This window comes from Felis catus, chromosome E2 (assembly GCF_018350175.1).
Source record: "Felis catus isolate Fca126 chromosome E2, F.catus_Fca126_mat1.0, whole genome shotgun sequence".
Classification (NCBI taxonomy): Eukaryota; Metazoa; Chordata; class Mammalia; order Carnivora; family Felidae; genus Felis; species Felis catus.
The window spans coordinates 6316855-6388943 of NC_058382.1; the positions used below are offsets into that span (position 1 = coordinate 6316855).

The following is a 72089-nucleotide window of genomic DNA, read 5'->3' on the forward strand; positions in this document are numbered from 1 at the left end:
CTGCATAGGTGACTCTGTCAGAAAAAGGCATTCTCTGGTTTTAAACCTGGTCCAGTGCCAAAGCACACAGGAAGGAGAATTCCTGAGATATTGGATGAGCTAGTAAAGAGAGATGGGAGTTCTACATCCTACCTGATGGCTTCAAATGCAATGTAGTAAAATCCTCTCTGGCAGAGTTTGGTGGTATTTAATGTAATAATAAAAACTGAGTTTTAAGGTGCTTAAGGATGTAGTTGTGAAACCAATCTGCCATTCTGGCCTACTTTACAGGAATCACAGACCAAAATTTCAGGATTACCAGAGGTGCATCTATAATACCTCCATGCTTGGAATAAAGAGTACGATGAATTTGTAGGAATTATCTGATCCCACACAGAAGGTGTATCCAAATGGTAATGACTTGAATGGAAAGATTATCTCTAACTCTGGAGACAATTAATGGAGACCATAATGGGTCTCTTGAAAACTCTGCAGTCTATTGATTATGGTGAAGCTATGTTCCCTCTTAAATTTAGGGGAGGAACATTAAAGGAAAGGTTCACATAATAACTATGTGTTTCACGTAGCAACTGCCTGGCTCCTACCATCTTGTTACAAAGGTACCATGCTAATGTGGGATTCTGATAGGGAGTATATGGGAAGTCTCTGTACCTTCCGCTCAATTTTGCTGTGAGGCTAAAACTGATGTAAAAAATGAAGTCTGTTAAAGTATTTATATTCTCATTATAATCCAAAAATCTACTATATCAATTTATAAAATACACAAGATTTCATGCTTTACGCCTGCCATCTTGTACATGTATCGTTTATGAATATGGCATCGGTGCAAATAATTTTAGTTAACTCTGACATTAATAGTAGATATGGGATCTAAAAATAATAATTCAGTTTCTGGCCTACAGTATTTTGTCATATATGGGTGTTTTATGTCCCCAAATGTAAGGAATGCTGTTGATGATTCCACAATTTCTGTGATAGGTGCCATTATACTTGTGTTCTTGATATAAAAGCAAATGAGCCTTTTCGTTGCCATTCTATTATCAGGCCGGTCTTGCATCCATCATACATAACTTGTCACGGAGCAGGTTCCTGTAGTATTCTGTTGCCAGCAATGCGTCTACATTTCCTAAGCTTTCTAAAGCTTTATTCATAATTGATACTGGCCTATAGAGCTTTACAAATAAATGGAAACTTGTTATATCTGACACTGACAATGCAAACATCTAAAGTCAGCTGACAAGGTATAAAATGAAAACTAATAGAAAGTTGGATGATTTGATGAACTAGCTTTTAGTAGAGTGGTAGTTTAATGCCCTGTATTTGTTACCAGCCATTAAATTACATACAGAATGGATACTGGACTTGAAAATTCCCTGAGCAGACAAAACCATTGAAGCCACATAAGAAAAACTAAAATCTAGCTTATTTCATGAACATAAGCAAAATATAGGTTATTTCTTGTGAATGCCTCTGATAATCATAAAAATTTATCTTCCTAAAAATGGCATAAGACAATCACCTTTAACCAACCCCTTGTCATCTGGAAACCCCCATTGTAATAACCAACCACAGTAATCCCTTTACAAGCCATCCTGTAACATTACGCCCCTGGCCTTCTTATCAGTTTTAATTTTGAAAACTCCCTGTTCATGAACATTTCTCACATGCACAATAAACTCTTACTATGTGTTGATTTGGGTGTTTTAATTCTATTTCTGGATTTTTGACACAGCCCACCCATTTCAAGTCCCCACTCTGCCCTAAGGAGCAAATTTTGACAAATGCTTAACCTTTCTGTGTGTATGTTCTCTTCATCTGCTAATTACAGCCACGGCAGTGCCAGCCCCACAGATTTGTGAAGCATGAAGGCTTCACTCACATGAGTGCCTTCACAGGACTGATTTTACATTATGAGGGCTCTTTAAAAGTTATATGTTCAACCTCTGGAAAACTCTTAGTAAAAGAAAAACATTAAGCCAACATTTCTTAGAACTAATGGTAAGAGGAGAATATTGGATTGCAATTGACGTGATACATCTAACCTGTTCTCATTCAGGGTCCTTTAGCTTAGAAGACAAATTCAATCACTGGGAACTGACAAGATAGCTGCCAGGGATTCGGCAGTGGGAATGATATCATCATAGACCACAGCTGGAATCCTGGGCAATTTCTCTCTTCTTCACCATCATATCATCCTTTACTTTGCAAGTCAAGGTCCATAGATTTGATACTTAAGCACCTCATTATAGCCAACTCATTGGGCATTCTGCCTAAAGGAGTCCCCACACAATGACACCTTTTGGGTTGAGACATTTCCTCAATGATTTTGGATGCAAACATTTTTTGTATGTCCAGGGAGTGGGCACGGCATGTCTACAGGTAACACCTGCCTCTTGAGTGTCTTCCAGGCCATTATGATCAGTCTCAGGAACTCCAGGTGGACAATAAAGTGAAAGCTCCCAAGTACATAAGCACCTCCATATTCCTGTGCTGAAACCTACACATGCTGGTAAACACAATTTTTATGTATATCACCAGTAAACAGAGCAACAAAAACAAAAAACAAATGATTTTGGATACTGTTCTTGGACAGTACCAGAGACTTACTGGATGCAGCGTCATCATTCCGTGATGTGTTATGTTTGGAGCCCATGATCTGGGCCATGATGGTTTTCATTCTGCACAGACACAAGCAGTGGGTCATCACATTAATAGGACCAATGTTTCCTCCAGATCATCCCAAGTCCAGAGCTACCAAAACCATCCTTCTCCTGGTGTGCACCTGTGTCTACTGTAACATCCTTTCCTCCACCTTTCAAGCCATTTTGTCTCTTTTTGATTAACACCAACTGGATGCTCTGGAGTACCACTTCAGTCATTACTGTTTCCCAACCATCAGCCCTTCTGCTCATGAGTCAAGACCCCAGTTTATCCATGTTCTGCTTTGCCTAAATAATATGAAATCCCTCATCTAGGAGGAACATGTAAACTAGGTGTTTTCGCACAATGTTCAGTCATTTACTCACTCCTCCCCCTTGGGATTGTACGAAACAGTGACATTATAAGAGTGTTGGTAAACACACACACATGTACACATATTTGTATATTATAAATGTATGCTGTGTTTGCACGTGCATACCAATCTGATTATGATTACCCATCAGGCAACAGTATTGGAAAATTGCATATAACAATGTAAAACTGAGAATTTAAAATACTGATCTTCATCTTGCCCTTCTAGTTGATTATCCTGTCAAAATACATGGAATGTATTTTTCATTTATCTACTTTAGTTCTTATGTCCTAGCTATGTCTCTTGATAAACATATCCAAATGAAGTCAAATAATATTTGACTTTAACAGGATTAATTAGTCTCTTTCTTGAGAAGCGAGTGTGTGCATGTTCACATGTGCATGCAAGCAGAGGAGGAGCAGAGGGAGGAGGGAGAGTGAATCCCAAGAGGTTCCAGGCCCAGCAGAGCCCAACATGGGGTTCGATCTCACAAATATGAGATCATGACCTGAGCTGAAATCAGGAGTCAGACGCTTTAAGTGACTAAGCCACCCAGGCACCCCAATTGTCTTTCAAGTTTAATAATGGGCAAATTTGGAAAGCATTTGCCAAGTTATTATGTATGCTTCATGATACCTGTTCTATTTTCTTATTCTTCCAATGTTGACTTCTTCTGTGTTTATTTTAATAATTCTACATTTTACTCCTTTTTATCGGTGCTATAAACTTAACATCTCATAGATTCCAACCCAGAATTGACTTGTAAAAACTATTCTGCAAAGTACTTGTAAAAACTAATCATTGTGTAAAGTTATTTAATATAGTTAATACAGATGACAATATAGGGTCATTGCATATTAACCTAATTTACCTTCTTACAACTAATTTGTTTAGTTGCCGATATGTATTATAAAAATATTTATGCACAGCTCATAAGTGCACTAAAATACCAAACTGAACACACCTGTGTATAGATCCTAGATTAAAACAATTTCACCTCTTTGCAATTCGTATGAATGGAATCCTACAGCAGGAACTCTTTTGTATTTGGCTTTTAAAATTCCACATGTTTGTCAGGACACCTGGGTGGCTTAGTCAGTTGAGTGTCTGACTTCGGCTCAGGTCGTGATCTCGTGGTTTGTGAGTTCGAGCCCCGCATTGGGCTCTGTGCTGACAGTTCAGAGCCTGGAGCCTGCTTCGGATTCTGTGTCTCCTCTCTCTGCCCATGCCCCCCTTGTGCTCTGTCTCCCAAATATAAATAAAAGTAAAAAAAAAATTTTTTTAAATACAATTCCACGTTTGTTAATTTATCTGTATTTTCTCATGCTGTTGGTGTTAGAATTCCCTTGTCTGAATATCAATCAGTCAAGTTAACCCTTCTGTCCATGCACACAAAAGTGGGTTTCAGTTTGAGGCTATCATGAATAGCACTGGCATGTAAACGCTACAATGTGGTTTGGTGATACATGTATGCATTTCTGTTGGGTACATATGTGATAGAAGAACTTTTGGGCCACAGGTCTGTACCTACTCAGCTTTTGGAGATAACTGCCAATTTTCCCAAAACGTTTGTGTGAATTTCATACCCACCAACAGTGTACAACATGCCTAGTTTATACACGTCTTTATTCATGCTTAGTATTTTCTGTCATTTTCACTTTAGTCTTGTGGTTGGTGTGTGATATTAAACCAGGTAGTGACTTTATATGCAGTTCCTTTATTACTTAGGAAGTTGGTCGTGTTTTTCATTGCTGTTGTTGTTTATTAGATATTGGGTACTTTTTTCTTGAAGTGTCTGCTTTTATTTTGTTCATTTTTTCCTGTTTTATTTTCTATCATTTTTTTACTGAATTTTATAAAGTTCTTTACGTATACTGGATGGAAATCCTTTCTTGGCTCTATCTCTAATCTTAGTGTCTTTTGATGAGTAGCAGCTCTCAATTTGTCCTCCTTTATAGTTAATGTCGTTAAGAAGTCCTTTTATAAAATCTCATAGGTGTTGTTTCAATTTCAAAAAACCATTTATACCTTTAAAATTTCCATTAGCATCCATTTGGAAACTATTTGCTTTATGTATAGGTAGTGACTTAAGTCTTCCCCCCCCCCCCCCTTCAAGATAAAATGTGATATTTGGCTTTCCTTTTTGGTTACTGATCATTGCCTCACCTGGTTTAACATCAGCTTGCCTTGGCAGCTTTCTGTCCAGCCTCCTGGCAATTCTCTCTCTGGGTCTCTTTCAATACTTACGACCCCAGTGTACCACACTATCAAGGTTAGTCTTGGTGTCAGAAATCTTCAGTGGAACTTTCTGTTCAGAGGATTATTTCCCCTGCTTTACAGGGAAAGCTGCACCATGATGAGAGACAGTTCTCCATTGGTTTAAGTGTTTTCACTGCTTGTATCAGCTTCTGAATTATCATTTCAAGGATTTTTGTTGGCCTCAGGCAATGCCTACAATATCCCTCTTCAGGGAAAAGGGCAAATTACTTGACCACCATAAAAATAATCCTTCCCCCTGAGGCAAAAATTTGGGCAGTTTTGCTTGTAACAACTTTAAAAGGTTGAGATTCTTAAGTCCTAAGCACTGACATTACTCAGTGGTAATGCAAACCTACTAAGTGCACAGCGTCCACCTGGGTCTCTTTGCATCACCACCATAGGACTTGAGGAGTACCAGGGGAACAAATGCAAACATGAAGCTCTTGCTGTTTACTGTGTCATTATAAATAAATAATAAATAAACAAAATAAATGATACAATCTTATCTTAGACCCAGGAGTCTCATGCCTTCCATCAGCATTCATGAAATAGACAGGATTTATCTTGCACATGGGGTAAAATCTAAGACAATTCTTCACATTTCTTGACAGTCTTAGTGAGGATGAGATACTGAGAGAGATGAACCTTTGTTCTCAAAGAGACAATTACAAAGACCTTTCAGAATCCTCAGAATCCTCTTCAACTTCCTAAGTAATAAAGGAACTGCAAATAAAGTCACTACCTGGTTTAACATCACACACCAACCACAAGACTAAAGTGAAAATGACAGAAAATACTAAATGACAGGGGATATGAAAAGGCTTCCTGGGACAAATTTACCCAAGAGCTGGGCCAGGTGGCATCAGGGGCCTGTACTGTCCTACCTGTTGGAGGCTGATGGGTAAGAGGCAGGCCCAAAACAAGACACTTGACTGTAGTTTATTATTTATTTTTGAGGAGTTAATCAAGACTGACACAGAAATGGATGAATAAAAAGCATTATACTTTCATATCACTGACCTGTAAACAGCCAAAGACTACTGAAAACAAAAAGGAAATGTGCCTATGAGGGTCATGTCAGCAGAATGGCAGAACAGGATGCCCAGAAAGCTCCTTTCCCCAATAGACTCAGTGATTCAACAACCATAAACAGATGAATTCCTTTTGTAAGAAATCCATAAGCTAGTTGAGAGGTTCCTGCATCCTGCGTGAATGTCAAACCAGTCAGACTGAGACCAGTAGGAAAATTTGAGTCTCCTTGCCATAATACCTACCCCTGGCATAGCTCTTAGCTTTCCCGTTAGGGAAGAAAGAGCTGGATCAAACATCAAAAGTTCCAGCTTTTCCAAAGGCTGCCCAAGGGACTGGTTTGTTTTGTGTCTCAGACAGCTGATGGGACCTGGCATATTCTAGATGCCTGGAGACCAGTGAGAATAAACACAGGTTTAAACCAACATACAAGCAGGTGCCATAACCCCTCTTTCAGCTCAACACAGTACGGGCAGAAGAAAAATTTCAGATACCATATTCTCCCTGGGCAGAGAAAGAATGGACCACATGTCCAAAGTCCCAACTTCTCTGTGGGATGCCTGATGGACTGGCTTCTGTCTCACCTGTCTCAGACTGACAGGACCCAGCATATTTTAGATGGCTGGGGGCACTACAACAAAGATGGTATTTCGGACTAGTGTGAAGATTTGAGAGACTCCCAGAATCTACAAGACCAGTCCATGGAGACTGGTAGAGGTGGCTGGGTTTTTCTTAATGCATAGATACCAACACAGAGTCAAGGAAAATGATGAAACAGGGAAATATATCTCAAACAAAGGAATGAGATAAATCTCAAGAAACCAACTCTAATGAAATGGAAATAATATGATTTACCTGACAAAGAATTCAAAATAACCATCATAAGGTTACTGAATGAGGTCAGGAGAACGATGCATGAACAAAGTGAGAATTTCAACAAAGACAGAAGAAATATTAAAAAAAAGAGAAAAAGGTATCCGGGGCACCTGGTAGCTCAGTCAGTTAAGTGTCCGACTTCGGCTCAGGTCATGATTTCACGGTTCATGGGTTCAAGCCCAGCATCGGGCTCTGTGCTGACAGCTCAGAGTCTGGAATCTGCTTCAGATTCTGTGTCTCCCTCTCTCTCTACCCCTCCCCCTCCCCTGCTCATGCTCTGTCTCTATGTCTCACTCAAAAATAAACATTTAAAAAATAAAAAAATTAAAAAAAAAGAAAGAAAAAAGTATCAAACAGAAATCCTGGAGCCAAAGGATAAAACAACTGAACTGAAAGATTTACTTCAGGGTTGAACAACAGTCTAGAGCAGAAGAAAGGATAAACATAGGCTGAAAGTGAAGGGTTGGAAAAAGATATTCCATGCAAATAGAAACCAAAGAGAGCAAGAGTGGCTACACTTCTATCGGATAAGATAGACTTTCAGGCAGTATCAGTCACAAGAGACAGACAAGGTCACTATATAGTGATAAAGGGGTCAATCCATCAGGAGGATGCAACAAATGTAAATATATATAAGCCAGTCCTCGAGTACCTAAATATTTAAAGCAAATGTTGACAGAGATGAAGGGGAAAATACAATAATACAATAATGTAAAAGGACTTCAATACCCCACTTTCGACATTGATGGATCATCCACACAGAAAATCAGCAAGGAAATAGCAGACTTAAAGAACACTATAGCCCAATGGACCTAACAGACATACATGGAACATTCTATCCAACAGCACCAGAAAACAATCTTTTCGAGTGTACCTGGAGCATTTTATAAGGCAGATCATACGTTGGGCTACAAAGCAAGTCTTAACAAATTTAAGAAGACTAAAATCCTATCAAATATTTTTTCCAACACATAATGGCATGAAACTAGAAATCAATAAAAAGAAGAAAACTGGAAAATTCACAAAAATGTGAAAACTAACACTCCTGAACCAACAAATAAAAAAAATCAAAAGGGAAATCAGAAAGTATACTGAGACAAATGAAAATGGAAACACAACATACCGAAAGTTATAAGATGCAGCAAAACACTTTTAAGGCGGAAGTTTATGTAATGCACAGACACCAACATTAAGAAAATGCCTACATTAAGAAAAAAAAGATCTCATATAAGCAATGTAACATCGTATCTCAAGAAACTAAAAGAAACCTAGCAGAAGGGAGAAAATAATAAAGATCAGAGCAGAAAAAAGTGTAATAGAGACAAGATGGACAAAATAAAATCAGTGAAACTAAGGATTGGTTCCTTTAAAAAAGAAAATTGACAAATTGTTAACTAGACAAATCAAGAAAGAGACTCAGAAAAATTGTAAATGAAAGAGGAAACATTATAACTGATTCCACATAAATACAAAGGATCGTAAGAAACTACTATGCAAAATAATATGCTAAAAAACTGGATAATCTAGAAGACAGATAAATTCCTAGATACATACAACCTACCATTCCTGGATACTGAAGAAACAGAAATCTGAACAGACCAATAATAAGGAGACTGAATAAGGAATCAAAAACCCAACAAAGAAAAGCTCAGGTCCAGTTCATTTCACAGGTCAATTCTACCAAACATTTAAAGAAGAATTAACAACAGTCCCTCTAAAACTCTTCCAAAAAGTTGAAGAGGAGGGAATACTCCTAAACTCATTTTACAAGGTCTGCAAGACCCTGATACCAAAGTCAGAGAAGGACACTACAAGGAAACAAAACTACAGGTCAATATACCTGATGAATATTGATGCAAAAATCCTTAACAACCAAATAGCAAACCAATTTCAATAGCATATTAAAAGTTCCATACATCACAATCAAATAAGATTTATCCTTGGGATGTAAGGATGGTCCAACATATGCAAATCAATAAATGTGACAGACCACATTAATAGAATGAAGAATAAAAATTACAGAATCATCTCAATAGTTGCAGAAAGCACCTAAAACTCAGTATCTTTTCATAATGAAAACTCTCAACAAATTGAGTATAGAAGGAATGTACCTCAACAAAATAAAGGTCATATATAATATGCCCACAACCATATATACTTCTTCATATATAATATGCCCACAACTGTAAAACTCATACTTAAGAGTTACAGCCGAAGCTTTTCCTGAGATTAACAATGGTGCCCACTCTCACCACTTCTATTCAATATATAATGATAAATATAGTAACCAGAATAAATCTGCAAGAAAAAAAAAAGGCATCCAAATTGGAAAGGACAAAGTGAAATTATCTGTTTGCAGATGATATGATCTTCTATGTAGAAAAGCCTAAAAATTCCAGAATAAAAGTGTTAGAATAAATGAATTCAGCAAAGTAGCAAAATAAAAGGTCAACAGAAAAATCAGTTGCATTTCTATATACTAGCAATGAACAATCTGAAAAGATTACAAAAACAATTTCATTTATAAGAGCATAAAAAAATAAAATAAGGAATTAACCTTATTTAATTAAGGTGAAAGATTTCTACAATGAAAACTACTAAAGATTTCTGAAAGAAATTAAAGACTTAAATAAATGGAAATGTATTCCCTGTTCATGGAATGGAAGACTTACTATTGTAAAATGTCACATGACCCAAAGCCATCTACAGATTCAATGCAATCCCTATCAAAACCTCAATGATGTTTTTTGCAGAAAAAGAAAAACCCATCCCAAACTTCATATGGAATCTCAAGGGCCCCTAAAAACCAAAACAAAGAACAAAGCTAGGACTCACTTTCCTGATTTGAAAACAAGGCTACTGTAATCAAAATATCATGGTACTGGCATTTATGGTCAAATGATTTTTGAGTGCCAAGACCATTCAACAAATGGTACTAGGAAAACTGAATACCCACAGGCCAAAAAAAAAAAAAAAAAAAAAAAAAGTTGGATCCCTACTTAACGCCATATACAAAAATTAACTCAACATGAAACAAAGACCTAAATGTAAGAGCTAAAACTGTAAAACTCTTAGGAGAGAACATAGGTCAAAATCTTCATGACATTAGATTTGGCAATGATTTCTTAGAAATGACACCAAAGGTACAAGTAAAACAATCCTACAATATTCAGCCTCTTATGTCTGGCTGCTTTCACCTGACATGTTTCCAAAATTCACCCATGTTGTAGCATGTATCAATACTTCATTCATTCTATGGCTGACTCATATCCATTATATGGACACACTACATCCGTCCATTCATCAGTTGATGGACATTTGGGTGATTTCCACATTCGGGCTATTGTCAAGAATGTTGTTACCAATAATTGCGTATAAGTTCTTGTAAGGACGTACGTTTTCAATTCTCTTGGGTATATACCTAGGAGTGGAATGAGTGGGCAAAATGGTAACTCTGTGGGACCAACACATTGTTTTCCAAAGTGACTGTACCATTTACATTCCCATCAGCAGTATATGAGGGGTCCAGTATCTCATCCTTACCAACATTTACCTGCCAATGTACAGATATACAAATTATTCTTGTGTATCTATCTTGCATACTGCAATCTTGCTGAACTTGTTTATTAGACTCTTTTTTTTTTAGTGGATTTCTTAGGATTTCCTATACAAGGTCGTATCATCTGCAAATACAGTTCTACTTCTTCTTTTCCAATCTGCATGCCTTTTCATTTTTCTTGCCTAATTACCCTGAGCTGTTATCACAAGGTTGAAAAGAAGTGGCAAGACTGGATATTTTTATCTTGTTCATGATCTTATGGGGTAAGCATCCAGTCTTTCACCATTACATTAGTTGCAGGTTTTTGTAGATACCTTTTATCAGGTTAAGGAAGTTCCCTTCTATTTCATTTGTTGAGTGTTTTTATTATGACAGCATGTTGGATTTTGCCAAATGTTTTTTCAGCATCGATGATCACATGGTTTTTATCTTTTATTGATTTTTCTGATGTTAAATTAACATTGCATGACTGGGATAAATTTCATTTGATCATGGTGCCTAATTCTGTGTACTGATGGATTTGGGTTGCTAGTATTTAGTAGAGGTTTTTCGTATCTATGTTTATGAAGGATATTGGTCTGTAGTTTTCTTCTGGTGTTGTTGTCTGGTTTTAGTATCAAGGTAACGTTGGCTTCAAAATGAGTTGGGAAGTACTCTTACTTTTGTGAAGAGTTTGTGAAAAATTGGTATTAATGCTTTAAATGTTTTGGTAGAATTTACTCAAGCCATCTGGGCCTGGACTTTTGTGGATACTCTTGATTACCCATCAAATGCATTCCATATATTCCTGATATAGAGATTTCTGCTGTGATGTATATTCCACGTAAGAGGAATAAAAGCTCTAAAGTTAGGCTTTGTTTAGTAGTTCAGGAGAGATCAGGTTTTGCCCCCAATAACTCATTAAAAAGCTTACCATGGATTTCTAGATTTTGCATTATGGTTAAGAGACCAGGACCCTATTTCCTATAGTGCCAGCCACGCTCTGCTTCTTCTCGCCTAGCTTATAGGGCCAGCTTTCCTCCTTGGTTAGGACCTAAAAGGATCTTGGGCTACTAGAAGAAATCAAGGCACTTTTTCTTCTGGGAGAGATTTGTGGAGTTCTGATCTGGTATGTCCATAAGAGCCCACATCAGACACCCAAAACACTCTGGGTCTGTTTCGTCGTCATCTGAAAAACACAGCTGCACAGAGAAGGACTAAAGGGAGTGGTTGGAGCAGGGATTTCCTTAGACAGGAGGGCCGATGACAAGGCACATGCTGAGGCTTTAAATTTTGATTAGATCTGAGAACAGGATGGGGACAGGGCCTTCCTTCCAGCTTCATCTTGTGTAACTTCCCTGTGCGTTTGAAAAGCAGAAGTGGCCTCAAGTCTACCTCCTCAATCTGCTCTCCTCAGCCACAGCCCCCGCTGAGGCCCTGCCCTTGCCCCCTAGGACCATCATCCCAGCCTCCTCTCTGGCCCCCTGGCCTCATTTGACCCCAGAAGGATCTCCCCTAAATCTTGCTGGATCTTGTCCCTCAGGGTCACAATCAATCCCTTCACTGTATTTGAGGGCTCTTCAAAATCTGCCCCCACATACTTCTCCCCAGTGCCACTCCCCACTTGTTTTCCCACTCTCCACACTCAATTACTTCTGTTTCCTGAGGAGTGAGGACGGAAAGCTTTCCAGGTAGAGGTTCGTGTTACGCGCAAAGGGTTGGCGATGTTGAAGCGCGTGTAGCTTTGCAGGAACCGAGACGGTTTCTCAGAGAAGAGCAGGTGGTCTCAGAAGGCTTGAACCCTGGTTGCCAAGATGACTGCGTCCTTCCCTTTACTCCCAGATCCAAGTGTTACCCAGTCTCAATCTGTCCCCTTGAGAAGCTTCGCTTCCCTTTTTACCCACAACCTCCCCAACTGCACAGTACCTGCTCCAGCTCAAAACTCCTCTCTTGCTTAGACCATATCCTCCAGGTCCTCCCACCCCCTTTAATTCCGAGGCTGTCACTCCTTTACCAAAATCCCTGTGGCTGCTTTCAGCTTCCAGGATAAAGTATACATCTTCGGCTTTCTCCAAATGCTCTATACTCTCTGCCATCAGCCTCACCTTATGCTGTTGATGCCTCCACCCGCCTCTAACAGAGCTAAGATGGAACTCGAAGTTTCTCTCTGGACCATGTGTCGGAGACTATTACTGGCAGCCCCCCAGTGAACCATACCCTCCAGGTTTTCACATCTTGCGAGGTCCCTCCCCACACAGACTCTGAGCTTCACCATGTGACTTGTTTTGGTTTGTGATGCGAGCAGAGGTTTGAAAGCGAGTAAACTGGGACTCGTTCTCTTGGAAGCTGCTTTGGAACCATAAGCCATCAGATAAAGAGGTCCAGCCACCCTGGAGAGGTCACGGTGCTGTAACAGGTCTCGGATGAGGTGGTACTCCCAGACACCGGAGTGACAAACTCATCCTGAACATTCCAACTCCAGCAGATACCATATGGAGGAAGCTTCCAACTGACCTGAGCCCAGACTGCAGAATGATGAGGAATACATTTTCATTGTTTTCAATCACCAAGTTTTGCAGGTGTGTTGTTACACAGTAAAATACAGATGAAACACCACGCAGCATCCATCTGAATGTTCTTTCAACAATTAGTGGTAGACTGCCTACTGAACTTGAACGTTCATCATGCTGAAAGTGATCACACTGCCCCACCCCCAACTTCATCAATTCTTCACTCAGTCAGTCCTTCAAATATTTATACCCCAGGAAAGGTACATCTGTGTTGGGTGCAGGGTGGGGCTTGAATGTAAGCCACAGACCCTTCCCTTATGAAACCAACGTAAGTCAAAAACGGGAGGAACGGTTTCCTTCACCCTCATCCCCCAGGGCGCAGTCGGGCCTAACAGTAGGGACTCAGTAACACGAGGGCTGAGCTGGTGAAATCACTTTGCCACCCAGTGCCAATTTCCCGTCCACCTGGCTGAGCAAAATTTCACTCAGTATCGCGTCCTCTGTGAAACCTTACACGTACCACCATCCACTAAGTCTCCTGTTCCTCTCTCCGGGGCTCTTTGGCCCCTGCATCAGTTAGAATTTGGTGACCTGCAAGTGATGAAACCCCAAATGAACAGTGAGTCAAACAGTTTAACTCCCCCAAGTAACCCACACTGGTGTGGGCTGTCACAGCATCAGGGACCCAGGCTCCTCTTATCTTGTTCTGCTACCTTGCTGGGCTTACTGGCCCGAGATGGCTGCTCCCACTCCAGTCATCTGATCTATAGTCTAAAATGCAGGAAGGATGAAACGCAGTGGGTGCATAGCTCCTCCTGGGGAACACTTCCTAGAAGCTGCACACACCGCTTCTGTTCACATGTTATTGGGCAGAATTTAGTCACAATGCCACTTCGAATGTCAAGAGACCTGGAAAACGCCTTGAATCCAGGCAGACGTGCCCAGCTACAAAGCAGAGTGTCTCTATTAGTGAAGAAATGGGAAGAACTGGTATTGAGGGACAACGGACTCCATCCTGCCGGTACCCTTCCCACTCATTCCCTGTGACGGCCCTGGGGCTTCCTCAGCAGCAGGGCCTGACCCACAGGGGGCTCTCCAGCAAGGCATAGCTTCTCACGTGCTACGCGCGGTTACCCACTTGACATATATGAACTTATTTAGTCCTCACACTGCAATCTCGACTCTACCGTTTTCCCCATTTTACAAAGTACAAAACTGAGCTTGGGGAAACTGGGTAACCTACTCAATCAAGGTCACACAGCCATTTCTAAAAGAACTGGGATCTGGACCCAGGCAGTCTGGCTCCAAGGCACCTGCTACGAACCACCACATACTCGGCTGAGATCTGTGAGTCTAAGCTGCAGCCAGGCCTCTGCTGGCCACAGACACCTCATGGACCCTCTCTACCCTGCAGGCCAGCTACACTCCCGGTGGTTCCCCAGAGAAATCCCAAGCCCAATAATTAGGTCTTCCCCAAAGAGAGTGGGAGAAAGCATGGCCTTGGTGTGGCACCCCTCCTCCATGCTAGTGACTAAAACCAGAGGACCAGCTATTTCTAGACCTTTATTTCTCTGTGAAAAGGGAAAAAAGGAACAAAATAAAAACGGCACAGTCGACACACAAAAAAACCACTGAGGGGGGTGGGGAGAGGAAGGGAGGAAGGGAGGAAGGGAGGAAGGGAGGAAGGGAGAAAGGAGGTGGAGAAGATGGGGTAGGGGGTCCCCATTACAGCAGCCGGAGCCAGTGACCCTGGACACTCACATCTCTGCGGATGGAAGTGGCCCCTTCCTCCCAGGGTCACTGCCCTGTCCCACCTTGTGCTCCCCAAGCCCCTTGGGAGGTGGACAGCAAGAAGTCGGATTCCCAGGCTGGGGAGAGGAAGAACCGTGCTGAGGGAAGGGGCCTGGGGTCAGACCATGCACAGGGAGTGACAGCCAAAGGCCCCCCACCGTCTCCCTGAGGGAGGGACTTGGGGGGGGAGGGTGAACACCAGAGGCCGGCGTTGGCTCCTCTTCCAGCATCAGGCGAGAGACAGAACTGGGGGAACAGGAACAGGAGGGAGTCAGAACCACAGCTAGCCCTCTGCCCCCAACTGCTCTGCATCTCTCCCTCCCAGGAGCTGCTGTTCTCAGGCCTAGGCTCGTCCTTGTACACCACCCTCCCGCCGGGGTGTCTGAGTTCACGCCTTACCAGTTAGAGCCTCCTGGGCGAAGTACTTGACATCCACATCCTGGTCCTGGGTCAGCTTCTCTAGGATGGGCTTGACTTCACTCTGCAGTGTGCTGGAAGGAGAAAGGAAAGGCGAGGGAAAGGGTGAGGCAACCTAGGCTGGGGGCGTGAGGGAGGCAGAGGGTTTCTGGGCAAGGAGGGGTTCAGATACAGACACACACGTGTGCCCAGAGATGAAATGACTTTGCAGGTTGGAAGTCTAACAAACTAGGACAGAGGTCTTGGGGGTCCAGAACAGACAAAGGGAGGTCAGTCAGTCTGGGAAAGTGGGGCAGAGAATCACAGGACCCACAAATCTCAGAGGCTCAGCAAATGGATGTCTTTATTTAACATATTTACTGAGGCCTACTATGCATTAGGTGTGAGCAGAGTGGTAAATCCAACACCTGAGCCTCGCCCGTGGCAAGGGCTTGGGCGAGGAGGAAGACACAGACCAAACTGACGATAATTAACAGAGACATATCAAGTGCTGAAGGAGAAGTACCTGGCCCAACAGGAGCCAAGGGGGAGGTATCTACTCTCCAGTAAGGGCCCCTGGGAAATGCACCCACACGGCAAGTCAAGTGTTTGGGGAAATGAAGGCATGTCCCCTTCCGGTTAACAGAACCGTTCCTTTGTCCCACACAGCTACCATTCTCTCTTCTATCATCTAGATCTGTTTTGCCTATTTTTGAACTTGACAGAAGTGGAATCACAGGCTGTTTCCCTGGGTCCATCCGGCTTCTCACTCAACATGACGCTGGTGAGAATCACCTGTGTTAAGTAGAGCAGGCATCTTCATTGCTCAATACAGTCTCCCACAGTATGAACAAACCACGATTTTATCCACTGCACTGCTGGTGGGCACTTGGGAGTGTTTCCATTCCGTGGCTAATATGAATAAAGCTACCACGAACGTCCTTTTGCTACAAATAAGCACTCGTTTCTCCAGGAATGGACGTGCTGTGCTGGCTCACAGTGTACTTACACTTAGCTCCACTAGATTCTACCAGTTTTCAGAGTGACTGCACCTATATGCCACTCACGGCCTCACCTGCTGTGTATGAGAGTTCCAGCCATTCTACAAACGCCGAATGACCCCGAATTTTTTTCAGGTTAAGCCATTCTGGGGTGTATTTTCATTTGCGATTTCCTGATGGCTGATGATGTTGAGCACTCTGTCACATATTAATGGCTACAAGGAGATCTTCTTTCAGAAGTGCGTCTTCAAGTCAGTTTTGCCCATATCTTTCTTGGGGGTTTGTCTTATTGATGAGTAGGAAAGTAGTCTGGATGAGTCCATCCTTAGTCAGAAATAGGTATTACCCCCAATCCTCCCAATCAGTGGCTTGCCATTTTACCCTCATAGTGTGTTTCTTTATGGGCAGTGGGGGAGGGGGAGGGGGAGGGGGAGAGGGAGAGGGAGAGACTCTTAGGCAGGTTCCACACCCAGCGCGGAGCCCGACATGGGACTGGATCTCACGACCCTGAGATCATGACCTGAGCCAAAGTCAACAGTTGGACGCTTAACCAAACTGAGCCACCCAGGGGCCCCTCATAATGTTCTCTTTCAATGAAGTGCTTTTCAATCAAGGAGAACTCACCAACCTTTTCCCCTGGTGAGCTATTTAACAAATCTGAGCAATTTAATAAATCTTTGTTAAGTCTTAAAGATCTTGTCCCAAATTTTCTTCTAAAATCTTTTTTATTTTTCTGATTATGGTCGATTATCTCTAATTCGCTTACACACTCAAGTGGGAACCCGCCCCCCGCCCCCCCATGCATCTCCAACTGACTGGGCTTGTCTATGAAAATACCTACATTTCACTCCTCAACTGCAGTAGCACCTACTGTTATATACACACAGGTCTGTTTCTGTGCCCTTGATTCTGGGTCATTGGGCTACATTATTGTGCCAACACCTCACTTTTTAATTACCATGGTATCATAAGTCTTGGTATCTGGTATTAGAAGTCTTCCAACTTTTTTCTTTTTTGGGACCACTTTTGCTACTCCAGATCTTTTCGTTTCTGTTAATTCCAGAATCAACTTGTCAATTTTTCAATAAAGAACCTGCTAAGATTGACTGAGACTATACTGAATCTATACATAAATTTGGGGAACAATTCCATCCAAGAATATTAAGTGAATCTTTAATTTCTCAAAGCAATGTTCTATAGTTTTCACTAAAAATGTTCTACATCTTTTATTAAATTTATTCCTTGGTATCTGATGGGTTTGATGCAACAAGAATACACATACACACACATTCATAAATAATTAAAACTTGCTAATTTCATTTTCTTCCCTGTTGCTACCAGTATATACACAACTGCCATCCTACTGCCTCCCTCCCACTATGAGGTGGGCCATGGGAATTCTCATTCCACATCTGAGGAAACTAAGACCTTGGGAAGATGAAGAGACCGGCCAGGCTTACACAGCAAGAGCCACGCTGGGTCTCCAACCTAGGCTCCAACTTCAAAGGTCAAAGATTAAGATGCCTAGAATCAGCCCCGCCGGTGTGTGAAGGAGGGTCCAGACCTCACCTGTTGTCCAGGATAGGCCCTATCTTCTGTAGGGACTTGGCCACATTGAAGCGGACATTGGCGACAGGATCCCCAGCCATACGCAGAACTGTAGGCAGCATGTGCTTGGTGGTAATGTCCTGCCCACAGACCTCAGACAGCACCTGGGGGCGGTGAGTGACAGAGAGGTGACTATACAAAGCTCATGGCTAACTCCCATTTCCTCCTTCCTCTGACCAGGCCACCTCAGTGATCATCACGCCTGAGGGTGTCGCTGAGCAACATGGGGGCCTCTGGGCCCAGGTTCACTCACTCTGGAACAGTTTATTCTCCTGAGGCTGCCATCTCTACTAACGCCCTCCTAACACCTTAATACCACTGTCTCCCTATTCTGGAAGCCCTCAGCTCAGACTGTCCTGGTCCCATCTCCCCATCCTCAGACTTCCCTTTATCTTCTGGGGATGGGCCTGGATTCCTAACCCCAGGATGCTTTCCTTAGTGTGATGGTTTCCAAAGTGAGATGTGGGAAGAAATCATCAGAACACTCAGTTATATTTATATGTTGTTAAATTCTATCTTTTAATTTCTAGCTATGTGGATGGTTTATTTAAGTGACTAGAAAGGAGCCCTTGCTCCACAAAACACAACTGTTCTAAGCCCTGTGCGTGTATGGCCAGATTAATCTTTACAACCTCCTAAGTAAGGTATTGTGATTAACAGGATGAGTGCTTTATTGGTAAGAAAACTGAAACACTGAGCAGTTGGGAAATGTCCCAAGGTCTATGACTAATCTATGGCAGAACTAGAATTAATGAGTAGGTCTGACTCTAGAGCTTGCACACATAAACAATGTATCATATATAAATATACACATCTACTTTATAGACAACAAGAGGGATGCTCCGAAAGGTTTGGCAGTCACTGCTCAGCAGGCCAAACCTCCCCAGTCCTGGGTTTCCCCCATGCAGGTCCCTACCCCTGGCCTGTAGTTCCCCAGGGACCCATCCCTGCCCTCCTCCCCGCCCCTAACTCTACCACGTCCCCACTCCCGAGCCAGATGTCTTCCTAAGGACCCCGGCCATCCCTCCTCTCCCAGGTACTCTCAGTTCCCTGGGGGACAGGCCAGCGGGCAGGTGGGGGCACTCACATTGATGCAGAAGAGTGTAGTCATGCGGTGCAGGTAGTTGGGGTCCCCAGACATGGCTAAGACCTTGGGGATGATAGTGGCATGGGCCCACTCCTTCCCAAACTTCTCCACCAGCTTCTTCAGGTTGCTGGTGGCCGCCTCACGGATGGCATAGACTGCAAAAGGGCGGGGATTCAGAAGGTGAAGGGCTGAGCGGGCAGGGAGCAGTCCCTCGCTACTGCTGACCGGGCAGCCCTGGGTGCCAGGCTGCAGGTGAAGCAAAGCCTGTGCTACTTGCTAAAGTGCGGTTTCTTTTCGTGCAGTATCTTCCCAACAGCTCCAAGACACAGCTTCCACTACTGACCTTTTTACAGATGGGTAAACTGATATGCCTAAGCAAATTATTTAGTAACTAATACTTGGAATGGGAGTGAAACAAACACTTTTACCTCAGTGAAGACAATGAGCAGTTCTCACCCGTTTCACAGGGGAGTGTGCTCGAGTTTCCACAGCCAGGGGCAGGATTCCAGCCCGAGTCACCTGCCCAGCCGCCCTGGCACTCTCTACACTGTACCGGGCCAGGCCGTCCCTGGGTGATCTGCTCTGTTTCCCTTCCCACCCTGCCCTTATCCAGGATTCTAAAAAGGGAGCTGGTCCACATAAGCGGCAGATGGCCTGGGGCAGTGACTCCACACCCCTGCAAGCCCCAGTCAATGCCGAGTCCATCCTTCCTGGAGCACCAACATCCTCCCCCACCTGCCGGAGGGACTCACCATGATCCACAAGCCATGCCATGCACAAGGAGTTGAGCTTCTCATCAAAAAACTCTACCCCCTGCAGGAGGAAAAAAAGAGAAGGAATCAAAGGAGACTGGGGAGTTTCCAGCGATACACAGGGAAACACACCCACCCAAACACATCAGATACTCCTCAGCTTCCCCTGGGGGACTCCCTTCCCTTCTCTGTTCTAACGGAAGTCTCTTCACCTTTACAGCCCCATTTCCCATGCCGCTTCCTCCTACTCCCCAGACAGCCCTCGGGGGCCTTGGTGACACTGTGAGAGCCCTGGACACGCTGAACACAAGGCCTGACTCCAGGCCGCCTCACTCACCAGCTGTCCGGCTAGCAGGGGCATATACTCGATGATGGCCAGCCGCACCCGCCACTTGGCGTCTTCGGCCAGCTCCACGATGGCGGGCAGCAGGGACTGGGACAGCTGTCGGATGCCAATGACCTCATTCACGCAGTCCAGGTTGGAGATAATGTTCAGCCTCACCTCTGGGCACTGAGGGGAGGATGGGGGTCTAAGAGGATGCACCTGGCCCAGAAGACAGCTCACAGAGCAGCACAGCATCAACTCCCTAGAAGCCACACCACCTCCCGAGGGCCTGCTGCTGCCCTGTCCAGCTCCTCCTCAGCAAGCACATTACGTGAGCAGCTTTTTGAATCTCACCACAGAGCATAAGAGATGCTTAGCTGTTCTGAAGAACTGGCAGCAATTACTGCAAAAATATGGTGCTCTGGAAAGAAGAGACGTGATAACATTCCCATTCTGCTGTGTGGCAGCTGTGAGCCCGGCAGCAAAGGACAGGGCCTCCCTGGATACTAATCTGTGACAGGGAAACATACATCTTGCCTCGAGGGTGGTTGAGACCATTAAAGTGCCTGCTGGTGTCTGATCCACAAGAGGCGTGATGTGCAGGAGCTCATTAGTATCACTTCTGTGACTTCTATTCTTCCCGCTAGTCTTTGAGCTCTGTAAGGAGTAAGTCTCATTCATCCTTATGTCTCCAGGACCCGGCAGAGTCTCTGGCCCTTAGCAGGCACTCAATACACTTCTGCTGAAGGAACGCACTTTCAGCTGCCTGTTGACTACCGATATTATGAGTGCTGACTTACTATATAAAAGGAGGAGAACAACTTAAAAGAAAAGGCACATAAACACAGTTATTGTTAATCAAAACAGAAGCAAAAATGAACTACTTAGACTTCATCGAGACAAAAGTCTGCACAGCAAAGGAAACAGTCAACAAAACTAAAAGGCAGCCTGTAGAATGAGAAGATATTTGCAAATGATGTATCAGATAAAGGGTTAGGATCCAAAATCTATTAAGAACTTATCAAGCCCAAAACCCAAAGAACAAATAATCCAGTGAAGAAATGGGCAGAAGACATGAAGAGACACTTTTCTAAAGAAGACATCCAGGTGGCCAATAGACACACAAAAAGATGCTCAACACCACTCATCACCAGGGAAATACAAATCAAAACCACGATGAGATACCACCTCACGCCTGTCAGAATGGCTCACATTAACAACATAAGAAACATGTTGGCGAGGATGCAGAAAAAAGGGAACCCTCTCGCACTGTTGGTGGAAATGCAAGCTGGTGCAGCCACTGTGGAGAACAGTATGGAGGTTCCTCAAAAAATTACAAATAGAACTACCACATGACCCAGCAATTGCACTACTAGGTATTTATCCAAAGTATACAAAAATACAGATTCGAAGGGATGTATGCACCCCGATGTTCACAGCAACATTGCCAACAATAGCCAAAGTATGGAAAGAGCTCAAATGTCCATTAACTGATGGAAGGATAAAGAAGATGTGGCATATAAATATAGATGGAATATTACTTGGCCATGAAAAAGAATGAAATCTGGCCATTTGCAACAATGTGGATGGAGCTAGAGTGTATTATGCTAAGTGAAAGAAGTTAGTCAAGAGAAAGACAAATACCGTACCATTTCACTTACATGTGGAATTTAAGAAACAAAACAGATGGGGGTGCCGGGATGACTCAGTTGGTTAAATGTCCAACTTTGGCTCAGGTCATTATCTCACGGTTTGTGAGTTCGAGCTCCATGTCAGGCTCTGGGCTGACAGCTCAGAGCCTGGAGCCGGCTACAGATTGTGTCTCCTTCTCTGCCCCTCCCCAACTCATGCTGTCTCTCTCTCTCTCTCAAAAATAAACAAACGTTACAAAAAATTAAAAAAACAAAAACAAAGATGAACATATGGGAGGGGAGAAAGAGAGAGGGAAACAAACCATGAGAGACTCAAACTGAGGGTTGATGGAAAGAGGTCGGTGGGGGGATGGGCACCTGTGATGAGCACCAGGTGCCATATGCAAGTGATGAATCACTGCATTCTATTCCTGAAACTAATATTGCACTATATGTTAACTAGAAATTTGAAACGAAAAAAAATTTACAAATTTAAAAAACAAAAACAAAAAACAAAAACCCTACTAGAACCTTGTTCCAAATCGTATGTTCCCAGATGGCAAACGTCACAAGTAGTTCTTTGTAACCTGAACCAAGTAAGAAACGAATCAATGAACCAAGTAAACAAGTACACAGTGCCATAATGGGTTTAACTCCGCAGATCCAGGTCGATCCAGATCCAATTAGGCATGTTCCAAACAAGGGTTGGGCCCCTGACCAGCTCCTGGGAGAATATCCTGTCTGATGAGAGCGTCTTTGTGGTCACCTGGGAAGCTTGGGCCATGCCGGACTGACAACTCTAACAACATGACTTACAGGGAGGGCCGCGGGCCATGAGGTACCAACTTGACCTCTGGAGGGGCTGGATACAGAGTAACTGAGGTCAGCCATGCAGGCAGCTCCATTCCTTGGCTATCTGACCAACCCCTCTATAAAATCCCTGGAAACCAAGGCTCAGTGAGCTTCCTTGGTTGGCAACACGCAGTCACACATCATTTGTGGGAGATTTAAGCGCCGTCCATAGGACTGCCAGGAGAGGACATCTGGGGGCTCGTGCCGGGTCTCCTGTGCACCTGCTCCCTCACTGACTTTATCCATTCACTTTGATCAACAGCAACCACAAGTGTGACAGCTCTTCTGGGCAGAGGGCTGTTCTAGCTTATCGCTGACCCTGAGCATGGAGGTGGGGACGTAGATGCAGCAGCCGTGACGGGTACGGCCACTACTGTGAGGACAGCATGGCTTGGCCGGTACCTCCAGAGTAGAATCCCCGGAGGCCCTGCCTACGAGCACATCTTTTCTTTATCAAACACTGTAAGGTCTCATTTAGGAACAGAAGACAGCCAGTTTCCGGCTGGCCAGTCCAACGGCTAAAGAACTCTCAGAACCAACACCATTTCCCTCCCTACAAGGTATTAATTCAGTTCTTTCTAGAGTCAAGGATGCTGAGGAAGGGAGGAACTATTCCAGTGCTGTCCACCCTGCTGGTGTCCTTTTCCTGTGACAGGTGTTTAAAAGCCTGAACTTACATGAGAGACTATACCTGTTCTTCTTTCTTTTCCTAAGAAAGATTCCTGGAGCGGGAGCTGCCCTGTCTGCCATCCTAACCCCAGGTTAGAAAAAGCGCGTTAGTGTAGACGTACATGAGTCACAATCTACTCCAGGGGAAAGTAATGAGGATGATTCAAGTCAACTGAGCGGACCAAGATGCAGTCAGAGTCAGGGCTGGGAAGGGAGAGGAGAGAGCCTTGTGCATTTCCCCACTTGGAATGAAGGCATCTGTAATACCCAAAAGAGAGGGAAATTTCTTCTTTGAATAAGTTGAAAACTAACTGGATTGACGGCTCATTTGAATAAAAGACATTTGAAATGCATATAAAACCACTGTGATGGCCTTCCTGCACTGAGCAGAGACCCATGTGAGGAGTCTGGCCTCAGTTTTCAAACACGATGAAAAATTAGGGGAGTTAGCACTTATCCAGGGATGTGAACGGAAATGTCCCGACAGTGAGTGGGCCGATTTCCTTTCTCCGAAGGTTAGCCATACACAATTCTAAGGATGGAAAAATATGGTGTGTGCCTACTTGGGAGTCTCACCTCTGGAGACAAGGAAGAAATGGGCCCCCAACAAAGCACACCGTCTAACTGGATTTGGGCTCTGGAGCAGCACAGGAGCCGAGCTAAGCCTCCTCTGTCAACAGGCTTCCTTCCCCCGGCTGCCACGTCATTCCCTGATGTGGAGCAACTGCCATCTCAGAAAGCCCAGAAGAAGAACTCCGGGCCACAGCTCAAGAGCAACCCTCGCTGGGGCATCTGAAAAGGGCAGGTACAATTCTGAGACTCCGTGTCAGCCAGAGACCAGAGACAAGAGAGGCCTTTCTCAGATGAAGGCTTTCCCACAGACACCACTTACCCTCAGGGATGGCAAAAAACTATTTCCTTGTTAAAACACAAGAAAACAAAAGAACAAGGCGTAGAAATGAACCAATAAACCAAGTGAGTGTGTGCAGTGAAGGGTTAACTCAGCAGGCCTGGACTGTACAGGGCTAGCGCCTGCCCAGCTCCTGGGAGGTCATCTCTGAGCCCCTGCTGCACAAGCCAGTGTCCTGAACATAAGAGAAGATACAAATACGATGGCTTAAACCATTTAAAAACCTCTGTTTAGGCATACCCAGAAAAAGGCCCTTTTTATTTGGGTAAGTTTATAAATCTTATCAAGTATGAAATGTAAAGTTTACAGGTCTAGAATTGAAATTCCAGATACAAGCCAGATGAGTATCGCACACCAAGAAAGCCACGATGGGTCAGGGCACTTGGGTGGTTCAGTTGGTTTTAAGAGTCTGACTCAGTCTCAGCTCAGGCCATGATCTCACAGTTCGTGGGTTTGAGCCCCATGTCGGTCTGTTAGTGTAGAGTCTACTTGGGATTCTCATTCATGCTCAATCTCTCCCTCTCAAAATTAAATAAATATTTAAAAAAAATACAAAGGAAAAAGACAAAGAAAACCATGATGGGTCTTGTCTTCTTTGCAAGAGAAGCTGCCCTGGGGCGCACTACGGCTGCAGGAATAGGACCATAACGTAGCACTTGCTGAAGGCGAAGCCGGTGCAGAAACCGGCCCTAGCTGTGGCACTGCTGTAGCACATGTGGGCTCACCTTCACACGCAAGCTGAATGTGGAGCTCCCTTTGATGCCAGGAAGCAAAATGCTCCTCGAGACCCTGGTGAGGTGTTAAAAGGACACAGAAGCCAACGCTCACCAGCCAAGCTGTCTCCACTTAAGCATCAGAAGCAAATACAAACTATATTTGTAACAAGCTATAGCTACAAAAAGCATGCTTATAAAAGAAAACGTGTGTGTGAAGCACTTTACTTAGGTCATAAAATTTGAGTCATTATAAAAATGAATTCTGGGGGCGCCTGGGTGGCGCAGTCGGTTAAGCGTCCGACTTCAGCCAGGTCACGATCTCGCGGTCCGTGAGTTCGAGCCCCGCGTCAGGCTCTGGGCTGATGGCTCGGAGCCTGGAGCCTGTTTCCGATTCTGTGTCTCCCTCTCTCTCTGCCCCTCCCCCGTTCATGCTCTGTCTCTCTCTGTCCCAAAAATAAATAAACGTTGAAAAAAAAAATAAAAAAAAAAAAATGAATCCTGGTTTGAACTGTAACAAGTGACACAAATAAATGATCAACAGTAAGATTATTAAGCTTTTCTTTAGCAGGTGCACAGTCTTCAACACAAAATTTGTTGAATTTGTAATTTGTACAAATTTGATTTGTAATTCTGGGGCTGAGAGATTATCCCATCATAGCGGAATTTAATAATGTGATATTTTGGGGGAGTGGCAGGGGACTGAAATCTGATGCGATTTCCTAGCACTGTGTGTGCTGGGGGAAGGGCGGGGAGGGCAGGGAGAGAGGGAGACGGAGGCCTTTGGCAACGAGGAAGTCACAAAGCACTGAAGAGTCTCACGGTCTGCCTGGTCACCACCATGACAGGAACCAGGGAGCCTGCAAACCACCCCCCTCCACATAGACCTTCCCCATCTCTGTAGCCACACCTCCTCTCCCACCAGTCTGGTCTCCCTGCATCTCTTCTGGCCTCCATGCTGCAATCTTTCTTTCACAGTAGCCTCAGGGTTCCTTTCTGGCACCCACATCTGTGATGCCCATAGTTCAAGTCCAAACTCCTTCCCTGGCTGTCACCCCACAACCTGTCTAGCCCCCGCCTGGCACTCTCATCTTCTGTACTCCAGCCCAAATGAATGGCAAGGTGTGGTCAAATGACTGGCTCTGGCCAGTGGGGCGTGTGGGGCGTGGAACAGACTGGTGGGTGCCCTCTTACAAGGACCACACATTTCCTGTTGTCTAATACCTTCTGCCTTCATCCTGGCTGGGGATGGTGAAGATTGGAGCAGCTGCCTCAGACCCAGAGAGTGTGGAGGGCAGCAGAGGTAACCCCTCATATAGGACCCACCTAGCTCTGAACTGTTGTAAGAAAATTATCTTACACAAGCCACTGTATTTGGGGTCTTTATTACGGCATCTTTGCCTAAATCCTAACAGACATGAACTTATCACAGCACCTATGTGATCATGGGATTGCCCATCTCTCTCTCTCCACTGTCAGTCTCTGAAGGTCTCTGAGGAGTGAAACTGTCTTAGTCTCTTTTGGTGTCCCTGATCCCCAGAGAAAGAATTAGCATAGAGCAAGGGAGTGCAAAACATTGCCTAATAAGTGAATGAGTGAACACACACTCTGTTGTGCCCACCAATATCCAACTCATTCGGGACCTGGGTGTCTGTTGAGATTCTAGGAGATTCCAGACCAATCTAGGAAAGCAGCTGACCCACCTGTCACCTCTGCCAATACAGAGCTCAGAGCCTTCCCGGCACCATTACCTCATCCTTCAGCTGAGCCAGGAAGAGGGGCAAGAGGTGCTCAATGGTATTGTCTTTGCCCAGGATGGGGGAGAGGCCCATGATGACGGAGGCCAAGGCTGACTTCACGTGTTGGTTGGCGTCTGACACCAGCTCCTGGGGGGGACAGGGAAAGGGGAGCCACAGGATCAGGACAACCCCCGCAGCAGCAAATGGCCAAGCAGACTCCCACTTCCTAAGAGGCCTGAGCCATGGCCTGCTTTTGCCCATCTCCCGCATGGAGCAGGGACGGTTTAGGGCACACAGGTACACGGCAGTTTCTTACCTGTCCCACCTGCTTAGAGTTCCATGTTCCCAGTAGCCTCCACCCAATCCCAAGGCTCTTGGGACTTTTGAGAGGAAGCACTCCCACCTCCAAGCTCGGCCCCAAGCTTCAGATTCTGCCTGCACTCAGGAAACCCAACTGCTTCCGACCCAAGTCTGCCTGGCCCCAGAAGGCTGGGGACTATCTGCGTCTGGATGTCCATAAAGCCCCATCTCCATCCCTTTAGCAGACTCAGATCTCCCCTAATCCTCCCACCAAACTCCATTACCTTGATGCAGGGTAGTATCTGTGTCATGATCACATTCTCCCGACAGTCGGCTGAGAGATTTTCACAGAATTCTGTGGAAGAAGGGAGGCAGAAGAAGGTGAAACCTGACATCTGGTTCTACCTCAAACCCCTCAGACACCCATCCATTTGCTGTGTTCTGGTCGCCAGCACCAACCTTTGACCTTGTGGGAGGCTGCGGCCCTCACCTCGGCCTCACAGTCTTTCATCAGGTTCTGGAAGGCGGGGACCAGGTCTGTCTTGGTGATCTCAGGCCCCACTGCTTTCTGGAGCTGCAGACAGAAAGCAGGGGCTGTGAGACAGCTGGGCAGGTACTCTGGGCAATTGAGACCAGAATCAAAGTTCAAGGCACCAGAAGTGAGGGTAAGAGTGCGCCCTTAGAATCACTGCTGAGATCTAATCCCAGCACCACAGGGTGAGCCAGGCCAAGTCTTCAAGCCTCTCTGAGCCCGTTTCCTTAAAAGCAAAATGAGGGCCATGAGACTACCTATCACATAGCGCTGTTGTCTGCATTAAGAATGGTAACACATCTCTACCACTCAAGCTATTTGGGGTGGGGTTTTCTCCCCCCACCAAAAAACATTCCAGTCATGTGATGGCTCTTGCTTTTTAATTTATATTCATCTGTATTTTTCAAATTACCAGAAGATGAATTATTTTTCTAATGAAAATAAATGTATACACATTAAGGGGGAAGAAGGCCTGCCAGGCCCTGCCTATCCCCTGACTCTTGAAGCCCTAGGAGGAAGCAGGACAGTTCATGACCGAGAGGGACAGACAAAAACTCTGAAGGGCCTAATGCTACCTGGAACAAATGTTGCCTCTTCTCCACGTAACAGGTATTTACTGAGGATCTCTTGCAGGCCAAGTGCGGCTCAAACAGTGTTAAGATCCCTGCCTTTGCTGAGCTTTTACCTAAAACCCAGTGTGATCCAGTTCATGCTGTCCAGAAGCCAAGGACAGAATTGTCTTTAACCATGGTGCTGAGCCTCCAGGGTGCAGCCACGTGCTAACATTTTCACAGGGAACATGGATGGTCCCGGGAAATATTATCCGGAGGCTCCCAGTCCTTCCACAAACACACTTACAGGAACGGGGAGCCATGGGGTGGAGGGCACCCAAGGTCAGACCCTGAGCCTCTCTCTGGCTTTCCCTCACATGGGGCCCCCAAGAGTGAGTCCCAAATGCTGCCCCATCGCACTGGCTCTGGCCTCCCAGGGCCCTGTGCACATGCTGTCCTTTTGCTGGGACACAGTTCCTCTCCCAGCTCCCACCCACCCATCTTCTAGAACCAGCTGCAGCACCACCTCCTATTCTCAGTGCCTCATGCGTGTCTGTCGGCCTGGGCACCGTTTCCCTCTACCTCAGTAGACCTTCCCCTTCAGACTGCCTGCCCCATGGAGGCCAGGAATGCGAATTCACTGGATCCCCAGCACCCAGAAAAGAGCTGGTGGTCAACAAACATGATGGTGGGAAAAGCAAACTTGGGTCTCCATGGAAAGAGCACTGTCCTCAGAGTCAGAGACACTGGATCTTGTCCCTGTTTTGTCTGCCCAGTGGAGTCATTCTGACCCAAGTTTTGAGCTGTGCTATGGGCTGAACTGTCCTAACCCCTCACTATCTCACAAAGTTGACTGCATTTGAACACAGGATTTTTAAAGAGGTTATTAAGGTGGCCCTAATCCAAAATTGCCAGAATCCTTATAAGAGGAGGTTAGGACACAGGCATGCACAACGGGGAGACCATGCAAAAACACAGGAAAAGACCATCTACAAGCCGAGGAAAGAAGCCTCAGATTAACCACCCCAGAGGACACCTTGATTTCAAACCTCCGGCACCCAGGAACAGTGAGGGAATAAAGTACCACCCTGTCTGTGGTACTTTGTTATGGCAGCCCCCAAAACTAATACAGGCTATGCCTTCCCTTTTTAAAAGGACAAAGTTCAATTAGGTCAAGAGTACACAGGTACTACCGTTTCTCTGCTCTTATGGCTCTCTGCAGAACCTGAACTTGGCTTCAGAATCCTTCCCAACACAGCACTTCAAGTTGCCAGTATTACTCAACCAGGTTGGCCATGTGAAAGGAGACCCACCCAGATGATCAGAGATCTTCATGCTCAAATACCTGATGACTCCATTGGATTTAACTAAAACCCCAGCTCCTGTATGTGGCCCCGCTCCTTCCCCTCTGAGGGCCTCAGTTTCCCCATCTGTGAGACGTCAACTGTCCCCCTCACCTCTGTGAACTTGTCGGCCACCATGTACCGGACACGCCAGGACTTGTCTTCGGCAGCCTGGCGCAGGGTGGGCATCACCAGGGCCTCCAGATCCTCTTGGGGCAGGAGCTGGGCGATGTTCACACACGCCTCTACCGCCAGCAGCCGCACCGAGTCCTGGGGAGAGGATTGGAGCAGGGAGAGGGAGGCAGAGGCCCGTTAGCTCTGGGATTCCTTGTAGACACGGTTTGGAGGGGGAGGAGGCTGGGGAGCACCCACCTGCTCGTCAGAGGCCAGGTTGGAAAACATGGGGATGATCTCACTCTTGACGTTGTCCAGCTCCAGCACCTTGGCAAACTCCCCCAGCTTGGAGGCTGCGGCCCGCCGCACCATGGGGGTGTCATCTGAGCACAGGTTCCGGAAGTACCTGGGGGTTGGAAACGGGGCTCAGGAGGAGGAATCCCTAGATCTCACAGCAGTATACAGTGAAAACAGCAGCTGGCTTTGCCTGCATGACCCCGGGCAAGTCAGGACCCCTCTCCCGAGTGTTCCCAGGCCTACAAAATGGAGCCGACGGCGATACTTCCTACCACACAGGGTGATAAGAAGTTTAAATGATAATGTGGTGAAAGCAGAGCAGTCAGTCTGCACATGGTTAAGTTCCAGTGCATGGAAGGTGATTATATCATTATGACCATATAAAGCTGTTGAGCTAAGAGGCTGGTCAGGGGCCCCTCAAAGGTTTTACTTTTCAGGAGCGACTGCTCCAATTAGAGATGCATGGGGGAAGCGTACACACGTGTACACACACACACACACACACACACACACACACACACACACGAAGCACGTGTGGCTAGCTGTAAATCAGTATGCTGTCATGTAAGAGCTCAGGGCCTGAGCTTGCTCAAGGACAGGAGCACATAGTAATAGGAGATTTTAATCCAATTAATTTTTGTGAACTGTTCCAGGAGAGTCTTACATACAAGAAATTCTCTGGGGTATCAAGACTAAGGGAGGAGGGTGGAGGAGGCAGCCAAACTGAGCCAGCATATGTGTGAGGGCTCTGGACCTAGGGCAGGCGAAGACAGCATCACACAGCACGGGTGGAGTGCTTTTATGAGTCAGATTCCATTCTAAGTACTTTGTATGTGGTAATTCTTGTAAATCCTTACACACCCAACGGGAGGAAGGAGCTCTCATTTCTTCATTTCCTAAGTGAGCATGAGGCTGTGTCTGGACCGGGCCTGGGGACACCAGCTCTCAGGGGCGGGTGGGGGAGGGGGGCTGAGCTGACAGAAGGGGTCCACGCTAAGGGCGAGGCTGGGACTCACTGTCGAAGTTCTGCCTTGACGGCGCTGGACACACGGGGGTAGCAGACAGAGAAGAGGCCACACGCTGAGGTGCGGGAGGTGAACCAGTCACCACCCGCCAGCCGCTTCACCAGCGGCACGAAGTGGGCCTCGAGGTCAGAGGGTGAGTGTTCATGTGAGATGGCCCGCAAAGACTCCACCGCTTTGTCCCGCACCACTGTCTCCTCCACCGTGGCCAGCGACTCCAGGGGCGGCTGTGGCAGAGAGTACAAGGTCACTGCAGGGTCCCTCCCCACTGCCCCAGCCTCAAGCCCCACCTCATGCCGCTCGCACATCTCCTCCACGGCCCTTGAAGGTGCTTCGGTGAAAGCCACGGACCTCACATTTATACCCGTCACTTTCTGAGCAGGTGGCCATAGTTGTCATTAGCTCTCAAAGTGCAGGGATAGTCACAGATGTTGACTGAACGTCTATTTGCTGGGTGTCCTAAACAGGGCCATTGCATCGCACAACTTAGGATGGGGGGAGGGGACAATGCTGGCTCTAACTCACTGAAGCCTATGAAGTAGGTCCCATGACTGTCTTCATTTTACAGAAGAGGAAACTGAGGCACCGACAAGCTAAATCACTTACCCATGCTAGTGCTAGCTACAAGCCAGGACCCAAACCGGGCCACCAGGCTCCTGAGCTTACACAGACAGAAAGTAGAAAGCACGGCTATGGTTTCTGTTAGACGACTGCCCCGAGCAGCTCACATCACTGGGGAACCTGAGCCCGGGGACCATAAAGCCTGGAGGGGGCAAGCTCCTTTAGGGATGTCTGACTGGCTCATCCCTATGTCCCCAGAGCCCAGCAGAGCTCCTCGGATAGGGTGGGAACTTGGCAATTACTGACCAGATGAAGGGAGACTTAAGTGACTCTAGTCTGTGCAAATAAAGGTGTGGAGGCCTGCAGTTTAAAGTCCAGTGTACTTGGACACATGTCAAATTCAGGAAGACATCATAAATGGAAATGCCTCCAGGGCCCGGGAAGGCAACAGAATGAAATAAGGAGCAAAGATGATGGGCGGGAGGAGGGAAAGCGGCAGAGCTGGGGAGGGCGGCTTCATCAACTAGCTTGACAGGAAAACACAGCTGGTAAAGCATATCTATTGTTCTCCAAAAGCAGCCGAAAGGGCCAGGTGTTTACACGTCAAACATCTCATTCAACACATGGCACCCCACGGATGAATCTTGAAGACCTTCTGCCTAGCAAAACAGGGCAGTCAGAAAAGGCCATGTGTTGTAGGATTCCTTTATATGCAGACCCTAGAGTCACCAGATTCATAGAGACAGAAAGTACAAAGGAGGGTCCCAGGGGCAGGGGAAGAGGGGACATGGGGAGATGCTGGTTAATGGGGACAATTTCGGTTTTGGAAGAGGACAGATGGTGGTGATGGCTGCACCACAATGTGAATATATTCCATGCCACAAAACCGTACAGTTAAAAACGGCTAAATTTGTAAATTTCACATATATTCTACCACAATAAAAACAAAAATTTAAAAATCTCATTTACGAATTCAAAAGGAAAATGTAATGCTGTTCCAGCCTGGGGGGCACCAGTCTCTGGCCTCTGTCATAAAGCCAGGCTATCGCAGGGTTTCTGGTTCTGGACCAGCTCAGAGCGTGGCTGAAGGTGGTGTCACTGGGCTGCTGCAGGGGCTAGGTTCCTCTTATCCTGATTTTCTTGCTCCCGCCGGCTGGCACATGGGAGGTCCTCAATCAGTATTTGCCGGGTTCAGTATTTACCTCAATCAGTATTTACCTGTTCCACTCAGAGAAAAACCTGTCACTAGAACAGAGGCCTGGGGACCAAGGCCAGGCAGTTCGTATGTCATGCAAGGGTCTCTGCCCAGTGGGTTGCCGAAGGCAGTGGTTGTCATAGCGAGGTCTGGACCACCCACAACAGGATCACTCAGGAGGCCTAGCCCAGCACAGGCCGTAAGAATATCAGACCATAAGAATATCCTGGGGCCCAGGAAGGTGTGTGGTTAGGAAACTCAGACAATGTTTTCCCATGATGAGCTGTACCGCAGGGCCTCTCTACAAAGTAGAGAGGGTGGAGCTCTCAAATCCAGAGAACATGCAGGGGAGGGGAGAGGTGTGAATCTCCTAAAATCACTGTACTTTTATGAGAGGGTCTAGAGTTTTCATCGGATTTTCAAAGGGACCCATAAATCCAAAAGGGTTAAGAGTTGATGATACAGAATCAATCCTCGTGCTATAACTACACGGGTCCCTGTGAAATTAATTCCATTTCACCTCTGCAGAGAACAAGGGCTCGGACACACCTCTGGGTTCCCAGGACCCATAGCTGGTACTCATGTTTGTGGAATGAACAAACTGCACAACAGCCATTTTCCATCGCTCTTTAATTGTCAAAATCCAGACTCACTGCCACCTCCTCCAGGAGGACTTCCTGGACAGCTCCCCCACCCCATCTGAAACAGGTGAGGTGCCTCCTCTGGGCTCTAAGCTCCCCCAGCTTCCCTCTTGTGCAGCTCCAGTCAGCCTGTGGAGCAACCGAGAGCCCTTGGAGGGTAGCAGAGAGGAGTGGCAATGGTTAAGAGGCAGGGGCCTAGGTTCAAATCCTGACTCTGTCTCTTCTCAGCTCAGGCAATCCACCTAACCAGACCTGGAGCCTCAGTTTCCTCATCTGTGAACTGGGGCTAGCACCAGCGTGTATCTCCTAGGGTCGCTAGGGGAGGTGACAGGTGACTGTGCAGAAGGCACCTGCAGGCACCAAGGAGCACCAGCACTTGGACCTGACTGGCCTTTGCTGGTGCTTGGGGGTTCTGAGTGCTCCGCGGCCCAGGGTCCTGAGGACGTGCCTGCCAGCTCATGTGAACACCAGAACAGCAGCCCCAGAGGACATGTGACCCTCCCCCAGAAGAAGTATGGGATGACCCTGACATGGCAGGGAAAGAACCTCAGGGTTCCAGCCCTGCTCCCCAGTGGGGAGGCCCACGCCAGATGAGGGCCCTGGGCCCCTTGCTGAAGCTATGGGGTGCGTGTTTTCTGCTCCTAAGTCCTCAGAGACGCTGCTGAAAGCTATACATTCTCTCCTCAGAAAAACTGCCAGGGGTTGCAGAAACTTCCGTGGAATTCAAGGGACTCCTTTTAGGCTGGTCCCCAGACCTCCTCATGTTCCTGTTAAACAACCCTAATCTATGCAAAATGTATGAAATGACCTCATCTGCATACAATTTTCTGTGTGTACATACACGTAAATTATACACGTACACACAGACGAAAGCTGACAGACCAAAATTTAATGACAATTATCAAATTTCTTCAGACGTACCTCTCCTTGGAAGAAAAATTACTGCATCTGCTCAAATCCCAAACTCCCCAGTTTTAAGAAGTGTCATTATTGCATACACTACTAAAAGGAAGAAAGGCTAATAAAAAATTTAAGACATCATTAAGGGCAGATGCCCAAGTATACAACTGTGTCTTTACGAACCATGACAGACAGAATTCCTGGGGGTGGGGTGGAGGTGGGGGCAGCAGTGGCCCAGGGCTCTGAGGGGTGGTGGGAACCAAAGGACTGGGAACCCCCCAAGGCTCCTCCCTCCCGGGTCGCAGGACCAGAGTCCTCCCTTCTCTTCTCACAAACAGCAGTTACTATTAGTATCTCAACCCCTTCTGTGTCCCCAGATGCCACCAAGCACGGGGGTGCTCACGCAGGTTCCTGGAATCCCAGCTCAGCCACTTAACACCCGTGAGGCCTTGGCCAAGATGCTCAACTTCTTGGCGTGTCCAGTGGCTCATCTACAAAAAGGGAACTGTCCCTACCCCAAAGGGTGGACATCACCTCAGGACACCATAATGACACTGACAGTGAACACCTGATAGTACTTACCACATGCCAAGGGCTTAAATCAATTATAAAGACAGGTTTTAAGGACTCCCATTTGATAGATAAAGTATAACGCAGAGAGGTTAAGTAACTCTTACAAGTCACACAGCAAATAAGCGGCAGAACTCGGATTGTCTCCAAGGGTGGGGCCTGCCACTGCTCAGGCAAGTGTCCAGCTAACAGTAAGGCAAACAAGTGCGTTTTGGGTACTGCTGACTTAAATGCCATTACTGACTTACTGCATTAAAGAGAATGTCCAAAGCCTGCCTGTTCCTAGAAGGTGGCCCCCGGCCTCTGCTGTATTCTTCCCACCCTGCTCCTGCCAGGGCCACGGGTCTGATCCCAAGGGGAGGGCAAGGGGACCACCCTGCCTCCCAGACTCACCAGCAGGCAGTGCACGTACTCGGGGCCTCCCACCAGAGTGGTGAAGGTGCCCAGCTGTTCCGCCAGGGCCAAGAGGACCTCATCCTCATCGTAGATGGTGTCTGTGGAACCAAGACAGACTCCGTTACAGTCCCGCCCCAAGTCTGACCCCAGCGCCTCAGTGACCCAAGCTGGGAACAAACAGGCTCCGTTCTGCGTCCTCAAGCCGTCAGCACTCAGTTTCCTCACTTTCCACCTGGGCTGGTGCGGACACTGGGGCACAGGCTTGGGTCAGAGGACAGAGCACCAAAGTCCCGCTTCTGTCATTTACGAGGTGAGGGACCCTGGGGAAGTGAGACCACTCTGCGAGCCCATTACTACCCCTGTAAGATGGTGCTAGCCCACCTCTCACCACGAGTCAATGAGGAGCAAACAAGACCACGCAACCAGAGCGCAGAACCCGAGACATGGGGGCTTCTCGCTTCGGTCCAGATTCTACCCTCAGCACTGCCCTCTCTGCCAAGAGCTCATCTTTCTCTTGAGCCTGAGAAATTCTTCTCTGTCCTTCAAGACTCAGTTCAGCTACTATTTCTTGGAAGCCTTCTTGACCAGACCAGGGCACGTCCCTTCTCCACACTCCCCCCAACTTCAAGCCACCTTGATCAGAGTCCTTATGTTAAGGGTCTAGGACTGGCTCCTCTCCGTACCCCAGTTTCTGCCAGAGACGAGCACCGCAGGAGCTCAGCCCACGTTTTCTGAGAGGACAGATGACCGTGTGAAGACAGAGCTGCCGTGTCCTCACGTTCAACCCAAAGACCTTTGTCCTCAACTGCTGACCTCTGTGGCAGAAGACGTCTCTGGCAGGAACTGCTCACCTCTGTGACAGAAGAAGCTAATCCCCCTGGCACCTATGCTAGCATTTCGACTTCCTGAGATTCAGCCAAGCATACAGCAACCCAGCCAGACATATTGAGGTTCCCGCGCGGCGGGCACGCCAAGTGACCATGCTCGGGCCAACGGGATGTGAGACGAGTGGTCAGTTCCACTCCGGGTCGCTTCCTCATCTCCTCCCTCTCTGCTCACAGCGCTCTGTCATCACACGCTCATCTTGTGCTGGGTTCTCTGCTCTACTGCTGGCTGGGGGGCAAGGGGGTGGTGGTGGTAAGTCACCTCACCTCTGGGCCTGTGTTCTCACCCTCAGACCCCAGCAGAGCTGTTGTGAGACCCAAGTGAAGAGGCGCTTTCTTCGAGGAGCTCGGCACAGGGCCTGGCCCGAGTCAGGACTTCCGTAAATGCAGGCCAGCGTGGCTCCGGGCCCACCGGGCGCTCGGGTCCTTCCCAGCCTCAGTTTCCCAAGCCCTACCTGTACACAGTTAACCTCACCCTCCCCATTTCCTCTATCTCCTTGTGCATTTCCACGGCCTTAACTCACGTTCAACTCAGTCTACAGTCCAGACTCCTCGCCTTCCTGAAAGTCAAATCTGCAGAACTGCCAGCACCTCACATTTTCACCGTCCCCAGCTCCACAGAACTGCTTTCCCAGCCTCCCTGCTCTCCTGGCCTCAAAGGCATAGGGCCGCCTCCTCCTGCCTGACACAGACCTGCCAACCCTCCACCGCAGGGTCACTCTGACCTCACCCTCCTTGCTGGGTGACTGCAACTGCTTCCTAACTGGTTTTTCTGCTCCTGCCCTGGCCCCCAAACTGCTCAGGCTCCTCACAGAATCCTGAGTGATCCTTCAAATCACCACACTCTCCTGCCTCAATCTTCCAATGGTTTCTGAGACGTGAATTAAAATCTAGACTCCATACATCATATATCCAGCACAGCTGGATTCAAACCCAGGTCCCGCCAACTCCTTTACCCACTTTATTACAGGGCCGTGCCACACGCCATACTCCCCATGCCCCAACCTGGCCCTGTCTCAGCGTCCACGAGCTTTCAAGTCTCGTCCACCGTTCGCCCATGGAAGCCACCTGGGTCGGGTCATCTGCTCAGCATCACATGTTAAATCCTTATGTGGCGTTCCCAGGCAGATGGATCAGTAGGAAGCATGAAGCGGTAATAAGAACAATGGAAACAGAGGACTTACTGTTAACTGGGGGCTCAGCCTGCGTCCGCCACTGTGCTCAGTGCTGTGCACACATTTTCAGAGAGGAGTGTGTGGGGCGGTCTGAGCACTGACACTTAGCAGCTCTTACCCTGCGCTGAGCACTGTATGAGCACTTTACACGCGCTCTTGTTTCACCTTTGTGTCAGGCCCGTTTCACACATGAAGAATCAGAGGCAGGCAGACGTGGAGTACCTTGCCCAAGGTCACTTAGTCAGAAAGTGCAGAGCTTGGGTCTGAATCCAGGTAGTCGGGACTCTCAGGCACTGCATCCAGATGTGCATCCAGCACGATCAGATAAATAACCTCCTAACTGTAGGATCTCCGGCCAATATATTACTTCACCTCTTCCTGCCTCAGTTTCCTCACCTACACAGCTGCTGTGAGATGAACTCAGAGAACGATGGGGACGTGCACTTACTGAGCACGGGCCCCCAGTCTGAGGACGTGAACTAACCCAATCTTCCCGAGAGGGGGTCGCGAGCACTGCCGGGCACGTGGTAGGCAGGGAAGCGGCAGCATTTATTATTACTGTTACTTAACGTTCACGTCAACGCTACGGCACGCACACGTTCATCCCTACTCTGTACAGAAAAACTATAAGGAACAGTTAGGTTAAGTAACTCACCTAACGTCACCAGCTGCTGACTGTTAGCAGTGCCAACCTGGCTCCATCAGCCTCCAGACCCCTTCTCCCAATCCAGCCCCCACCCCACGAGTGCCCGGCACAGGGCAGACGCTCACAAAACAATGTGTTAAATCCCCAATGAGGCCTCTCTAGCAGGAACCCCCCCGGCAGCCCCCACTCCGCCCGGGCCCCGGGGCCCCACCTCCTTACCTGTCAGGAAGGGCAAAAGCTCACTGCGGGTCCTTTCCACCCCAAGGGCCAGGGCGATGGTGGACAGTTTCTTGATGCTGTTGAGGCGAAGCTAATGAGAGAAAAGAACAGCAGGGTCAGAGAATCTTAGCAAGCCCCAACTTAGGGGTGTGGGACAGCTCTGGATCCAGACAGCCTCTGGAAGCCTCACTAATGTGTGGAAGGAGGTGGAACGGGGACTTGGCACACACCGACCAGGTGCGTGAGTCAGTAACTACAATGGTAGCCACGGCCTCAGAAAAAGCATGTAATGAGTCTTACGGAGCCAACACTCATTCTGTGGTGCTTCCCACACTCTAAAACCACGCTTAGACCACGCTCTAAAACCATTCACTGCTTCCCCACACTCCCGATCCTCCTCCTCTGCTTTCGCCCCTCCTGCACTCAGCACCTGACAGGCTCCAAAAGGGGCGGCCACGTTCCAGCACGTTTACTCTGTGGTCCTAGGCCAGGCACTCACACGACAACCCTGAGGGCAGCGTTGTGGTAAGCCCCGTTCTATATAGGGGGAAATAGGCTCAGGGAGCAAAAGTCCCTTCTACAGGTCACACAGCTCACATGGCGTGGGGCAGGGACCGAAACCCAGGACCACCAGCTAGCAGTGATGATGACAGGACAAACAATATTACAACAACACTGCTACATAAACAGTAAACTGTAAACTACAGTAAACTGTAACAATACCACTAGTGTAACAGGTTGAATAGCGGCCCTCAAAAGCTATGCTCCCGTCCTAACCCCAGTAATCATGAACGTGAAAACAGGGACTCTGCAGATGTAATGAAGTCAGCATCTCAAGATGAGATCATCTAATTCAAGGGGGAGCCCTGTGAAACAGAAAATATGTTTACTGGTCCCTGCCCCTGGTTCCTGCACAGAGCTCCTAAAACCCTTGCAACTTCCTAAGTGGTAAAAGCACTAAGAGCATCTTCCATTCTAATATTTGGTTTACGACCCTGATTCCTGACACAGAGCTCCTAAATCCCTTGGAATTTCCTAAGTGACAGGAATGTCTTTTGTTCAATGAGCAAATCTGGGTGGGCTCCTGGATGCGTGCTGGTCACCAGGAAGACCAAGCCACGGTCACAGCCAGGAAGCCCCCACTACTGGGAAAGGGGCTGGAAATGGGAGCCGATGGTCAATCATGCCTGCAAGATGAAGCTTCCATAAAAACCCACAAAGTATAGGGTTTGGGGAGCGTCCAGGTTAGTGAACACATCCACGTACCAGGAGGGTGGTGCATCCCAAATGCAGGGGAACAGAAGCTCCTGTACTCAGGACCCTTCCAGACCTTACCCCGTAGGTAGCTCTTCATGTGGCTGTTCATCTGAATCCTTTAAATCTTTTATTAAATAAGCTGACAAATCTAAGTGTTTCCCTGAGTTCTGTGAGCTGCTCTGGCAAATAATCAAACGCAAGGACAGGGTCGTGGGAACCTCCAATTGGTAGCCAAGTCTGACAGAAGCTGTGGGTGACGTGCGGACCTATTACTCGCAACAGGCATCTGAGGTCGGGGGTCTCGGGGTACCGCGCGCCCTTAACTGCGGGATCTGTGCTGACTCCAGTTAGTGTCAGAACTGAAATGCACTGTGGGACACCCAGCTGGTGTCACAGAGAACTGCCTGGCGTGAGGAAAACCTCACACGTGGTGTCAGAAGCGCTGAGTGTGGTAGCGCTTTGCTCTACACGGCCAATGACCGTGTCCCAGTGAGACAGAGAAGGAGACACGGAGACACCATGGGGGAAGATCATGTGAAGATGGAGGGTGAGACCGAGGCGATGGGTCCACAAGCTAAGGAGCGTCAAGAATTGCCAGCTGCTGCCCAAAGCCAGGAGGGAGGCATGAACTGAATCTTCAGAGCCTCCGGGAGGAGCCAACACCGCTGAGGCCTTACTTCAACCTCCGGCCTCCAGAACGGTGAGAATCATTTCTGTTGCATTAAGCCACCAAGCGAGCGGTCACTTGTGGCACCAGGACGCTAACGCATCTGGCTAACACAGGAGCCGTCTCACACGGAGCACCTCCCAGGGAAGTCAGCATCCGACACCCCCTTCCCTCCCGCGGAGACCGGCTCAGAGAGGCGGACACATGCAGACGCGAGCACTGGGAGAGCAGGGACCTGGCACGCAGGCCCGGAACGGAAAGCCCTCTCAGTCCTCCAGTTCCACAGGGGCTGTGGCAGAATGAAGGACGGTCACGAGCGTGGGAGTAGAAGGAAACACCCTTGTGAATGAGTAAGCCACTGCCAGGCACCCAGAGGGCATTCTCTTCCTGGAAGGAGAGGCCGAGCAAGAAGGCACGGGGCTCCCTGGGCGGGTTCTTTTCCCAAAGAGGTCTGCCTGCCAGTGACTGCGATCCTACATCGGTCCCCCGGTCCAGGGGTTCAAAAGTCTCTCTGAGATTACAGACACTGGTGGGACTCTGAGGAAATGCTATGGCAGCCTCAGCTCTCAGAAAAATGCACTCACAACTTCTCATACAATGTCACTGGGTTTTTGGGTTTAATCTGGTCCAAACGCTCACTTCTCTGGCAGCAATGAACCTCAAGATTAAGCATCACGAGGCCTCTGTGTTATTTTTAGCCAAAAATTAAAACACATATAGAGACAGGCCAATAAAAACATAAAAGCAGGGGCACCTGGGTGGCGCAGTCGGTTAAGCGTCCGACTTCAGCCAGGTCACGATCTCGCGGTCCGTGAGTTCGAGCCCCGCGTCAGGCTCTGGGCTGATGGCTCAGAGCCTGGAGCCTGCTTCCGATTCTGTGTCTCCCTCTCTCTCTGCCCCTCCCCCGTTCATGCTCTGTCTCTCTCTGTCCCAAAAATAAAATAAAACGTTGAAAAAAAAAAACATAAAAGCAAAATATGGTAAACACTAACAGTTAATGAATATGGGTGGTAAATATAAACCTCTTCTGTAAATTGCAGGCAAGTGAATATTTTGAGCATTTTGGGCCACACAGTGTCCGTCCCAACTACTCACCTGTGCACTGGCACAAAAGCAGTCACGGAACCAGACGATATGCCAACAAATGGGCCAGGCTGTGTTCCCATAAAACTGCACTTGCAAAGCAGGCCGTGGGCTTAATGTGGCCCATGAGTTATAGTCTGCTGGCCCTGGTACTAGCCTTTAAATGTTCTGTATGTTTGAAGTCTTCCATAATAAAATATCAGGGGGAGCACTGACTCAGTTGCCAGTTTCTTTCCACCTTATTGCCTCCAAGTTGGATCTCTGGGTTTTTCTCTTGGCTGGGCTATGGGGAAATGTACAGGGGGGGGCCAGGGCCACACCAGGTGAACGGCAGTCCTGAGCACAAGGAGATGGTGGCAAGGAATGATCATATGCATAATGCCAGCAACAACAGCTGCTAATGTTTACTGATCACTTACTATGCGCTTGGTAGCCTTCAAGTGCTTGATGTGGAGAATTACCATATTTGATCCCTAGAAATGGGTTCTAAGGCAGGTATTGTATTGGAATCCTCCTTTTAAGGGTAAGGATGCTGATGCACAGAGAAGCTGTCATTTGCCAGAAAGTAGCAGAGCCCAGGCTGGAAGCCAGGAACCCTGACTCTTAATCTCAACATCACTACAGTTAAGGAAAGACGCCCAAGGGGTGGACGCATGAGAACCGGGGCATCTCTGCCATGGGAGAGAGCCCCCTTCCCTCCTGCTGTCCCTGGAGATTCTGGTTTTGGTGTCGTTGAGAACGTCAGATTACTTTCTTCAGCACAGACAGCACCGTGAACACTCAAGAAAGGCAGCACGGGGTGGTGCTCTGGAGCCACACGGCCTGGGTTCAAGGCTAAGCAGCTTTGCGTTATTAGCTATGGGATCTCGAGCCACTCTTTGCACCTTTCTGAGCCTCAATTTCCTCACCTGTGAACTGGGGATTACAACATCACCTATCCTCAGGTTACTGTGAGTGCCGAGTGACATATCCTGGGAACACCCTAGGACCAGCTAAGACAATAATGGCAGCTGTGTCCATTTCACCTGCTGTAGCACCTGATTTTGTTCAGGTATCAAGAAGGGCTATGTGGCAGCTGGGTAGGTATCCACTGACGTCTCTCTTCCCTTCTCTTTGAGGGAGATATTTCCGTGGTACATACTGTGTGCCAGGCACCATTCTAGGTGCTTTCATGTCTTAACTCACTGGATCCTCACAACCACCCCAGGAGGTAAACACAGGATCACCCACCACATGACAGAGAAAACAAAGGCACAGGGAGGTTCAGTAACCTCACGCAGCTCAAAGGTGGCAGAGCCAGGATGGGAACCCAGCCACTTGGCTATTCACCAGAACCATCAATCTGTATTTCTGTGTTTTTCCTTTGGGGGTGGGGGTACCCTGAGCAGGTCTAATAACAACCACAATTCCAAAAGAGAGGAAAGCATAGACGACCCTAGAAACATCTGCAACAGCTGAAATGAGATATGAACAGTCATGACTTCCACAGGCTTTGCTGACGCTATTTGCGCTCTGCTATCATAACACTACAGTTTGTAATAGAAGGAAAGGTAAACCGGAGTTCTAGGGTAGTGACAAAAAAGGCATTATTTTTCTCATCTGAATTCAGATGGGAATTCTCTGCTGGAATTCTAGACAGGCCCTGGGTTAAGAGCTCCTGCAGTGGGCTACATTGCCTCTCGTAACCCCTGGGTCGCAGCTGTGCACATGATCCCCTCAAGACATTTCTGAACCGTGCCTGCATCCAACATGACTAGGAAATTAACGCCCAGCCAGTGAAATCCAAGCGAGAATGGTGTGTGCAACTTCTAGAAGTGTCCTTGAGAGGATCTGGGGTCACACTCTTCTTCCGAACAATGTGTAAGAGCCTGAGACCCTGACACCACGGAGTGCCACACCAGCTTGAACTGCCATCAGACAGGAGTCAGAAATAAACCAAGCTCATTTAAACTTCCTTTTGAATTTTCCTATGATTTACAGCCAAACTGAATCCCAATGAACTCAGCACATGACCTAGTTCTGGACAAGGAGCAAGTTGGCCAAGGAGCTTCCAAAAAAGATTTTCTTCCTTGGGAAATAAGGGAGAAGGACAGAACAAAACAAAACAAAACAAAACAAAACAAAACAAAACAAAACAAAACAAAAACAAACAACCCTCTCTGTCCTGGGTCGGCCCCTGCTTTCAGTGTGGTCCTGGGAGGACTTAATGACAGCAGACACTGCAGCAATCTTGTGACCACACTAGGCAGGTCAAAAAACCAGCATACTCTGACCCAATTCTGTGATATCCTTGAGCTGCTGAACTCATTACAGAAGGGAAAAACGAACCCTTACTTGTAGGAACAACTGTTGGGCTCTCTGTGACATTTCTGATGGAGTAGCTACCGACATCAATGAGAAATAAGAAAAGAAGAAGAAGAAGAAGAAGAAAAAAAAAAAAAGAAATCCTTCCTGTTCCTTGATCATGTCACAGTGCTGGAAAAGTACCCTGTGCACTGTCCCCCAAACTGGTCCCTGGGCTGCGTCTGCCTGTATCCCCAGCAGTCTTCAGCACACAGCCCAGTACCCAACGACATGATGGATAAAATCTCCCGTCCTGCCACCACATCCACCTATAAAAAGCACTACTTGGCTTTTTAAGGCCCATGTTCCCATTCGATCCACAAAGCCTCCCTGACGTGAACATGCACAGTGTGACCCCAGGGAGCTTTCCTGACCCAAGTGTGTATGGGGTGAGCCACACGCAGTCCATCTTCCCTTCACAATCAAGAGTGAAACCCAAAGGCCTTACTGTGGCCTCCGAGGCCCAAACACAATCTCGCCCCTGTCTCCCCACCCACTCTCACCGCCCACCACCCCCTTGCCCCCAGAAATCCTGTCACAACGGTTTCCTTGACAATAACCAACAAACCAATGCCACCCCAACTCTCCCCCAGCTCTTTGCACTTGTTGATGTGCTGTTTCCTCAGCCAGAGACACTGTCCCTCCAGACACCCCCAGTCTCTGCTGGATCCTCACACATGACCCTCCCAGGGAAAACAGCAGGCCATCGCTCTCCACATGCATGAACTCTCATCGCTCTTGACACAGACTTCTCTGTTCAGTTTGTCCTTCACCCTGTGCGCCAAGCACCTAGGACAACACTTGGCATGGAGCTAGAACAAGAAATATTTGCCGGATTAATGTTTTCTCTCTTTTTTTTAATAAAGGAAACGCAGATGTTAGTACAAGCAGCAATAACAAGTTTCTTAGAGGAATGCGCTCCAAACTGGAACTGTTTGCAGCAGCTGGTGGCTGGCAATGGGGCGGTGGGGTCTGTGACGTAATGTGTGTGCTTTACCAAGGAGCTGCGGCCTGGGGAAGTGCCCAGTGAGTGACAGAAGTCTCTCCACCTCCTCTAACGCCCTATATATCTTGCCTCCTTATTCCACAAAGGATCACGTTTCTAAATGAACACAATGTGTGTGGGTGTGAAAAATGACGCATCCACCTGGCAATCGTTCAGCACTGCTGAAGAGGGGAAATGGGCATCACAACCTCTACTTCTAGATCGCGTGAATTTTTTAGTAACAAAGGAGCGTGTACTCTGGCTTTCCCCATTAGCTAAGGGCTCCCAGGCCAGTCTGGCCACTCGGAGCTTTGGTTTCCTCACGAGAAGAGTGGGAATCACAACAGTGCCTATGGACTCACAGGATTGCTGGGATGATCTAATGAGGGAAACTGAGAGACAGAGCCTGGCAGGTACCAAGCACGTAAGTATTACTGTTATTCTTATCATGTCTCTTGTGTATTTGGCTTTTCGTGGGGGAGGTGGGGGAGGAACAACAGTACTCTCTCCCCCCCTCAGAAACTGCAGCACTAGAGTGAGTACCTCCCACCGCAGCTGGCCTCGCATGATGATTATTTATGGACGCGCCTGTCTCCCCGGTTTGGAAAGTGACTGGTCTCTGAGACGAGGGTCAGGACTGTTACCAGTGGTGATTCCTGAACCTTTGACAGGGCTGAGCACACTAAAAGGCATAAATAGAAACGATTTAATTTACAGAGTACTTACTACATGCCAGGCACACAGCCAGGTACTCTACACATGTTCTCTCTTGCTATTCTGGTAACCCCACAAGAGGTAGATGCCAGCCCTGTGTTCATTCCACAGACGGGCAAGTGGGGTACAGAGAGGGGAACGCAGGCCGCCCCGCGAACCGTGGCAGAACCTGGAACTCGCACCCAGTTCCGCACTACCATCCTACACAACTTCTCTTTCTCTAGTTTAAACTCTCAGACAGCAACCTCATTTCTAAGTTCTGCTTCACCAATCCCCCACGCATTCCACAAAAAGAAGTCAAAGCTTGTAACGCCACGTTCCTAAGACATGGCCATGGGGCGTGCTGCTGCAAGGTCTCAGACAGTGGCTAGTGACTGCCCTGTCTACACGGTACAGCTCGCTAACCCAGCCTGTTTGTCTTCCATCCTCTTTTCTTTTAAACAATCAAGGCCAGAAGCGCTGAGTAGTAACTCATAAATTTCGAATCCAGGATTTCGAATCCTGGTCTGCTTCCACCCATGACATGGTCTCCCTGTGTCACTTCCAGGCGTAGGCTTTGTGTCCACAGGGGGCTCAGCTGAGTGGTGAGGAGTGCTGCCCTGAAACCCAGTGTCCCTGGCTAACTGCTAGTGTCACTACTTACCAGGTTGCGGGACACCAACTGAGTATCCTTATTTATTGAATGTGAAGATTCACAGCCAAATTTGCAAACTGATTTAAACAAGGCGATTGTAAAAGACACTTCTGAAGCAAGCGAGGAGATCTGATTATGAACTGAGGTTTAGGGGATACTGAACAATCACTGACGCAGATGATGGCACTGTGATTATTAAAATATCCACTGTTTTAGAGGTGCTATGTGGGAGAAAGTATGTGGGAGAAAATGTCTGAAGCCTGGGACTGATTTTAAAATACTTATAAATGGGGGTTCCTGGGTGGCTCAGTCAGTTAAGCGTCCGATTTTGGCTCACGTCATGATCTCAAAGTTCGTGGGTCCGAGACCCGCATAGGGGTCTGTGCTGACAGCTCAGAGCCTGGAGCCTGCTTCAGATTCTGTGTCTCCCTCTCTCTCTGCCCCACCCCCACTTTCACTCTGTCTCTCAAAAATAAACATTAATAAAAATGTTTAAAATACTTAAAAAAACAAACGACCCCCCACCCCTGCCAAAACCTGAAGGAGGGAAAAGAACACAGGAAAAAAAGTTGATATTTGATATTTAACCATTGAAAAAACTTTTAATTTTTTTTAATGTTTATTTATTTTTGAAAGAAAGGGTAGACAGAGCGGGAGTGAGGGAGAGGCAGAGAGAGAGAGGGAAACACAGAAATCCAAGCAGGCTCCAGGCTCCGAGCCGCCAGCACAGAGCCCGATGCAGGGCTCGAACCCACGAATTGGGAGATCATGACCTGAGCCGAAGTCGGACACTCAACCGACTGGGTCACCCGGGCACCCCTTCTGAAAAAAACTTTTAAAGGAAAGTATAGGTAAGATGTTTTTGTGAAGATTCAAGTAACACACACTGAGTACTCAGCAGCATGCCGCCGGGCACATGGCAGGAGTTCTAGACCTCAGCACTACTGGACCGTCTCCGTCTCCGTCTCCGCGGTGGGGGTCGTCCTGTGCTGCATAGGACGCTGAGCAGCATCCCCGCACCGGATGCCAGACGCACTCTCCCACCAGTCGCGACAGCCCAAAATATCTCCACATTCGTCTCCTGGGGAAACGAAGTCATCCCAAGTCAAGAACCACTGCTCTAGAGTGATCATGAATAGTTTTTAAAAATGCCCGAAGCCCCTCACCTTGACAGACAAAGCCCCCATTATCTCAGCACCACTAAGACTACTCCCGGCCAACACTTACCGAACACTTAGCATTCGTCAAGCACTGTTCCAAGCATTTTCCACAGGCTATACTACTGAATCCTCACAACACCCTTATGAACTCCCAAATGACAAAACCACTCCATTTTATAGATGAGAAGACTGAGAGAGAGAGCCTAACAGAGACCCACCCTCTCAGCCAGGGGACCATGCTGTCAGCATCACCGTGTCCCAAGCACCCGTGGATACTGCAACCTGGCCTCTGCCACTCACGGACTGGGCAGGCCTTACATAAGGGACACCATCTTTCTGCACATCACCTTCCCGAGTATAAACAATGAGCTACCACGACCACTGACCAAGGTCGTCACTACCGCATGCCTACTTCTAAGCAGCCACTTAACGTGTCGGGTCTACCGCATCTTCACAACCTCCATGGCAGATGCTGCTTCCTCATCATTATCCCCACTCTCAGGACGAGGAATCCGGGCCCAGTGAGGACAAGGAATTGGTCCAAGGATACACAGGGAGCAAAGTGGCGGAGCTGGGATTCAAAGCTCAGTCATCCTTGACTCCCCCTTCACCACCCACCACATTATATCCTATCCACCGGCAAACCCCAACAGCCCTTCTCTCAACAGACCTGGAATCTAACCTCTTCTCCCTACATACGTGCCGACACCAATCCTGGGTGCTCTGCGACGGCACCCCAGCAGGTCTATCTGCTCCTGCCCAGCCCCCACTAAACAGCCACAAGGATCCTTTAGAATTAAGTCTGAACATGCCATTCCTCCAGCCAAAGCCTTGCAGCATCACCAGAGCCTTTGCTCTGGTCCACAGGCCTTCACTCCATCTCGTTTCAGACTGGTCCTCACCTCTCACCACTTTGCCATTCATTCTGCTTTAGCCACGCCTCCGGCCTGCTGGCCTTTCTCTAAACACAAGGAGCACGCTCCCACCTCAGGGCCTTTGTACCAACGTACCAACAGCTGGGAGAGTCCTCCCTGCCCCCAATTCATTCAAGTCCTTACTCCTGATCCCTTCCTCAGAGAACCTTCCCTACACACCCTGTCTAAAAAGCAGCCCGGGGCTTGCTCTATTCCCGGGTCCCTGCCTTATTTTTCTAATAAACAATTACTGCCACTGACATCACATTCTTGATCCGTCTGCCTCCTCTACTAGAACGTAAGTCCCACAAAGGCAGCAGCTTTGCTCTTTTACTCCCCAGTGTATCCTACCCTTTAAAGTTTATTTATTTATTATTTAGAGAGACAGGATGGGCAGCATGCACATGTGCACACAAGTGGGGGAGGGGCAGAGAGGAGAGAGAAAGAATCTCAAGCAGGCTCCACACCGTCAGTGCAGAGCCAGATGTGGGACTCCAACTCACAAACTATGAGATCATGACCTGAGCCAAAACCAAGAGCCAGATGCTTAACTGAATGAACCACTCAGGCACCCCTCTCCTAGCATTTAAAACAGTTTGGTGCGTAGGAGGTGCTGAACAAGTATCAGCTGAGAAATGAATCAAGACTAGAGGATTGCAGATCCCATGTTTTTTCTAGTATCTTAGGCTGTCTCATTAAAGGCCAGTTAAAGTATCTGGCATATGGAAATAGCAAGTTTCTGTCCCTCCCCAAATACTGTCCTCTCCTCAGGTCTTACCCTTCCTTTGGGAACCTTTCCTGGGTCCTCCACTTTTCAGCTGCATAAATCTGGCCAAGATACTTACTGTGCTGTGCTTGTTTCCCCATCCGGAAAATACAGGTACACACAGGACCCACTTCAGAGAATGGCTATGAGAATTTAGTAAGCCCGCAAATGTACTGCCTTTTGTAGCCGTTAGCTTAGCGCGATCACCCAACAGACATCAGCTATCATTATTATTTATCCAACCCTTTGTGAGCTCCTGTATCACTGGATATCATAGGCACCGCCACAGGCCTTCCTGGTGATGACTGTGACTTTGGGTTCTGTTCTGAGGCCTGTACTGAGCCTCTGAATCCTGAGAGATGAATCAGAGCCAAGCCCTGTCCTCAGAAAGCCCATACACATGGACACAGATGCAATCTCTGAGATTCTGTCGCTGATTCTTAGGAAAATGTTCAAATTCCTTTCACACCCAGATCTGTATATATCTGTGTGAAAAGATTTGGAAAAAACACAAGCAAAAAGTGCAAGTTGCAGAAAAAAATATTTAATGTTTAAAAAAATAAAAAGCCACTTGCTTTCTTTTTCTATATTTGACTGGAGCACACTCAAATACAGTGCAGACTCCAGAAGAAATCTAATGCAGATAATAAATGCAAGCCATAGATCTAAGTTTATATCTTCTGGTAACATTAAAAAAATAAGCATGCAAAATTAATCTTAATAGATTTTATTCAACCCCTATAACAAAATTTTTATCATTTCAACAGGTAACCCAGATAAAAAGCTTCACTCCATTCTCCATTGTGTGTCTTTGAAATCTGGTATGCATTTAACTTCCAAGTACATCTCAACTCAAACTAGCCATATTGCACGTGTTCAATAGCCATATATGGAGAGTGGCTACCACACTGAACTGCACACGCCTATGAAGATTTGTAAGGACCTGACAACATGGGTTACTCTGGGGGCGGGGAGGAGAGGATGGGATTTGATACAGAGATGGTTTAAGTCAAAGGTTGGCACTCTCTTTTCTCTAAAGAACTAGGCAGTACATACTTTAGGCGTAAAGGGGCCAGACTGTCTCTGTTCTCAATTCTACCCCACTGTCGTGTCACAAAAGCAGCCATGGACAGTATGTAAACGAATGGGTCTGTGTTTTCAATAAAACTTTATTAAAAATAAATAGGCAAAGGGCCACCCGTGGCCCTTTGCCAATCCCTGTAATGATGAAAGATAGAAGCAGAAAACGTCCACCTTTAGCCCAGAAGGCTGACCTACAGCTTGCCTACTTTCAATAAGGACCAAATATGTACTGGTTACTACATTCTTTTTTTTTTTTTTTTTTAATTTATTTTTGGGACAGAGAGAGACAGAGCATAAACGGGGGAGGGGCAGAGAGAGGGAGACACAGAATCGGAAACAGGCTCCAGGCTCTGGGCCATCCACCACAGAGCCCGACGCGGGCTCGAACTCACGGACCGCGAGATCGTGACCTGGCTGAAGTCGGGCGCTTACCGACTGCGCCACCCAGGCGCCCCCTGGTTACTACATTCTTAAAGAGGCTCATGACTGCCTGTACATCTCACCCATAGTTAATATCAAGCTAAATGATAATCACTAGAAAAACCTTCTGAAAGTAGTTTTATGAGTAGAAATTCTAAGAAAACATTTATGATCTAATACTCCCTGCAAAATCCCTCACCCTTGAGCACTAAGCATATAATAACCACTGGCTACATACAGCCAAAGTGCAGCTCTTTCTGCCCACAGGTCCTGTCCCGGTGCTACTTAAATAAATTTACTAAGCTGCACCATAAAATATCTCAAGAACTCTTTTCTGACCGTCGATCCAGGAACACCTGGTTTAAGTGATTGCTCAGGACAGCCTTGTGAGTCATGACCCCTTTCACCTTCATCTCCCAACACCAACAGCTCATTCTCTTGGTTCCAGCTACAGTGGCCTTCCTGCAGTTCCCAGAACACGTGCTGCACCATTCCTGCCTCAGGACCTTTGCACTTGCTTCTTTTAGCTGAATGCTATTCCCCAGACATCCATGGGGCCTGCTCCTCACTTCACATCTCTGTTCAAATGTCCCCTTCTCAATAAGGCCTTCCCTAGCCATTCTATCTGAACCTGTAACACTCTCCTGTCCTCCCCATCCCTGCTTCATTTTTGTCCAAAGCACTGTTACCATCCTGACAGCATACATTTTACTTAACTGTCTTATTATCTGCTTCCCCACATGGCAACATAAAGCTCCAGGAGGCGGGTAGTTTTTGTTCATCTTGTTCCCTGCTGTGTACCTGTGCCTAGAACAATGCCCTACCCAGAGGAGAGGCCCAATAAATACTAACCGATTCACTATCACAATACACTGTTGTTTCCTCCCCACATGACACACGTGTTAATAATGTATTCAGCTGTTTCACATCTACCTCTTGTATAACAAATGGTGTCACCATTATATCCTCAGCACCATAAGTGATACGTGGCAGGTGTTTACTGAACAAATGAATTTACACAACAGCCCCATGAACCAGATAATGACCTCCATTTGAGAGAAGAGGAAATCAAGGCTTAAGGAGATTAACCAACTTGCCCATGTCTATTAGCAAGAAGTGGAAGAGCCAGGAGTACAACAGCAACCGGTCTGACTCCAGAGCCAGAAAGCTCTACCTCGAGATCACTCAGAGGCTGGGCCCAGCGCAATCCGCTCAATTTTATAAACACACAAATTCTGGCCCCTATAAAGGGAGGACGGGACCTCTTCAATTACTTCTCACTCCAGTAATTGTAGCCAACGTTTATTAGGCCCTCATAACAACTAAGCACCGTTCTATTTTACTTGCGGTATTAACTCCTTCAGTCCATCACAAGCACTCAGTGAGGCCTGAACTATCATTAGCCCACGTTTCGGGGAAAGCGGGCCCAGAGCCGTGAAGTAATGCGCACAAGGTCACACGACGGGTGGGAGGTGGAGCTGGGATGGGCAAACCGTGGAGTCCTCAGTCTTCTCAACCCTTGGCCAGCCCGGCTCAGCCGGGCTGCCATCCCACTCACCAGAAATGTGTTAGCCTGTTTAGTGAACTGTCCACCCGCAGTTCGGCAGGATCCCCAAAGCGGGGGAATTTCTACCTCGAAATCCGCTCTTAAATTTGGCTAGTTGCCCCCTTGGGAGTGGGGTTTTCGCCGCCCCTCCCCTCCGGGAATCTACACCAAAACTGAAGAGGGAGGGAGAGCAGGAACTGGAAAGACAGCCGTCATCTCTCAGTCCCCATTTAGAGAGTTTACCCCCACAGCGCTAAGGCCTAGCCGCCGGATCTCCCAGGAAGGGGAAAACCTACCGGGGTCCCGACCCACCAGGCGCCCCTCCCCCACTCGGAGCAAGTCGCACACCCTCCCCATCCCAAAGGGCCACTCAGGGGCTGCGGCCAATCACCGAGGCTTTCCCTCCGCCCCACCCAGTGGCCCGACCCCCTCCCCGGCCAAAGCTTCCCAGGACCCCGGCAGCCGCATGCACTCGACAGGGCAGGCCTGGGACTGTCCAGGGTGGCCTGCCTCCCGCCCTCCGGTGGGCCGACACCCAATCCCCGGCGCCGTCTCATCCAGTCCTGGCACCCGAAGACGTGAGAGCTGGACGCTGATTGGCCGCGGCCCCCTTCCGCCGCTCCCGGCGAACACTGAGCTTTCTCCGCGAGGGCCGTCCGTGCCCCCATTACCCCTTCCCGGCTTCCCCAAGTTCCCCGTGGCCTCCGGACCTGAACATCCTCGTTGCGGAGCTCGTCTATCAGCACCGCGATGGGGTAAAGCGAGTCGTCGCCGTCCGCCGCCGCCATCTTGGCTCCGTCCCGTTCCTGTCAGACCGCGGCCAGCGCCGTGCTGAACCCGGTGCAGGGAGGGGCAGGGATGGAAAGAGGACGAAAGACGAGCGTGGGGGCGCCCGAGCCACTTTACAGGGGCTGCCCCACGGTCATTGGCCGCGCTACGCCAGGCCAAGTCTGCATTTCGTTGGTCCGGACAAGTGAAGCCCCGCCCACTTCCATTTGCCATTGGTCGAGGGGACGAGCTGAAGCTGCCTAAGTATAGCAGAGAGGGGAAGGAAACGGAAGTGCGTGGTATCTTAGCGACCAAGATTGTGCCCGCCTACGTTGCCGCTAACAACGGCCCAGAGGAGCGGCTGTTTTAGCCAATGAAGGGCGGAATCGAAGGAGGCAAAACCTGCCTTCTGGCGAGCCTGCACAAAGCTTCTGCGCCGGCGTCGCTAGGATTGCATGACGTCATGTGGGGAGCGAGACAGTCTGCAGGTTTTGGCTTGTGAGCTGGTGGCTCTAGTGGCTGATGGGTCTATCCGCAGCAACTTTGTGAAGGAGGAGTAGGGGTTGAGACTTTGGTTTTATGCTTTATTTTGCGGAGGCCCACACAAGGGCGGCGACTTGCCTTACTTTCTGCCTGAAGCTCAAGCCCCGTGTGGTTCTGGTTCCAAAGCAGTGTTTACGCACATCCATTCCCCGTTTTGCACTTCAGCAGTCCTGGAAAATTAGAGCCCTCTCCGTACATCGTGCTTTTTCACGTGAAACAGCATTTGTCCAAACCATCTCTTCTACTTGGAGAGCAGTTCCTATTTAATGCTCAGATCTCTGCATAAATGTCTCCCCTTCCCTGCCTCTCTTCAGGCTTGGTCCTCCAGTCCCCGGAACCACATACCACCACCACCCCACCCTAAACCCACGTATCTCTCAGTCTCTCACCTGTCTGTCCCAGAATTTCTATCCCTGGGCTGGCACTGTGACTATGCGCTGGAGTCTTACCTCTCACAGGGTGGGAGCAGTGTTGGGTCTTACTAATTAATCGCTATTCCAAGCTTTACTCAACACAGCCCCCCACCACATTTTAAGAGCACCTTAACACAGGGAGTTGGGGAATGGGGAAGAGAAGACCTGGGATGCTTTTCCCCCCTTCACTGCCCCCTTGAAAGCCAGAGCTGAGCTAGGACTCCTGGACACGTCTGAATAGCCCAAGCTTCTTTTCCAAACATGCCTACCCACTCCAGTGAGACAACTGTTCCTCATACACGGAGATGGTGGTAGCATTACATATTTCAATCCTTGCCTTGCATGTGCCCAGGATCTCCCCACCACTACAACAGCTCACTGAGACTATGGGTTTTCATAGGTAAGAGTGCACTTTAAATATAAAATTTTCTTTCTCAAATATACCTCACTAAGGCTGGGGTGGGGAGGTCACAGGCGTGCCATGTACAGACAACTCTCTGAATCAGAAACAGTCTCAAACAGCAACTTGATTCTGGGCAGACTCTGTAAAGAACAGGCCTCACCATGAGCATCTGAATGAGTGACCCAGACAAGTATTTGAGCGATGCAATTGGTTTCCACAGTTCACAGCCCAAGAAAGGCAGGGCGGTCCTTAATCTGGCATCCATAATTTTCCAAGTCGCACACTTGACAGCTGGACCCTTGGGAGCAGCCCAGGAATCTGACATGTGACCAATGAAGGAAACCACTGCCTCTGATTTCAGATTTGCAGAGCCGGCACTGAGACTAACCCATTCCACTGGACCAGGGGACACCATTAGGGTTCAGACTACCTAAACCATCAGCGAACAAGGACATGCTTTTAGGGGACCCTTAGAGGATTGAGGGTTCCTAGTGCCAGTGGCTTTCACCAAAGCATGGAGCTAAAAATGTCTTCTCAAGGGGCAGGTACCACTTTTTCTGGTCAAGCTGACATGTTGCTAGAAAGAGTTTGCCTTCATTCTTGAATATGCACTTTCCATGGGACATGGGAATTTTGGGGCCCTTTCTATCCTGTTACAAGTGAGTCCGTGTTGACTCAGTCCAAAATTGGAATATCAAGGCACACAGTCGAAATGCATCTAAGGATCAGTTTTGAGGAGAGCTCACTAATAAGCTAATCAGTCTTTTAAAAACTCTATTTAATTTAGTTTTTAAGCACTGCTATTTTAAAAGAGCACACCTGTGAGTTGTGTCACAGAAGCCTCAAATTCACACCCCCTAGGGAGCTTCTAGGTAGAGGCTGACTCCCTTTTCCAAAGGCTCCAAATGACAGACTCTCACTCGCAGAGACGTGTGCTGTCTCCCATACACCATTAAGGTCCAGTAAGGGCTGGACCTCCTTTTAGGTGATGGGAAGGCAAAGAAACAAGGGTTTTTCCCTCACTGCTGGAGGGATTGAGCACTGTAAACGTGCCCATAGAGTTCTAAAGTATTTTCATTGGAATACAGGACTCTGAACTTGAGCAGGTGGTATCAGCCACCCCTACTGGCCTATAGGTGATAGCATGTGAGACAGGGCGTTGAGACTGAGGCCTCTAACTTGCAAACAGACAGTATATCATGTGTATCATGAAAACCTGGTACATCAGAGGTTGACCTAAATCCTTAGCCCTTATACACACACACTGGGGGCAAATGAAAGGCTGTGTGTCCCAGTAACACTTCTCTACCTGCACCTCACCCTGACTGGGATAATCCCCTCAGGAATTTCTGGGATGGGGAAGCACAAGCCTATAACACAATTCCTGTCACATTCTAACAGCAGAAACAACAACTGGTTGTTGAACTTGTTCCAAAGGGTCCTGCTATGGTCTGTTTGCGTCTCCTCAAAATTCATATATTGAAACCTAACCCCAAAGGTGATGGGATTTGGAGGTGGAGCCTTTGAGACATGATTGGGAGGCTCTGCCCTCATGAATGGGATGGGTGCCCTTTACAAGGAGACCTGAGAGCTCCCTCATCCCTTCCACCCTGTGAATATAAGATACAAGAAGACTGCAACCCAGAGGAAGGCCCGTGCCAACCACACTGGCAGCCTGATTTCAGATTTTCAGCCTCCAAAACTGTGAGATATGAATTCATTTATAAGGTTCCCAGCCTGTGGAATTTTCTTACAGCAGCCCACACAGATTGAGAGAGGCCCAAACTACCTCATCAACATAGCTTTCCTCTGCTACTATGACAACACACTAAGGCTGGTGGTTGTATGGCTCAATAGCTACCCTATCCTCATTGCTAAGACTGTCCAGAAATGTAAAGGGTGTAAGATTTTACCCCATTTACAAACCAGTAAGTTAGCCTGCCAGCTGCATGGATGCTGGTAGAAGACACGAGATGCCAGGGACTGACACAAAGGCAGTATTATGCATGCACAACAGGCAGCAAGAGCTTTGTGTTCACATCTCTTCCCTTTGCTTCCACAGGTCTCACGGGAGCCATGCAAAGAAGTCCAGGTGGATGCTGCACACACAGTAGATTCATGTCACAGCTGGAGAAAATTAAGTTCAGAAAACCCAATTTTTTCCATTGAATTAGAAATGCATCTGCCCAACATTTGCCTCTGAGGAAGGCATTATCTCTAGTACATTGGCCAGGTAGTTAATCTGCCCTTTCCCCAAGAAAGACAGTATTGCCATCCTCAGAGGCTGTTACACAAAAATGTTTGCAAGCCATTCCAGGACAGAAGCTGAAACAAGATATGAAAAAAAAAAAAAAAAAAGAGAGGATCATGCAGAATTGTTTCCCCGTAGGGTGCACCTTTCCCTTAAAAATTTGGTTATGATTGATTGAGTAAAAAGATCCATTGAAGATTTTTGATACCAAGACTGCCCTTGGTTGTGTGGTGCTGTGGCACTGTGAAAGACTGAAGGAGCAGGAAAAGACCCAGATTTACCAGGACATTCACAGGAAAAATGGATCCAAAGGAGCAGTGATGTCAACCTGCATGAGCAAGGAGAGATGAAAGCAAATGAAAAGAAGGAACAATATCACATATTCTCAGTGAATTGAAACTTGTTATCTTCTCAGAAGAAAATAGAATACATTACCCAAACATACAGCAAAATAATTCTGGATGGATTGCCAATCTAAATTTTAAAGTGATATATGGGTTGTTAAAAAGGAGAATAACTGTAGTCTTAGAATAGGAAAGAATTTATTGAACAGAACAGTAAACATTATCTATAAAAGAGAAAATAGTTACATTAACATTAAGACTTTCTCCTTATCAAAACACAACACACACAGGAAAGACCAAGAGACACAGAGACAGTGTGAGAAAAGAGACCAGCAAAGGAAACTTATCCAGCAGATAAAAGGAATTACTACAGATCAATAAGAAAAAATAAAAAAACCAAAAAAAAAAACAAACAACCAAAAAAACCACAATAAAAATGGACAAAATAAACTAACACATACTTGAAAAAGAGGATGCCCAATGTCTAATAAATATGTGAAAGGATGCTCAACTTCCATAGTAATCAAGGACATTAAAAGAAAATCACTTCTTGGTACCATCAGACACTAACCAGAAGTCAAAGAGAAATATGAAAAAATATTGAAACTGTTGACAAGGATGTGCACAAACCAAAAATCTCCTACACTGTTGGTGGGTGTGAAACTCTGTACATTTTCCAAACCTATTAGGCACTATCTCCTAAAGCTACAGAACTGTCAACCTGTCACCCACCAATTCCACTGTTACTTATATAGCCAACAGAAATATGTATGTGTGCCAACAAAGCATGGTCTACATTTAGATACCAGTGGTATTCCTAATAGTCACAAACTGAAAACCACTCATATGCTAATTAATGGTGGAATGATTAGGTAAATTATTTTATATGCACACAATGGAACCCTACACAGCAATGCCAATAAATGATTAATAACAGCATGCAGCAATAAATTCATAAACAACAGAAGGAATGACAAAAGCAAATACAAAAGAGTTAATGCTCTATTACCTTCTTTATATAAGATGCAAGACAGGCTAAAGTAACCTATGTTGTGCCATGCATGTCAGAGTACTGATGGCCCAGAGGAATAGTGACTGGTAAGGAGCAAAAGTCTGACAATATTCTATTGATTGATCTAGGTACTGAGTACAGAATGTGTTCACTTTGTGAACTTTTCTTGAGCAATGCACTTATCACCAGTGCATGTGTCTTTAAATTTTTCAAATACATATCAGCCTCTAAAAGATGGCATATGGTAAATAGATTAGAGCTCTCCATATATTATAAAGGTGGGGTTTAAGAATATTGAATAGGGGCGCCTGGGTGGCGCAGTCGGTTAAGCGTCCGACTTCAGCCAGGTCACGATCTCGCGGTCCGTGGGTTCAAGCCCCGCGTCGGGCTCTGGGCTGATGGCTCAGAGCCTGGAGCCTGTTTCTGATTCTGTGTCTCCCTCTCTCTCTGCCCCTCCCCCGTTCATGCTCTGTCTCTCTCTGTCCCAAAAATAGATAAAAAACGTTGAAAAAATTTTAAAAAAAAAGAATATTAAATAAAATGGCACTGTGATTAGCTTTTAAATGTAAGCTGAAATTTCTAGGTAAAACAGAAATGATGAGTATATAACTTCAAAGAAAGAAGTTCAATTATAATGTAGAATTATAAATGAAAATTATACTTTGCAATCCATAGAAAAGTAGTTAACATAGATTAAATAATAAACCCTATTGCATTCAAATGTATCAATTATTATATTACAGTTAAATGCATTAATTATACCTTTAAAAATCAAGCAATTTTTACTACATTCATTGGATGTTTTCATAAGAGGTATGGCAAAGAAACTGAATTAAAGTATAAAAATTAAAAATACATTTTATGGAATTTTACAATCAAACAACTAGCATGGAAATATACACATACTGTCACATACATTTTGAGTTTTGTCATAATTGTAACTAGTACTATTTAAAATTCTTTAAAAAAATTTTTTTTTACATTTATTTATTTTCGAGAGACTGAGACAGAGCACAAGCAGGGTAGGGGCAGAGAGAGAAGGAGACACAGAATCTGAAGCAGGCTCCAGGCTCCGAGCAAGTGTGCAGCACAGAGCCTGACGTGGGGCTTGAACCCACGAACTGTGAGATCATGACCTGAGTCAAAGTCGGTCACTGAACTGACTGAGCCACCCAGGCACCCCTAAAATTGTTCTTAATGTACAATTTTTCAATATGTTAATTGATAGATAACAAACATAATTAAGTCTACATTTATATGTATAAACACACACAGATCACACACAGATATAGATCCCTACACACAATAATTGAAGATAGGCATGTATTTATATATTTTTCTTCTTCGTGTTTTGTGATCTAAAAAATGTAGTTAATATTTACGTGCCTCATGTGAGCTACAAATATGGGTTCCATTTGTGGTACAAGGTTCTATCTCTAATCTGTAAAAATGGATATATCCGTTGGGTCAAAAATTTTTTTCAAATTATTAAATTCTCAATAGTTTATATCAGCTTCAGAATGTAAATACAGAGATAGCTATATAAAAATCTCTCCTAAAATCAAAGAGAATTGAAAGTCAAGGAGTCACAAAATCCACATAAACAGAATGGATTCATGTCTCTGCCCTTCAGACGGCACTCCCTTCAGGGCTCCAAATTGAGTGGAAGTCTCCAACATTAACTAATACCTTCACTTCAAAGACTCAAGTGTGCACCTCCAAACCTCTTTCTTCCCAACATGCCCAAATCATCTTCACAAAGGAGGGAAAAATCTTTCTTCTCCAGGTACCAATTCCATGGAATTCGTGGCTTATAAAAATGTCACAATCACTTGATATTGGTTAAGAACTAGCTAAAATGTAATTCTATGCTGTCCACTACCCTCTCCAGTCCAACCTGCCCATTTCTCCCTGAAAATGTTCCCAGCAGCTTATCTCCCATGCTCCCTAACATCATACTTCACATGACTGACTCCCGCCTCTCTGGTATGACATTACACAATTATACCTGGCTCCCCAAAGCTTTCTTTGCTGACTTTATTTTCCCTCCAGCACTATTCTCTGCAGTGTCACTGATGACCTGCCACATGCTGGCCCATTTCCAGGCTCCTTTTCTTATAATCCCATGCCTACCTCACTTTTGGAAAATTTACTGTGACAAATTTAAGTTACATGCTCAAAGTTTTCTCCATAATATCTGGATTTTTTCAAGACCTGGTGTTTATATACCCATAAATTCTGAACTCCTCCAGAATGGCAGACATTAGTAAAACGTCAATCACACGAGTATTTACAAGATAATTATATAATATTACAGTTATTGTAATTTTTTGTTAACATTGAAGAAAATGCTCAGTATGTTCTGTTTACCATTCTTGGGTTAGCCTCTCATAATTGTACTGGAGACTCTGAGGGGGATGAGTAAATTACCAAACAAACATTATGGAAATACATTCGATTTACAGATTTCTCATAAGACGGGGGGATTTTATATTTTTTTTTCCGTTTTTCCTTTTTATTTAGCAGCACATACTGAGAACAAAGAATGCTTCCACTTATGTTTAGGTTTTGAGGAATGACAATGAAGAGAAGACAGGAAACACTAGTAAGAAGATCATTCTTATTGCCAGATCCCTGGTGGCCAGGCTGTCAGTCCTAAGTGACTGATACTTGTCTTCTGGGCTAGAGAATCCTAGGTGGGAATAGGAGGCAGGGGCCACATGAATCATGTCAGCTGAAATCCGATATTCTCCACTTCCCAACACTTCCTACTTTCAAATAATTACTTAAAGTTCTTCAGTCATTTAGGGCCTTCCAAGAGTTGCATGAACAACCGTTATACAACATTTGCTACATGTGAATCAGTGTTATAACAACCACCCATGTACTAACTTAGTATTTCTTATAAATACATGAGGCAGGCACTATTACATTCCTTATAAAGATGAGGACCACATAAGCACAGAGAGGTTAACTGCTTTGTCTGAATTCATTCACAAATAAGGGATAGAGTGGGGACTGGAACATGGCTGGGTGGGGAACAAAATTAGTGCATTTAATCCATAATATAAGAAAATGCTAGTAAGCTGTGTTCTTTATTTTTTCTGTATTTTTAAAAAATTTTATTTATTTATTTAGAGAGAGGGAGAGCAAGTGGAGGAGGGGCAGAAGTGAGAGGGACAGAGAAAATCCCAACTCAGAGCCCAACGTGGGGCTCGATCTCAGGAACACTGAGCTCATGACCTGAGCTGAAATCAAGAGTTGGACACTTAACCAACTGAGCCACATAAGTGTTCCAGGTGTGTTCTTTAAATAAACCAAGATCTAAATTTAGATATGTCTTTGTACCTTATCATTTCAATTTAGATTAGTGCTATTTAATTTGAATTTTTATTAATAACAAGTTTCTAGTTATTTATGAAGACTTTTCCTTATAGGCAAATATAAACTGTGAATAATACCCTAGAGACCTCAGTAAACTGTAGATGCACAGAGGCAGGACTACAAAGCTGCAGGTTCCTGCCCCGTGACAACCTGGATTTAATGACCTGCCACATGCTGACCCATGTTCCATTAAGATCACAACAGAAAGAATCATTTGCTTTCATTCCACGAACAAAAGTGCAATACCACAAGACACAGGAACTCTGTAAGTATGGTGTCACACACACACACACACACTCACACACACACACACACACACACACACACACATATATGTACATAATATCACTTTTATTAATACTTGAGTTAAATAAAATTAGTACCAATAAAACAAGATTTGTGAAAGATATTGCAATATAAGAAATATGCAAAATGAAATGTTAATGCAAGAACTTTGTATATTGTATAAGTGATATAACTTTTTGGATTGCTATTATAATATTTAAAAGCATCAGAAATATCACAAGATACATTTGAGCCTAAAAATCTCGCCCTGAAACCAAAGTTACATTTTATTTAAAAGCTGTTTTCTTGACATTACTGGGAAAAGTCTCTCCATAATCGAGACACAATTATTTAATCTATTCAGTGTGTCATAGATGCGGAGTTACAGAAAACATTTCTAGTCCAGCAACAGCGATCAGACACATTTTTCTGTACACAATCAGATGATTACTATACATTCATCTGACTATTTAGTTGAATGCACCTTAGAAACCTGACCATTATGTCTATGGTTCCTGCAAAGTAGGCTGAACAGGGAGTCCACAAATACAGCCCTCAAGCACATTAAAAATCAGATTACATGACCACTTGGGTGAAACCAGATAATCACTGTCAGTGAGGATTACACTATGAGCCTTAGGAGCCATCAGGGATGGGTGTAGGTGTAGGACCCCATCTCTTTATACCAACTCAGCTCCTGGTTCAGGAGGTATTCCACCTTCCCGTGTAGCTTTAGCACTGAGCCAGATTCTGTGTTGACAGTCAGAGAAGTGAGTACGTGTGCAAGATGGGCAGCTGGGCCGAGATGTGTGTTTATGACTGTGTGACCCCCCACCCCACAACGGCAATTAGCATTTCACCTGAAGCAGCACTAGCAGTGATAGGCTTGGGTCCTCAGAATATTTTTGCAAACATTCTTCCTACTTGCCAATTACCAAGAACAACTACAAGTTTCTAGCTAGCATCTCTAGAAACCACTAGTGTGTGGGAAAGGATGCAAAGCCTGAGGGAAAGAAGCAGTCTGGGCAGGAAGGCACCATGGGCCCAGGACAGAGAGCGCTGGAGAGGAGAGTAGACGTGTGAGACACAGAGTCCAGGACAAGGGCCCAGCCAGGGTGACAGGGTTGAGAGAGAGAAGTAAAGGTTTTCAAGTTATAAACAAATGACCTCTCAGGGGGAAGAAAGGACACAGCACCTTACCTGGAAGCCAATATTTGCCTGAGAAAGACTTTTTCCCCCTTTGCTCTTCAGTTCTCTGGGCCTCTTTCTCATCATCTGGAAAAAACGTAGTTTGCAAATATGCCTTTTTTTTTATGGCATCAAAATACGCCTTTTTTTAAAATCTTGAATTTATTTATTTATTTATTGAATTTTCAAGTTAGTTAACATACAGTGTAGTCTTTTCTTCAGGAGTAGAATCCACTGATTCATTACTTATATGTAACACCCAGTGCTCATCCCAACAAGTGCCTTCGTTAATGCTCATGATCCATTTTCCCCACCCATCAATCCTCAGTTTATTCTCTGTATTTAAGAGTCTCTTATGGTTTGCCTCCCTGTTTTTATCTTATTTTATCCCTATGATCATCCTTATCCCTTATCCCTCTGATCATCTGTTAACCTTCTCCAATTCCACATGAGTGAAATCATATGATATTAGTGTTTCTCTGACTTATTTTGCTTAGCATAACACCTCTAGTTCCATCCACATGGTCGCAAATGGGAAGATTTCATTCTTTTACATCGTCAAGTATTCCACGTATATATATGCCACATATTCTTAATCCATTCATCAGTTGATGGACATTTTGACTCTTTCCATACTTTGGCTATTGTTGATAGTGCTGTTATACACATTGGGAGCATGTGCCCCTTCAAATCAGCACTCCTGTATCCTTTGGATAAATTCCTAGTAGTGCTATTGCTGGGTTGTAGGGTAATTCTATTTTTAATTTTTTGAGGAACCTCCACATTGTTTTCTAGACTGGCTGCACCAACATGCATTCCCACCAACAGTGCAAGAGGGTTCCCCTTTCTCCACATCCTCGCCACATCCTAGTCTCCTGATTTGTTCATTTTGGCCACTCTGACTGGCGTGAGGTGATATCTGAGTGTGGTTTTGATTTGTATTTCCCTGATGATGAGTGATGTTGAGCATCTTTTCATGTGTTTCTTTGCCATCTGGATATCTTCTTTAGAAAAGGGTCTATTCATGTCTTCTGCCCATTTCTTCACTGGATTATTTGTTTTTCAGGTGTTGACTTTGGTAAATTCTTTATAGATTTTGATACTAACCCTTTATCCAATATGTCATTTGCAAATATCTTCTCCCATTCCATTGGTTGCCTTTTAGTTTTGCTGACTGTTTCCTTTGCTCTGCAGAAGCTTTTTATCTTGATGAGGTCCCAGTAGTTCATTTTGCCTTTTATTTCCCTTGCCTTTGGAGACATGTCAAGTATGAAGTTGCTGCAGCTGAGGACAAAGAGGTTGCTGCCTGTTTTCTCCTGTAGGATTTTGATGGTTTCCTGAGTCATATTTAGGTTGTTCATCCATTTTGAATTTATTTTTCTGTATGGTGTTAGAAATTGGTCCAGTTTCATTCTTCTGCATGTTGCTGTCCAGTTCTCCCAGCACCATCCAGTACACTGGATACTCTTTCTTGTTTTGTCAAAGATTAGTTAGCCATACATTGGTGGGTCCATTTCTGGGTTCTCTTATATTCCATTGGTCTATGTGTCTGTTTTTGTGACAATATCATACTGTCTTGATGATTACAACTTTGAAATACAGGCTAAAGTCTGGAATTATGAAACTTCCTGCTTTGGTTTTCTTTCTTTTTTTCTTTACACGTTTTTTTAATGTTTATTTCTTTTTGAGAAAGGGAAAGACAGAGCATGGGTGGGGAAGGGTCAGAGAGAGAGTAAGACACAGAATACGAAGCAGGATCCAGGCTCTGAGCTGTCAGCACAGAGCCCGATGTGGGGCTCGAACCCACGAACCACAAGATCATGACCTGAGACGAAGTCGGACGCCCGACCCACTGAGCCATCCAGGCGCCCGTGGTTTTCTTTTTCAACATTACTTTGGCTATTTGAGGTCTTTTGTGGTTCCATAAAAACTTTAGGATTGTTCTAACTCTGTGAAGAAAGCTGGTGCATTTTGATTGAGATTGCATTGAATGTGGAGATTGCTTTGGAGAGTATTGACATTTTAATAACATTTGTTCTTTGAATCCATGAGCATGGAATATTTTTTCATTTCTTTGTGTCTTCTTCAATTTCTACATAAGCTTTCTATAGTTTTCAGCATACAGCATACAGATTTTTTACCTCTTTGAGAAGTAAAGGCTAGTCAGCAGGAAATAAAAAATGCTGTAACTGAGCTGTGACCTCGAACAGATGCCGCGGTGGCAAGGATGGATGAGGCAGAACAGGGAATCAGCGATATACAGGACAAACTTATAGAGAATAATGAAGGAGAAAAAAAGAGGCAGATTAAGGCAAAAGATGATTTAAGAATTAAGCATGATTTAAGAATTAGAGAAATCAGGGGCACTTGGGTGGCTCAGTAGGTTGAACGTCCAACTTCAGCTCAGGTCATGATCTCACAGTCTGTGAGTTTGAGCCCCGCGTCGGGCTCTGTGCTGACACCTCAGAGCCTGGATTCTGTGTCTCCCTCTCTCTATGCCCCTCCCCCGCTCATGCTCTGTCTCTCTCTCGCTCTGTCAAAAGTAAATAAACATTTTAAAAAATTTAAGAATTAGAGAAATCAGTGACTCATCAAAAAGGAACAACATCAGAATCATAGGGGTCCCAGAAAAGGAAGAGAGAGAAATATGGGTAGAAGGGGTATGTGAGCAAATCATAGCTGAAAACTTTCCTAAACTGGGAAAAGACACAGACATCAAAATCCAGGAAGCACAGAGGACTCCCATTAGATTCAACAAAAACCGACCATCAACAAGGCATATCATAGTCAAATTCACAAAATACTCAGGCAAGGAGAGAATCATGAAAGCAGCAAGGAAAAAAAGTCCTTGACCTACAAGGGAAGACAGATCAGGTTTGCAGCAGACCTATCCACAGAAACGTGGCAGGCCAGAAAGGAATGGCAGGATATATTCAGTGTGCGGATTCAGAAAAATATGCAGCCAAGAATTCTTTATCCAAAAAGGCTGTCATTCCAAATAGAAGGAGAGATAAAAAAGTTTCCGAGACAAACAAAAATGAAAGGAGTCTGTGACTACTAAAACAGCCCTGCAAGAAATTTTAAGGGGGACTCTGTGAGGGGAAAAAAGATGAAATTAATTAATTAATTAATTAAATACCAAAAGCAACAAAGACTAGAAAGGACCAGAGAACACCACCAGAAACTCCAACTCTACAAACAACATAATGGCAATAAATTCATATCTTTCAGTACTCACTCTAATATCAATGGACTCAATGCTCCAATCAAAAGACACAGGGTAACAGAATGCATAAGAAAACAAGATCCATCTATATGCTGTTTACAAGGGACCCACTTTAGACCTAAAGACACCTTCAGATTGAAAGTAAGGAGATGGAGAACCATCTATCATGCTAATGGTCAACAAAAGAAAGCCGGAATAGGCATACTTATATCAGACAATCTAGACTTTAAAATAGAAACTGTATCAAGAGATGAAGAAGGGCATTATATCATAATTAAGGGGTCTATCCACCAAGAAGATTTAACAATTGTAAACATTTATGCGGCAAATGTGAAAGCACCCAAATATATAAATCAATTAATCACAAACATAAAGAAACTCATTGATAGTAATACCATAACAGTAGGAGACTTCAACACCCCACTCACAGCAATGGACAGATCGTCTAATCAAAAAAATCAACAGGGAAACAATGGCTTTGAATGACACACTGGACCAGATGGATTTAACAGACATAATCAGAACATTTTATCCTAAAGCAGCAGAATATACATTCTTCTCCAGTGCACATGGAATGTTCTCCAGAATAGACTACATACTGGGACACAAATCAGCCCTCAGCAAGTACAAAAAGATTGAGATCATACCGTACATATTTTCAGACCACAACACTATGAAACTTGAAATCAACCACAAGAAAAATTTGCAAAGGTAACAAATACTTGGAGACTAAATAATGAATGGGCTAACCAAGAAGTTAAAGAGGACATTAGAAAGTATATGGAAGCCAATGAAAATGATAACACCACAACCCAAAACCTCTGGGATGCAGCAAAGGAGGTCATAAGTGGAAAGTATATAGCAACCCAGGCCTTCCTAAAGAAGGAAGAAAGATATCAGATATATAACCTAACCTTACACCTTAAAGAGCTGGAAAAAGAACAGCAAATAAAACCCAAAACCAGCAGAAGACAAGAAATAATAAAGATTAAAGCAGAAATTAATGCTATCGAAACAAACAAACAAAAAAGGCAAAAAACAAAACAAAACAGTAGAACAGATCAATGAAACCAGAAGCTGGTTCTTTGAAAGAATTAACAAAACTGATAAACCACCAGCCAGTTTGATCAAAAAGAAAAAGAAAAGGACCCAAATAAATAAAATCAAGAATGAAGAGGAGAGATCACAACCAACACAGCAGAAATAAAAACAATAATAAGAGAATATTATGAGCAATTATATGACAACAAAATGAGCAATCTGGAAGAAATGGACAAATTCCTAGAAACATACACACTACCAAAACTGAAACAGGAAGAAATAGAAAATTTGAACAGACCCATAACCAGTAAGGAAATCAAATTAGTAATCTAAAAACCTTCCCCCAAACAAGAGCCCAGGACCAGATGGCTTTTCAGGGGAATTCTACCAAACATTTAAGGAAGAGTTAACACCTATTCTCTTGAAGCTGTTCCAAAAAATAGAAATGGAAGGAAAACTTCCAAACTTATTCTATGAAGCCAGCATTACCTTGATTCCAAAACCAGATAGCAACCCCACTAAAAAAGGGAACTATAGACCAATTTCCCTGATGAATATGGATGCAAAAATCCTCAACAAGATATTAGCCAACTGGATCCACCAATACATTAAAAAAATTATTCACTATGACCAAGTGGGATTTATACCTGGGAGGCAGGGCTGGTTCAATATCTGCAAAACAATTAACGTGATTCATCACATCAATAGAAGAAAGGACAAGAACCATATGATCCTCTCAATAGATGCAGAGAAAGCATTTGACAAAATACAGCATCCTTTCTTGATAAAAACCCTCAAGAAAGTAGGGATAGAAGGATCATACCCGGAGATCATAAAAGCCATATATGAACGAGCCAATGCTAATATCATCCTCAATGGGGAAAAACTGAGAGCTTTCTCCTTAAGGTCAGGAACAAGACATGGATGTCCACTCTCACCACTGTTATTCAACATAGTATTGGAAGTCTTAGCCTATGCAATCAGACAAAACAGAAATAAAAGACATCCAAATCAGCCAGGAGGAGGTCAAACTTTCATTCTTCCCAGATGACATGATACTCTATATGGAAAACCCAAAAGATTCCACCAAAAAACTACTAGAACTGATTCATGAATTCAGCAAAGTGGCAGGATATAAAATCAATGCACAGAAATTGGTTGCATTCCTCTACACCAACAATGAAGCAACAGAAAGAGAAATCAAGGAATAGATCCCATTTACAGTTGCACCAAAAACCATACAATACCTAGGAATAAATCCAACCAAAGAGGTGAAAAATCTATACACTGAAAACTATAGAAAGCTTATGAAAGAAATTGAAGAAGACACAAAAACATGGGAAAAGATTCCATGCTCCTGGATAGGAAGAACAAATTTTGTTAAAATGTTGACACTACCCAAAGCAATCTACATATTCAATGCAGTTCCTATCAAAATAACACCAGCATTCTTCACAGAGCTAGAACAAATAATCCTAAAATTTGTGTGGAACCAGAAAAGACCCCGAATAGCCAAAGCAATCTTGAAAAAGAAAACCAAAGCAGGAGGCATCACAACCCCAGACTTCAAGCTATACTACAAAGCTGTAATCATCAAGACAGTATGGTACTGGCACAACAACAGACACTCAGATCAATGGAATAGAATAGAGAACCCAGAAATGGACCCACAAATGTATGACAAATCTTTGACAAAATAGGAAAGAATATCCAATGGAATAAAGACAGTCTCTTCAGCAAGTCATGCAGGAAAACTGGACAGCAACATGCAGAAGAATGAACCTGGACCACTTTATTACACCATACACAAAAAGAAACTCAAAATGGAGGAAAGACCTCAATGTAAGACAGAAAGCCATCAAAATCCTTGAGAAGAAAGCAGGCAAAAACCTCTTTGATCTTGGCCGCAGCAACTTCTTACTCAACACGTCTCCACAGACAAGGGAAACAAAAGCAGAAATGAACTACTGGGACCTCTTCAAAATAAAAAGCTTCTGCACAGCAAAGGAAACAGTCATCAAAACTAAAAGGCAACTGACAGAATGGGAGAAGATACTTGCAAATGACATATCAGATAAAGGGTTAGTATCCAAAATCTATAAAGAACTTCTCAAACTCCACACCCAAGAAACAAATAATCCAGTGAAGAAATGGGCAAAAGACATGAATAGACACTTCTCCAAAGAAGACATCCAGATGGCCAACTGACACATGAAAAAATGCTCAACATCACTCATCATCAGGGAAATACAAATCAAAACCACAATGAGATACCACCTTACACCTGTCAGAATGGCTAACATTAACAACTCAGGAAACAACAGATGTTGGCGAGGATGCAGAGAAAGAGGATCTCTTTTGCATTGGTGGGAATGCAAACTGGTGCAGCCACTCTGGAAAACAGTATGGTGGTTCCTCGTAAAATTAAAAATAGAACTACCCTACAACCCAGCAATTGCACTACTAGGCATTTATCCAAGGGATACAGGTGTGCTGTTTCAAAGGGACACATGCACCCCCATGTTTACAGCAGCACTATCAACAACAGCCAAAATACGGAAAGAACCCAAATGTCCATTGATGGATGAATGGATAAAGAAGATGTGGTATATATACACAATGGAATATTACTCTGCAATCAAAAAGAATGAAATCTTGCCATTTGCAACTACATAGATGGAACTAGAGGGTATTATGCTAAGTGAAATTAGTCAGAGAAAGACAAATATCATATGACTTCACTCATAGGAGGACTTTAAGAGACAAAACAGATGCACATAAGGGAAGGGAAGCAAAAGTAATATAAAAACAGGGAGTGGGGGGGCGCCTGGGTGGCTTGGTCGGTTAAGCATCCGACTTCGGCTCAGGTCATGATCTCGCAGTCCGTGAGTTCGAGCCCCGCATCGGGCTCTGTGCTGACAGCTCAGAGCCTGGAGCCTGTTTCAGATTCTGTGTCTCCCTCTCTCTGTGACCCTCCCCCGTTCATGCTCTGTCTCTGTCTCAAAAATAAATAAACGTTTAAAAACAACAACAACAACAAAAAAAACAGGGAGTGGGACAAAACATAAGAGACTCTTAAATATGATGAACAAACAGAGGGTTACTGGAGGGGTTGTGGGAGGGGGATGGGCTAAATGGGTAAGAGGCATTAAGGAATCTACTCCTGAAATCATTGTTGCACTATATGCTAACTAATTTGGATGTAAATTAAAAAAATAAAATAAAATAAACCACACATACATGAAGGGTAGACACAACATGAAGTTGTTCTGCCATGGAGGCAGAAGCTGGGAAAGTGGCCTGGAGCAGACTCTCCCCCAGGATATTCACAGAGAGCATGGCCCTGAGGACACCTTGATCTCGGACTTTTAGCCTCCAGAACTGCCACACAATAGATTTCTGTTGTTTTGGTCACTCTGTTCAGGGTCTTTGTTATGGCAACTGCAGCAAACTGATACACCTTCCCTTCTGCCTGCCTCCCCACAAGCAGAAGCACCTTCAAAGGCAGAAAAAGCTGCCCTTCCATGTCCTTTTCCACAGGATGGATTCAAAGACAAACAATTCTGATCTGAAGGTCCTACCACAAGTTTCTCCTCCCCTGTCTTCAGAGACATTGCCCTCCTAGAAACATCTCAAATCCTGCTACAGCACAGGGGACAAGACGGCACCAAGATCCTCCTACAAAACCAGGCACAGCAGACCCCTGTTACCTCCCCATGGGCCAGAGCTTGGGCTCCACTCTCAGAAATGAGTCCTGGAGACATAACAGCTCACAGGATGAAAATGGAAGACGTCAGTAGAGCACACGTGATGGTGTTTCTGAAACCCCAGGGTGATCCTAAATGTGAAACCTGTGCCAGGGACCATTTAGTTACACATTACTTCTCAAATTAATGAGCCTAGGAATCATCTGGGCATTTTCCTGTAACAGACTCTTTGGGATACTCTATGCTAAGAATTAGACTTCTGATCAGTCTGCATCTGGGAGCTGACAGGGCTCCTTCAGGACCCTGAAAATCTTCCAGGCACAATTTCTCTACCCAGCTCACTTCAACAATCAAGGTAAGTCTCCTGCTTCTCCCAAAAAGAAACTTATCCACACATCTAGTCCACCAACATTTCCTTATAACCTTTGCCTCTGAGGTGATACACTCAGCAGGTCCCACCATCATCTGTGTGTAGAAGTTCTGCTGAAATGTTGTACCTGAGACACAGGATAACAGACAAAATCACGGAAATCCATGCTGAGAGACATTCTGAAAAACAAAGAGTGCATTCTTCAAAACTGTCACTTACACTGAGGACAAATTAAAAACAAGAGTGGTAACTGTTCTAGGTTAAAGAAACTAAAGAATGAAGACAATAAATTAAGTCCCTGTGACATGACTGGATCCTAGATTTCTGAAAACAGACAAAAAATGCATCATTGTATCACTGTGGGAAATCTGTCTATGGACTGTCTATGAAATGATAGCATAACACTAGTATCCTTTCTTAAGTGTGAAGGTTTTATTGCATTAGCAGAATAACCTTCACGTAAAGAGATAAATATTCTGGTATTCGGGCAAAATGTCAATATGGTGACAAATTATTCTCACATGAAACAGCAAAGACAGGTCAACAGATAAAAAAGGACTGGTGAGAAAACAGTAATGATTGGTGAATTTAGATAAAGCATATGATGCAGATGTACATTTGCTCTAAGATTACATTTTCTCCTTTACATTTTCTATTAAATTGTTCAACATCAAAAGTGACCATTTAATAAAAGGTGAAGGCATGAGGGTATGCAGATGGTGGGATCTTGCATTTTACAGCCATTCAAGGGGAAGTTCACAAGTATACATGCACTGTGAGAACATGCAAAAATGGTGGAGAGGTCAGCCCATCTCAAGAACCACTGAGACCATTCATTCATATGCGCACAAAGCAACTTGATTAACAATCCACATCCCATGTGTGTGGAATGACAATATTTAACTCTTTTTTTAATTAGGAAATATAATTATTTTTCCTAATACTACAGAAAGGTTGTATATTATTCCAAACAATATACACAAAGGTTTTTTTTTGTTCTTCTTTTAATTCCAATTAATTAACGTATACTGTTATATTAATTTTCGGTGTGTAATATAGTGATTCAACACTTCGATATAATACCTGGTGCTCATAGCAATGAGTGCACACCTTAATCCCCATCAGTAATTTAACCCATACCCCGCATCCACCTCCCCACTGGTAACCATCAGTGTATTCTCTATACTTAAGAGTCTGAGAAAGGGGTGCCTGGGTGGCTCAGTCGGTTAAGCGTTCAACTTCAACTCAGGTCATGATCTCGCCCTTCATGAGCTCAAGCCCCACATTGGGCTCTGTGCTGACAGCTCAGAGCCTGGAACCTGCTTCAGATTCTGTGTCTCCCTCTCTCTCTGCCCCTCCTCTGCCAGCATGTGAATTTAGACAGATCGCTCAACCTCTGTGTCCCAAATTCTCCTTCTCTTTACAATGAAAATAATGCAATGGCAGTGCCTACGTTATGCAGGTAGGAAGACCTATGAAAATACCAGAGGTACAACATGATAGCACCGATTCATGCAAACTAAGCGTTATTTAAAAT

At 45.6% G+C, this 72089-nt stretch overlaps 1 protein-coding gene and 1 pseudogene across 1 annotated transcript; one reads left to right on the forward strand and one right to left on the reverse strand.

Moving 5' to 3' along the window:
- FELCATV1R-PS17 (vomeronasal 1 receptor felCatV1R-ps17 pseudogene) lies at positions 2130–2952 on the forward strand (annotated as a pseudogene).
- PPP2R1A (protein phosphatase 2 scaffold subunit Aalpha) lies at positions 14776–52499 on the reverse strand. The gene is made up of 15 exons (XM_003997451.6): positions 52328–52499; positions 38046–38136; positions 35119–35219; positions 30853–31085; positions 29798–29945; positions 29540–29695; positions 27459–27573; positions 27284–27354; positions 26712–26846; positions 20198–20371; positions 19861–19921; positions 19109–19263; positions 17983–18125; positions 15416–15507; positions 14776–15262 (listed from the first exon to the last, which is right to left on the reverse strand). Exons 1-15 carry the CDS (start codon positions 52403–52405, stop codon positions 15246–15248), a joined length of 1770 nt encoding a protein of 589 aa, XP_003997500.1. The 5' UTR covers positions 52406–52499; the 3' UTR covers positions 14776–15245.
- Between the last annotated feature and the right edge of the window lie 19590 nt (positions 52500–72089).

What these genes read in the sequence shown, in the direction of transcription:
- PPP2R1A (XM_003997451.6), bottom strand. Translation starts at nt 52,405, where the DNA reads ATGGCGGCGGCGGACGGCGACGACTCGCTTTACCCCATCGCGGTGCTG. An exon ending in AGTACGTGCACTGCCTGCTG is followed by an intron (nt 31,086 to 35,118) that starts GTGAGTCTGGGA and finishes TCTCTGCCACAG; the next exon opens with CCGCCCCTGGAGTCGCTGGC. An exon ending in AGCCTCCCACAAGGTCAAAG is followed by an intron (nt 27,355 to 27,458) that starts GTTGGTGCTGGC and finishes CTTCTTCCACAG; the next exon opens with AATTCTGTGAAAATCTCTCA.